The sequence below is a fragment of the Pelodiscus sinensis genome, chromosome 11, assembly GCF_052426305.1.
Source record: "Pelodiscus sinensis isolate ZL-2025 chromosome 11, ASM5242630v1, whole genome shotgun sequence".
Taxonomy (NCBI): Eukaryota; Metazoa; Chordata; order Testudines; family Trionychidae; genus Pelodiscus; species Pelodiscus sinensis.
Genome location: NC_143062.1, coordinates 11,769,728 through 11,841,816, shown reverse-complemented (window position 1 = coordinate 11,841,816; position 72,089 = coordinate 11,769,728). Strand labels below are relative to the sequence as shown.

Sequence of the window (72,089 nt, the reverse complement as noted above, 5' to 3'; positions counted from 1 at the left end):
CGGCAGGAGCACTAAGTGGACCTATCAACTTTATTATTTTTTGTTTCCTTTGCTGTTTCAGTACCTTGCTAAACTAGGCAGCTGATTGAATCAGAGATGATCTCACCCCTTCAAGGTAGCTAGGTATAGGAGAAGGGCTCAGAAGGGGAGTGATAGGTTGAGAATCAGTGGGAAGGAGAAGAGACTTCCTGCAGATGTCTCTTGCAAAGTCTTCCAGATCTACAAAGTGTCCAAAGCCCATTTCCACTCAAATGGTCAGCCGATAGAGTTAAAATCTGCCGTTCTTCATACTCGGGAAACCCTTTGTTTATATATATTCTGTATTTAAGCCAGCTCCTATTAAAAGTAAATGCAATGTCTCGATTTGGTTCTTTTTTCCTTTGTTTAACATTTCACCCCAGTATGCAGGCTGGTCTGGGAAGAGAGGACCGCTCCAGCCCTCTCTCACTGCATCAGGTTGGGGCCAGGTGAGAAGCATCTCTCCATGACTGTTGCAGCTCCTGTGGGCACAGCCAGAAGAAGAGGGGGCAGGTCGAGGTTCATGGCCCCCTGCTCTTCTCAGGCAGAGTGAGAAATGCAGCAAACTGGGCACTTTCCTCTTGCTCCCTGACAAAGGGGAACAGCCAACAATGTTCCTGTATGAACTGGGGAGAGGTGGGGTAGAGTAGCTTCAACCTTCCCTCCCTAAAGGACGTTTGAGGGGTGGGAAGCTCAGGGCTGGGGCAGTCCCTAATGGGGAGGGGGTGGTGACCCCAGCCAGCCTCTTTCACTTGCCTGGTGATTCTGTCTCTTTTCTGTTTGGTTTAATGTGAAGCAATCTCATTCCAGGCACATCCCATTTTCCTGGCACAACCAAATCCTTACCTGCGCTTTAAGTTATGATAAGGGGAAGCTGCATACAGAATTTGGTGGTCCTAGCTCTTACTGTTTAGGAGAAGTTCTTGAAGAAACAGATGGACACACAGACAGACAAACTCCCTCAACTCTATGAGAGAGCCAATTCCAGATGCCAACATGAATCAGCTAAAAAGAAAAACCCTTAGAAATGCTTTCCCCTCCTTGAAGCTGCGTCATTCAATAGACTTTCACAGCCGGGTAAAATGTTCAATTAATTATGTCGATCTCTTTCAGATTCTCGGAACATCTCAGGGCACTTTGCCAAAAGGAAAAAAAGAATAGAGAGACAAAAACACAGTCTGCGTTCATGAGAAAAAGGAAACTGAAATTTGAAACTGATCCAGGGAGTGGCACAACCACTTTCCCAGGAGATAGCAAAGGGGTTGCAGAGCTGAGCAGGTAATAGAATTTGCTGTGAAAACGGTGATCTTCTGCCATGAAACAAAGTTTTAACTAATCACTAGGACCAAAATGGATATTTTTTTTCTCGGAGAACTTTTTTGGAACATTTCCTACTTACTAGAATTTTTCATAATAGTTCGCCTTTCTAAGTCGTCAAAACTTTGTGCACATGAATACATCACCTTCTGCATAGCCTTGTGAGGCAAGATGGGCCAAACCCAGCCCAAGTTTCAAGGGGTATATTTCTATTTAAATCCATAGCAATACAGTAAAACAGGTCAGGGACTAAACAATATATCCAAGGCTCCTCGAGTCTGTCAGCGTTTGTCCAGAAGAACTGTGAATTTGTTGCCACCTGCAGTGTAAAATCTACCTTGCAGTAGCTTGCTGAGCACTAAGGGTCCATATGGATGGTGCTGTTGAGCATTAACATTACATAGTGTGCTTTAGTCTAGTCCTGTTTCAAAACAGGGTAGATCAAAAGGCACTGGGGAGCTGTTACTGTACAGCAGCAGGATCCACACAGACACAAAATAGCAACAAGGGTTAGGGTTAAGGTTAGGGTACATCCAAGCTCTGTATATCCAGAGCCTGGATGTACAGATGAAGGCTCTTGCTACCACACTAAAAAGATCAAAGATCAGCATAGATGTTCTCACTTAGGCTCTGTGGCCTGGTCTATGTTACACTGGAATCTCGAAGTGACTTTCCTGCATTCTCAATTCCCAGTTGGTTTCTTAACTTTGAATGAAGTAGTCATCGAATTGAACTAATTGAATAAACTGTAATGAAGAAAATATTCTCTCTGTTCCTGCAAAAGAGATTACTGCTGTCAAAGATGGTTTAGCAATTCAGCAAACTCTGGTTCCAGATATTTAACTAGTGACTTGAACCAGTGACTTCCATCAGTTCAGTGGTTTGAATTTCTTTTAAAACTTTAGCAGCCAACATGTAATGCTTAAATCTATTTTATTACATTGAAATGATTTTAGTACAGGCAGTCCCCGGGTTACGTACAAGATAGGGACTGTAGGTTTGTTCTTAAGTTGAATCTGTATGTAAGTCAGAACTGGCGTCAGCCGCTGCTGAAACTGATCAGTTTCAACCGCAGCTGAATCTGGACGCCAGTTCTGACTTACATACAGATTCAACTTAAGAAACCCAGGCATCCCCAAGTCAGCTGCTGCTGAAACTGATCAGCAGCTGATTCCAGGAAGCCTGGGGCAGAGCAACTCTGCCTTGGGCTTCCTGTAGTCAGCCGCTGGTCAGTTTCAGCAGCAGCTGACTTGGGGATGCCTGGGGCAGAGCAGCTGGGGTGCTGCTGGGTTGCTCCAGTAGTGCGGCTCCTTGGCGCTACTGGAGCAACCCAGCAGCACTCCAGCTGCTCTGCCCCAGGCGTCCTGATACAGCCGCTGCTGAAACTGACCAGCAGCGGCTGAATCAGGACGCCTGGGGCAGAGCAGCTGGGGTGCTGCCGGGTTGGTCCGGACTGCGGGACCAACCCGGCAGCCCCCAGCTGCTCTACCCCAGGGGTAGGCAAGAAAAGCCTGGTCTGCTGGGGGGGGGAGGGGCACTAGCCGCACCCCCCCCCAGCAGACCAGGGAGACGGGGGTGGCGGGACCGCCCAAGTCCTCCACGGCTTTGCTCCGTCTCCCTGGTCTGCTGACCTGGGAGACGTGGAGCAAAGCTGCAGAGCTCGCGGGCAACGGGACAGTCCAGGTGCGCCGTGGCTGTCCCACTGCTGGCATGCTCCGAGGCTTTGCTCCCCATCTCCCTGGTCTGCTGGTCAGACCAGGGAGACAGGGAGCAAAGCCGCAGAGCACGCCCACAGCGGGACAGCCCAGGCGCGCTTGGGCTGTCCCGCTGCGGGCGTGCTCCGCAGCTTTGCTCCTGTCCCCCTGGTCTGCTGGGGGGGTCCAGCGGCTTTGCTGGACCCCCCCCCCCCAGCAGACCAGGGGGACAGGAACAAAGCCGCCCAGGCGGGGGGAGTCCCGCTGCCTGGGCGGCTTTGCTCCGGGGTAAACAAGCAAAGCCGCCCAGGCAGCGGGACTCCCGCCGCATGGGCGGCTTTGCTTGGGTGTCCCTGGTCTACTGGGGGGGGGGGTCCAGCGGCTTTGCTGCCCCCCCCCCCCCCAGTAGACCAGGGGGACAGGAGCAAAGCCGCCCAGGCAGCGGGACTCCCGCCGCCTGGGTGGCTTTGCTCGGGTGTCCCTGGTCTACTGGGGGGGGGGGGGTCCAGCGGCTTTGCTGGACCCCCCCAGCAGACCAGGGAGACCGGGAGAAGCTTTTCTCGCCCCGTTCGTAAGTGCGGATCCGACATAAGTCGGATCCGCGTAAGTCGGGGACTGCCTGTAGATTATATGAAGATGAGGCCTTAACATAGGCTGTCAGTTTGAATGTTGATTTTAAATAGGTTTATTTTTTTAAAGTATTTTAATTTACATGAAATCAAATTGTTATGATTAAATATCATTGATTTCCAGTCAAAGCTCATATTCTTCTTTTGCTTCAGTTTGTGTTGGATCAGAATTCTGAGCTTCTGACATAGTCATAATTTCTGTAACCAAATGTAACCAATTTCTGTAAAGTGACAAATGGCAAATTATGAGCTTTGTTCAGGATCACAAAAAAGCAGAAATCAGTGCACTGAAGAAGAAAGCTCTAATGTATAGAGCCCTGCAAATCCATGGATATCCGCTTTATATCTGTGAGTCTCTACATCTGTGGATGTGGATGCGGCTATCTGCAGCTCATTTGTGCAGCCCTGGATGTGGATACAAATTTTGTATCTACACGGGGCTCTTCTTACGTAGAGCACAATTATCAGCATCATATTCAGGAGAACAGAAAATTTCCAGGAAGATAAATAATTTTTATCTATAGGTGTTCCTCCCCCCGCCCCCAGAAGTTTCTGTCACTTACATGACAGTATCAATTGATCTTGGTAATCGCTACCTCATGTGACTTCTTTACAACTGTTTATAAAACAATTTTCCTGTAGACAAGATGGCAGCCCATTGCGATCAGTAGATTTGCAGTATAAATAGCAAATGGTGGCATTTTGCAGCCAGAGGAAAATGTAGCTCAAAAGCTGAGGGCTTTAGTTGTGAGGCAGTTGTGACCTTTACTTAGAAGTGTGGGTATTGAAATGTTTACCAAGGTTTAACTTATCTGGTAGCACCTAATTATTCATAAGTATCCCTCTATACGTTTAAATTTCACACCTTAAATCTTAAATCAGGGCTTTGAGGTAGCAGTTTGCTCAGCACATCCTGCTTTAAGCTGAAAATGTATGATTATTTGTGCTCAGACAACATCACACCCCATTAGCACAATAAGGATTGCATTTGTGTTAAATGTAGCTGCTTTGTTTAGTGAGGTAAAACACTGAAGTCAGGATACTATTTATTAAACAGTGACTCATATATAATGAAAGACTGTGCTCCTAAAAGAAATTGGGTTTCTCGAATTTGCTATAATGTCAGCATGCCTTCTTTTCCATATGTGGTATCAAGAATTGCAATTGGGATGAAAGGCCAAATTCATCTGTCATTAACTATTGAGAGCCACATGTTTATATTAGGGATAAACTCAGCCCAGTGAATGTATGGCTGCAAGGGCCTGTGGGAAATTGAATTCAATCAAAGTTTTGTTTTGTTTTGTTTACTTCAGTATTCTGTTTCTTTGCTCAATTAGTCATTACAAAGATTGATCCTAGTCTTGCTCTTTATCTCAGTAGATGGTAACCTTGTTTGAGTAGGAAGTACTCAATAATTTCTGTTTATAATTCTTGTAATTATTTTGCACTGCATCTATTTATCCTTAAAATTTATAAGCGTGTCACAGATTTTCTTGATCCTCCAGCTCCAAGTATGCCTGTCTTTTGAGAAGATTCAGAATTTAGAGCCAGACTCAACTTCTTGCTTGGGCTTTTTGTTTGTGTGTGTAGTAAATTTGTAGAAACACCTCATACATATTTCTAAATATTTATGTAACACCAATCACTTAGGGGAGGTAAAAGGAAATCTCAGTCATTCTTTGTACCCAGTGTTCATGATTAAGTTCTATAAATGAGTCTTATAGTTCATATGAGACTATTATATCATGCAAGCCAGGCAGTCAAAGTCAAAAGCTCTAACGGTGATGTAGGAGTGCTATTACTCTGCATGTTACACTCTGACCTCTTATCAGTTGATCCAATCTGTAACCTGCTAGTTTTGATGGATGACAGCATTGTGAAAGGCCGGTGGGGGCTGACTTTGGAATAAGCATACAGATCCCGAAGATGCCATGACTCAGAGCCTGGGCTTGAGGTACCATTATCGAATTTGTGTACGTTTATATGGCTATCACGCTGATATCAGGTACACAGACCTATGCGTACTGATGGCAGGGAGCACAAAGAAATGCTCCAGAAAGTGTATATAACAAATAATCTATCCAATCTAAAGAACGTTAGCTCTGTGCTTCTCTTATCTGCTAAGACCAGCACAAAAACAATTACGTGTGAAGGGGGCTAAGTTAGTGAAAGGCTTCCAGGATTTCTGTTCCCTGGAAAAGGCAGGGAGAGAAGCTTCAGAATGGTGGCGAGAGAGAGAAAAAAGGAGAAATACAGTGAGAAGAATGTAGTGCAAGGTCTCAAGTGCTCAATAACGAAGACATAATGGAAAGGGCAGGTTCCACCGAGCACAATTAATTATGCCGTCTTCTTGACACCAGTGAATTCCCTTGCCCATCATGTCAAGCCGTGCCCCGTTTTTAAGGTGATTCAATAAGATCTCTCGACAATGGAGATTTAATATCTGGATTGTATCGCATAATATTTTTGACAGCACTATGGAATCATTTCAGAGAGGCCAAGCCTCGAGGGGCCATTCTTTTGTCAATAAACTCTCAGAAAGGTTGCCATCCAGCTGCTGCTGAGCTGGGGGGTATTTCACACAGTGAGGAAGTAGCTTTTTCAGTTTTTCATGTGTACACGTGATGTGCTCTTTGTCCTCAAAATCAATTATTTGCCACATTAGGAAATAGTTCACTGTTGATGAGGACTGGAACAAGCAGCTTGAGTTAGCTTTCTGTTTCTTCCTGATTGCCTGCCTTTCCTTACACCTGATCAGAATGTGGGGTTTTAAAAGTTTACTGTTAATGATTTTTAAATTGAAAATACTAATATAGTAGCATCCACAAATGATATTTTGCAATATACATTTATCAGAAGAGGAAGAGATTGAAGCTATTTTGTTTGTGATGGATGATTAAGAGAACATAATGCAAAGACCTTTTATCTCCAGATGAAACGTAAGAAAAATCATATTGGGTCAGACCAGTATGATAACCAGTACGATAGGCCCATCTAACTCCAAATCCTTTCTCTGACAGTGGCTAGTGCCATGCGATACAGGCAGAGTGGATATTACATCGTGTGATGGGGCGAGCCGTGTCCACCCCACGGAAGCGGACCCACCCCGCACTGATCCGGCGGTCGCCCTTTCGCTCATGGGGGCGGCCCAGGGCACATGATCAGCATGCGGTCCTTGCACCGCCACTGCCGCTCAGCTGAGCGGCGGAGGCGGAGCGGGCACAGGGCGTCAGCCGGCGCGCAGGTGGGGAACGGGGGTTACGGAGTGCGTGACGTGTGCCGCGGCTGACATCATGCGCTCCGGACACTGGTGTGGGACATTTAAACCCGGAGCAGGGTCGTGGGAGGGAGAGAGAGGCAGCGGAGCCAAGAAGAGGGGAGAGAGGCAGCGGAGCCTGAGGAGGAGGAGGAGAGGGGAGGAGAGTAAGGCGAAAGCCGACCAGGGTGGCCGCGGGGATCGGGAGAGAGCACGGTGGGGAGAGACGGAGCCGGGGTCAGCGTTCACAAGAAGACCGGGATGGGGCGTAGGAAGGTACAGGTGGGGTAGGAAGTAGCCCAGAGCGGGGCGTGGAGCCGGTGAACTGGTGAGTTTCGGGCGTTGGCCCCACCGGTTGGACAGGTCCCCGCGAACCTGTCCTTAGGGCCCTGGGCTGGGGTCTGGGAGAGAGGGCGGGCCCGGACCCCCCAACCCCACAAGCCAGTGTTTCATGTGCATCATGTGTCTTGTGGTGGGACTGAAATAGCGGAAATTGATGAAAGACTTACGACAGTCCAGAAAGTACTGTAAAGGGGGAACTCCAAACCCCCACACATAGCCATAACCAAGTGATCCATTCCCTTTTACCCTGTCCCAGCCTCTGACAATCAGTGAATTAGGGACATCTGTAGCATGGGGGTTACTTCTTGGCTAATGGCCATTGATTGTTTTCTTGTCTATGAACTTATTTAATTCTTTTTTGAACCCAGTTATAGTTGTAGCCTTCATAACATCCTATGGCAGCAAGTTTGACACCCATGAGAGGTATACAAACCCCACACTGGGGTGGAAGGCCCTAAAGGCCAGTATTGGGCCCAGACGGGCTGCCCCTCTACTTGACTTGCAAGACCTAATGCTTCTTTCTGTCCTCCTTAGTAGGATTTGACATCCAGTTTTTATAGGATTCCTATTTTCCTTTAACCACTTCTTATATCGCTGCTGTTTTGCCCTGGTAGCCTTCTTTAGTTCTTACTTTTTTTTTAAATTTGGGGGTATATGTAATTTTAGCCTCTGATACAGTGTTTTTAAATAGTGTTTTGGCTTCTGAATAGTGTTTTTAAATAGTCTCCCTGCAGTTTGTAGGCATTTCATCCTTGTGTCTGGTCCTTTTAATCTTCCTTTAACTGGCTGTCTCATTTTTTTAAATTAAATGTGACTGTGGTGGATTTCTTTGGCATTTTCCCCCCTCCAAGAATGTTACATTCAATTACATTATGTTTGCTACTACACAAAGGTTCAGCTCTTTTCACCTCCGGGACAACATCCTGGATTTCACTTAGGACTAAATCAAGAATTGTCTCTCCCCAGAGGTTTCCAGGACAAGCTGCTCCAAGAAGCAATCATTTAATGTGTGTAGAAATTTTCTCTCTGCATCCCTTCCTGTGATTACATATCCATGAGGCCAATTTAAATACTCTCCCACACTTTATTATTGCATTTTATGCCTATGTAGCTTCTGTAATTTCTCTGAGCATTTCATAGTCTCTGTCCCCAGCATCGTCCGATGTGTGGGAGTATATCCCTACTGCTATACTCTTATTATTCAAGCATGACATTTCTATCCACAGAGATTCTATAGTACAATTACTTTCCATTAGGACTTTGACTTTATTTGATTGTGTGGTTTCTCTAATACAAGACATTTATTTTGGCTGGAGTTATATGGGCACATATACCACCACTTGCTGCTAGTTCTTTTTTATACCTTGCGGGAGGTGTGTTATTGCCCTCTGTTTTTTGAGCCCTTGATCTCTTAATTGATTTTGAGAGGACCCTGGTAGTTGCTTTGATTCTGTTGTTGGTATTTTTCTCCACCCAGTGATTGATTGCTGCAAGTGAAGATGCCATTGCTTGTGAATGTGTAATTTTCATTCAAGCACAAATATGAGGAAAGAAGTTATAGGAGCATAGAAGTTATATGATTTAAAAGCTTTTCTGAACTTTATTTGTCTGAATATCAGGAAAACATGATGGTGTGTTAAACCATCTGAATGGAAGTAGCTAAATAGTTTGCGATTTAAAATAGAACAGTACAAAGTTGGGTGAAGAATGGGCATGAATACTTAATACTGTATCTGGGGCTAGCAGCTATGTTCCTCGTGCAAGCATATTTGCTAGCAAAAGATATGTGAAAAGTTAGGATAAAATCCCTAATTCTCCTCCCAAAAGTCAAGGTGAATTATTTTTTTCAATTTTTTTCACATGATTGGTCCATGATTCTCCAACAGATCTGGGTAGATGCTCTCCACAGGGTCTTTGTGACTTAGCTGGTAAACTCCTCAAATGATTTGAAGTAGTTTAAGATCATAAATCAATTTAATAACTTAAGCCTCATGGTCCATAGAGTGTTGTAAAATCTTAAATGGCTTTTGGAGGCGGGGGAGGTGGGGGGATTAAGGATGTCTTGAAATAGGGAGGCAGTTAACTGAGGGAAAGCTTTCTTGGAAATTGTGTGATGTTTTCTCCAGTGGAAGAAAAGTTTTGTCCAAACAGGGAGGAGAAATAATGGTTATCAGTCACATCATGAATAGGAAATAGGGCTGTCAAGTGATTAATAATTAATTGTGATTAATCACACTGTTAAAAACAATAATAGAATACCATTTATTTAAATATTTTGGATGTTTTCTACCTTTTCAAATACTTGTACTTCAATTGCAACATAGAATATAGAGGGCACAGTGCTCAATTTATCATTATTTTTGTTACTAATATTTGCACTATAAAAAACAAAACACATTTCCAATTCCCCCATAACAAGTATTGTAGTGCAATCTCTTTATCAGGAAAGTTGAACTCGCAAATTTGGAAAAAATAACTATTTTCTAAAATAAAACAATGTAAAGCTTAAAGCCTACAAGTCCATTCAGTCCTACTTGTCCACTCAGACAAACAAGTTTTTTACATTTGCAGAAAATTAGGCCCTGAACCTGGCGCACAGCTGAGCCCAAACCTGGGAGCGGAGGGGGGGGGGACTTGTACCACGTCTTCCTCCGCCTCCACCAGTAGAGATGGAGGAGAGTCAGGCTGGGGACGGAGAGGAGGGGAGGAGGCTCCAGCTGGCAGCCACGGGTGGAAGAGGAACAGGCAAAGCAAGGGATAACAGGGGTAGTGGAGAGGGACTAAATTGGCTCCCCCCTAGTGTGGTGCCCGGGGACAACTTCCCCTCCCCCACGCTCCTCCCTCACTACACCACTGGAGTTTCAATTCATTTGCAAATTTAACATGTTCAAATTAGGACTAGAATAAAGATTTAGAATGGTTCTCTCACTACAAAGGCAATTTTCCCTCTCTGGTATTCACACTTTGCCATCAGCTGCTGGGAGTGAGCATAATCCACCCTGACTGAATTGGCCTTGTTAACACTGATCCTGCATTTGATAAGTAACTCCCTTCTTTTGATATACCATTGTACACATCCCAGTCTCTGCGATTTCCACTCCATGCATCTGACAAAGTGGTTTTTACCCACTAAAGCTTATGCCCAAGTAAATCTGTTAGAGTGCATCTACACTGCACCCCTAGCTTGAAATAATCTATGCAATTGGAGCTATGCAAATTCCGTAGCTAATTTTTTAATTAATTCCAAAATACCTTATTTCATAATTTGGTGCTGTCTACAGGAACTTGGAGCAGAACTTGATACCAAGCACAGCACTTTGTCCATTTTCTTAGTTACTGTTAAGCCTTGGCTTCAGGATGGTACATCTCAGAAAGAAACTGAACCACGTTATGAAATCTTTTTCTTTCTTTCTGTCTGTCTGTCTGTCTGTCTGTCTGTCTGTCTGGCCTCTCCTGCACAAGTTTGTACACACTCTCCTGTGGCTAGTATTGCCCCAAATATGAAAATATAATTTGAAATGCAGCACCTTGAGCATATTTTATGGCCTATGGGTCCATTTAGGTAAAGATTTTAGCTACTCTGGAAGTAGAAGTTTTGCATCTGCTTTACCCTGGAGCAATTTCACTGAAATCAGTGGAATTACACAGCCAATAGTACTGGTTGTCAGAAGCCTGCAAAGGCAGACTGGACAGGTGGGAGTCAGGATGTGCACATGAAGACGTGGCAGTATTGTCGCTGGGGGCAATGCTGGTTAGCAAAGTTTTCTGGTTTACAGAGTGCTGGATAAAGATCAGAATCAGCACTAGTAATTAGGTCTAATTCTGTGTCCTAAATTATTGCTATTAATCACATTAATGACAGAGAAAGAATGCTTATTTTCTCCACCCTTTAGAATTGAGAAACAGCCTCTGGTTTAGGGAGTAGTTAGAAGCTCAATAATTTAAAAAAAAAAAAACCATGGAAGGGGTGAAATAAGTAATTTGCCGATGACAGATTGCAAACACTGGAGTAATATCTCTTACAGACAATTTTTCTTCCAAATGGAAATGGGAACTTGAGAAGAAGACGAAAAAGAGCGAGTAAATATTTATTCTTTAAAAGCTCCCAAGCCAGTAAGTGCTGCAGGTGTCAGCCCTTGCTTTGAAAATCAGGTTATTAACTTCTGCTCCATTTTATTCTGGGGATGGGCATTTCATACCTTTCTCACCTGTGGAGTGGGCTGCTTTAATATATCACTGGTAAAGCAAATAGCTTAGAGAATATATATATATAGATGAGTATTATTGATAGTTGTATCATGGGATAAAAAAATGAAAGGGTATTTTTCCAAAGCAGAAGCTAATTCTCTTTCTCTATACGTTCTACTCTCTTGGCCAGTATCAGAGGGGTAGCCGTGTTAGTCTGAATCTGCAAAAGCGGGGAGGAGTCCTGTGGCACCTTATAGACTAACTGAAGTGTAGCAAAATGCAGGACAATGTAGCACTTTAAAGTGTAGGAGCATAAGCTTTCGTGGGCAAAGACCCACTTCGTCAGATGCATGTAGTGGAAATTTCCAGAGGCAGGTATAAATATGCAGGCCAGGATCAGGCTGGAGATGACGAGGTGGATCCAATAAAGGAGGATGAGGCCCACTTCTAGCAGCTGATCTGGAGGTGTGAATTCCAAGAGAGCAGAAACTGCTTTTGTAGTTAGCGAGCCATTCACAGTCTTTGTTTAATCCAGAGTTGATTGTGTCAAACTTGAAGATGAACTGTAGCTCAGCAGTTTCTCTTTGAAGTCTGGTCCTGAAGTTTTTTTGCTGCAGGATGGCTACCTTTAGATCTGCAATTGTGTTTCCAGGAAGACTGAAGTATTCCCCTAGGGTATGTCTACACTACAATGTTAGTTCGAACTAATGGACGTTAGTTCGAACTAACATTCATAGCCGCTACACTAGCGCTCCACTAGTTCGAATTTGAATCGAACTAGCGGAGCGCTTAGTTCGAACTAGGTAATCCTCATTTTAAGAGGATTAAGCCTAGTTTGAACTAGCTAGTTCGAATTAAGGGGCGTGTAGCCCCTTAATTCGAACTAGTGGGAGGCTAGCCCTCCCCAGGTTTCCCTAGTGGCCACTCTGGCCAACACCAGGGAAACTCTATGCCCCTCTCCCGGCCCCGGACCCCTTAAAGGGGCACGGGCTGGCTACGGTGCCTGTGCCAGGTGCAAGCCTGCCAGCACCCAGCCAGCAGACCCTGCACCTGGCACGGCACAGAGCCACCCACCCGATGTCCCCCAGCCCACCCCCTCTTCCCGGGACCAGGCTGGCGGCTCCCGGGAGCTTGCCCTGGACCGCAAGAGGCGGGCACCTTCCTGGGCTAGTGCGGACATCGTGGACCTTGTCCACAATCTCCGCACTAGGCACAGGAAAGTGGCCGTCTAGGGCAGGAGAGCTGCCAGCCTGGCCACCCGGGAGCAGGTGTGCATGAAAATCAAGGGGGTCCACTGAGACCCCCGACCCTGAGCCCTGACCTTACAATGGCCGTCCTGGGTCAGACCAAAGGTCCATCTAGCCCAGTAGCCTGTCTGCCGACAGCGGCCAACCCTAGGGACCCTGGAGGGGATGGACCGAAGACAGTGACCAAGCCATTTGTCTCGTGCCATCCCTCTCCAGCCTTCCACAAACTTTGGGCAGGGACACCACTTCTATCCCCTGGCTAATAGCACTCCATGGACCCAACCTCCATGACTTGATCTCACTTCCCTTTAAACTGTGTTCTAGTTGTAGCCTTCACAGCCTCCTGCAGCAAGGAGTTCCACAGGTTAACTATTTGCTTTGTCAACAACAACAACAACTTTCTCTTACTAGTTTCAAGCCTGCTACCCATTCCTTTCCTTTGGTGTCCTCTAGTCCTTCTTTATGGGAACTCATGAAGAACTTTTCTGAATGCACCCTCTCCACCCAATCCCTGCTTTTAGAGACCTCTATCCTGTCCCCCCTCCGTCTCCTCTTTTCTAAGCTGAGAAGTCCCAGTCTCTGTAGCCTCTCTTCATCTGGGACCTATTCCCAACCCCTGATCATGTTAGTTGCCCTCCCCTCTCCCAGCCTTTCTCTTCCCCTCTCCCACCTCCTTTTCCCAGTCTCCCCCAGTTTTGTTCAATAAAGACAGAGTCAATGTTGGAAGAAACGTTATCTTTATTTTGTACATCAAGAAGAAGGGGGGCTAGGGAAGGGTAAGTGGAAGGAGGTGAGGGAGGAATGGGGTACGAGCCCCCGATGGGGAGGACTGGGCTGGCTCTGCGGGCTTCTGGGGGTGGAAGCTCTCCTGTAGCCCCCCGATTGCCCCCTCTCCCCAGATGGCAGCCTGCGGCAAGTGCAGCCGGGCTGATGGCCGAGTGGTGTGATGTGCCCACTGTGGGTACTCGGGGCAATCCAAGCCAGGACTGCTTTGCAAGCGGGGCACCCCTGAGAACTGTCTGTCTGGGGTGGGGGTCGGGACCCTTTAAGCGCAGCCCTCGGCTAGCCTGAGACAGCAGCTCCACGCTCTAAGTCCTCCTCTGATGCCCTGCCGGCACTGCTTCCGGCCAGCCTTAAGCCCAGTTCAGAGTCCACTCAATGTGGACTTGCTAGTTCGAATTAGCAAAACGCTAATTCGAACTAGTTTTTAGTTCTAGACGCGTTAGTTCGAATTAGCTTAGTTCGAATTAACTAATTCGAACTAAGTTAGTTCGAATTAGCGCTGTAGTGTAGACGTACCCCTACAGGTTTTTGTATGTTGCCATTCCTAATATCAGATTTGTATCCATTGATTCTTTTACGTAGGGACTGTCCAGTTTGGCCGATGTATATAGCAGTGGGGCATTGTTGGCACATGATGGCATATATTACATTGGTAGATGTGCAGGAGAACGTATCAGTGACAGTATGGCTGATCTGGTTAGGTCCTGTGATGGTGTTGCTGGTGTATATATGTGGGCAGAGTTGGCACCGAGGTTTGTTGCAAGGATTGGTTCCTGAGTTCGAGTTATTATGGTGCGGTGTGTAGTTGCTGGTGAGAATATTCATATGCATATGAAACTTCAGGACCAGACTTCAAAGAGAAACGGCTGAGCTACAGTTCATCTTCAAGTTTGACACAATCAACTCTGGATTAAACAAAGACTGTGAATGGCTTGCTAACTACAAAGTGGTTCTTTGCCCACGAAAGCTTATGCTCCTACACTTCAGTTAGTTTATAAGGTGCCACAGGACTCCTCGCCTCTCTTGGCCAGGTTACTTATGGGTATTTGCAACTTCTAAAAAAAGAGGCATTGATAACTGCTGTAGTCATGATACAAGACAAGATTATTATTGTTTTCCTAGACAGCGTGATAGTTGTTCATACAGCTTTATGAGGACATAGATCCTTGCCCGGAAGCTACATAGCTCAGATCCTAAAAGGTATTTGGGCTCCTAACACCTATTGAGTTGAAAGTTTCAATTAGACTTGCAAAGAAGGACGGTACACAGAATAGGTATGCTTTATATTGAAATATGACTTAAAACAGTGAAAGATGAGATAAGACTATTAAATATACATTTCCTTCAGCCTTTTCCCACTCCTTTGGTTATATTAACTCAATATATTTGAGGATCCGATCTGGAAGTGAGACTTTGATGAAGGTCAGTGTTCTCCAAAGGGAGAGATTTTTGCAAAGACACACGAAAAGCATTATTAAGTTAACTGGTACGCAGGGACATTGTCCTGGTATGACAGCGCCTATGTTCCTCTGAATTCTTTCAGTGATATTGGTTGCCCTTCACTAAAGCTATGTTAGCTGAGCAAAGAGGGTCTATGGTTGCTTCACTTGGGCAGGATTAATCATTGAGTTAACAGCAGTAATGTAAATATATATTTTGGATACTGTTTCAAATCTTAATTTATTTTAAAATTCAGTCTTCAGAAGAATTATCTTAGATGTGTCACTGCACAGCTCCTCTTATTCCTTGTATAGGATTACAAATAATTGATTAAATGTTGCTCTTTATGAGACCTGTGCAAACCCACTGAGACTGAGGGCTGGGTCTACACTGGCGGAGAAAATCGACGTAAGAGATGAAATTCAAGCTACGACAAGTGCATAGCTGGAGTCAACGTATCTTACACCACTTTTCTGGGGCAGCCCCATAGCAGGAGATCAACAGGAGAAACGTTTCCATCGATTTCCCTTGCTCACGATTGTGAGGAGTATCATGATTGACAAGGTTGCTGTCAGTGTTCAATTTAGCGGGTCTTTAGTAGAGTCACTAAATCGAATGCCAGAAGATCAACCACCACAGCTTAAAACTCTGTAGCAGTGAAGACAAGACAGATGAGAGTTAAGTAGATTTTGGAAGTTTCCACGTTATCATATTAAATTTAGTTGGCCAAATTATTTATAGTTAGCCAGATTTTGCTCTGTTGAAGTAACAGAATGACAATCATGCCCAGATTCTGAGCACTGAGTTGTGCTGAGATTCTTCATGAATCAGTGTATTCTTTTTACTCTTTTTACCAAGTTTTTCAGCACATTATTGTTTTAATTAACAACAATATGTGTTTATATGGTTGCCATTATAAAAGCCTGTATCATAATATCATCATGTTCTCTTCCCAACCCATGCAAAGAATCTTAGAGATCTGAAGTAACTCTGGGAAAAGTTAAATATTGACCTTTAGAGCGTTCTACTGTAAATAGTCAATTGTCTTTCGAGTTTTTCCTATCAACAGGATAAAATAGCTTTTACCACACTGACCCATTTGGCATCTTTCCCAAATTTGCATTGTTAACACTGAAACTAATTTTTAAGAAACCCTGGAATGTTTTATTTTGCATTAGATTAAGTGTAAGTCAGGTGTATTCCCATTGTGGATATGTTCTTTGTATAGCTGATGGCTCGGTATCTAGAATATAATTGAATATGTGGTCTTGTGCCAAAAAAAACATTAAAATACACAAGGGAAGAAAAATCAATAATTGATACTATTTAAGTGTGGGAGATTATTAACCTTTGTTTGTAGCAGTGCAGTCCCTAAAACCACTCTCTTCTGCCCTGCAATGCCTGATCTCTTAACACTCGCACAAGAAATCGATGTGCACAGTTGCAGTGTTTTATGTCCAGTGCTCAGGATGTCTGTCTAATTGACTGGTAATAGGCTGCCCTATAAGTAAGGTATTTAAACCCAGTGGGATTATTTTCTTGTATCAGTTTTTGTCTTACTGTGTTGCAGAATGTATTTCCCTTAGTATTACACAACTGGTCCGGGGACCTCTGGGATTCTGCTTGAGTAAAAACTGCAACACTGAATATATTTGAAGCAGGCAATTTGCTTGACTAGGACCAAAAGTCTGGTCTAGCTGTGCAGTTTTTATGTATTGTCTTAATTGGTTTTTTGAATTAAAAGCTGAATTTTAAAGTAGTTTACAGATACTCAATTTACAACCGTTCATATCTGACATATGGCTCTTTCATTATGCTTGAGTGAGATGCTGCTAATGTTCTAATATTGATCAGTAAGGACACCCAGGAAGATGACTGATTAAAAAAGAAAGATGTACACAGAGATGTGTGCACATACCTAGTTTAGTTCCCTGTAGACTAAGTAGTGAAAGCTACATTATGTTACAGTAAATAAAAACTTTGGTGTTGAAGCTTTAAGTCTTCAGAAAACTGTGATAATGGAAACAACTGTTTACACTGTTTTACTCCTCCTTGGTAGCCTCTAGGGCTATGTCTAGACTGCAGGCTTCTTTCGAAAGAGGCTCTTTCAAAAGCATCTTTCGAAAGAGCCTCTTTCAAAAGATCGCGTCTAGACTGCAGGCGGATCTTTCGAAAGAGAAATCCGCTTTTTCGAAAGAGAGCACCCAGCGAGTCTGGATGCTCTCTTTCGAAGACGGCCTCTTTACATTGAAGAACGCCTTCTTTCGAAAGAGGAACTTTCGAAAGAAGGCGTTCTTCCTCGTAAATTGAGGTTTACCGCCATCGAAAGAAAAGCCGCGTTCTTTCGAAATAATTTCGAAAGAACGCGGCTTGAGTCTGGATGCAGGGGAAGTTTTTTCGGGAAAAGGCTACTTTTCCCGAAAAAACCCCTGAGTCTGGACACGGCCTAGGAGAGTGGTTTTCAGGCTTTTTGAGACAAGCCCCTTTGAGTTACAATTTTTGGTTGCGCCCTCCAACCCAGACAAAAATAGACAAATGCCAAGCTGGGTGGTGGCCTACAAAGGTTATTCAGTGGGGTACAGACCCACCATGCAGGCCTGGCCTGGGCCCTGCCACTCTTCCCCTCCCCCCTTGAATGTATCTCTGAACCATTCGAGAGAGGGGAGAACATCCCACACTTTGAAAACCTCTGTTCTAAGAGGATGAGCTCCTGACATTTCTGAAGATAGCCAGCAACTTCAAAGGAAAAGAGAATATGTAGCTGAAGAATTTCTTTGCAATGTTTACGTTAAGAAGCCTTCTTTGAAAATCAGGTACATAATGTGAGGTTATTGCTTTAATTTTATGAGGTATGTAATGTATCTCAAACTCCCGTAGCAGTGAATTGGACCTGCGGGTGCACAACCCCTGAACAAAAATCAGACATCCCATGTAACTATGATTGACATCCATTGAAAGTGAATGATCAGAAAAATTCATTTCTATTCACGGTGTGAAACTCAGCCAAACTGCAAATGGATGCAACTCAATTGGCTCGAGTTGCATTTGTTTACATTAGAATTCAATTTGGCTGTCTTCCTGTACAGTAATATTAATGTTACACAGTTTTGCATTCACGCTGTGACCTCATTAGAGGTGATGTAACAGTGTAATTCCCTTGATATTGTTACACCTGTTCAAGTTGCCTAGTTGAGACAAGCCCGGAATGATGGGAAGTGTGGAGATTAAAAAACTTGGGAGTTTTTAGATTCCAGCCCAATTAAATTCACTATTCCATGCTGCCTCTATAGTAACAAAAAGTTGCAAAGCAACAGCAAAATAAACTAATCAAATACTAAGGAATACAGATTATTAGCCAGACTTTCCCTGTGAATCAGTAGTTCATCACCAGATAGGATAGATATCGTGGAGTTATTAGCAAGAATACTCTGACTTTGTGCATGAACTGAAATTGAATGATGACAAATTCAGTTCGATATGTAATAACTATTTCAAAAAATAGTTAGATATTTCATATAATGCACAGTTAGCCTGTGGAAAGGGTTGCTACAAGATATGAGTGGGATTAAAAAGGATGAGACATTTAATCAGAGTTATAATAGTACATAATAAGAAAACCAGTTTTGAGAGACAGCAAAACCTTTATAAGACAATCATTAAGTTAGATAGAAATTTTGAGGAAAGTTTTTCACAACTGTTGTTATGGGGGTCATTGGACCTTCCTCTGGAGCAGTTGGTACTGGCCACTATTGGAGAGGGGATACTGTACTAGACAGACCATTGGTTTGATCAGGCATGGCATTCCTATGTACGTTTAACTCCTTTCTAAAACTTTGATTTGCCTGGAACCATTCTCTCCAAATGGCTCGACTCACCACTTTCACTTTGTTGCTCATCATCAGCTCCATCCTGCAGTTTTAGTCTAATGATATCTCACAAACCTTTGCCAGCCTGAGCCTTTGTGTTGCCTGCTTGCTATGAAAGTCTCTTCTATGATTTCTCTCTCTGCTGTCAGCTCTGCACAGTTGGCACCGCAGACCAAACTGCCCAATGACTACAAGATCTGTGAAAATACGAAGCCACCAGGCCAAGTTTATTGTTGACGAAAGACATTACTAGAACCTGGCAGACTCTACAAAAATACCAAGACATATATGCCCATGACAATGAATACAGGTCAGTGAATGGCAGGACTTTCCATTCCTCCCACAGCTGGACTAAAACACCTTCTCATAGAGACCTTTATATACCCTGAAACAAATAAGTTGCCTACTGCCTTCTGACATAGTTAGTTACTGCCCCTGACATGGCCAGTAATTACCCATCTTCTTGTACATGTTGGTTCAATCAACACATCATTATTCATTTCACTGCTTTTGTGACCGTATCTTTTAGGAGAGGTCAGTGTCTTCCTGTTATCCCTGGGGAATGTTTTTGTACCATCCTTGATATCAGAATGTTCTGGCACCACTCCTCTGGAATAGGGTTCTGTGAGTACCTCAGGCTCAGCACTTATTTGGAAAAGATTCAGAGAAGGGCAACTAAATTGATTAAGGGTTTGGAACGGGCCCCATATGAGGAGAGATTAAAGAGAGTAGGACTTTTCAGCTTGGAAAAGAGGAGACAAAGGAGGGATATGATAGAGGTTTATAAAATCATGAGTGGCATAGAGAAAGTGAATAAGGAAAAGTGATTTATTTGTTCCCATAATGTAAGCACTAGAGGCCACCAAATGAAATTAATGGTCAGCAGGTTTAAAACAAATAAAAGGAAGTTCTTCTTCACACAGAGCGCATAGTCAACCTGTGGAACTCCTTGCCTGAGGAGGTTGTGAAGGTTAGGACTATAAAAGGGTTTAAAAGAGAACTAGATAAATTCATGGAGGTTAAGTATGTTAATGGCTATTAGCCAGGATGGGTAAGGAATGGTGTCCCTACCCTCTGTTTGTCAGAGGGTGGAGATGGATGGCAGGAGAGAAATCTCTTGATCATTATCTGTTCGGTTCACTCCCACTGGGGCACCTGGCATTGACCACTGTCAGAAGACAGGATACTGGGCTGGATGGACCTTTGGTCTGACCCAGTCTGGCCATTCTTATGTTCACATAGTTTTATGTGTTTCTTGCCAGATTCGGTCAACTTGCAAGAGCAGGCAGAGTCTGACGCTTTCTTACAGCCTGACTGTTCCTGCCTTTGCTTTTATATTAGCCAACCTTGCCTGCAACTTTAGCTCAGGCCTCATATCAGGCCTCCAACAAAAGGACCAACAACTCAGGTTCTCCTACTGCAGTCTCAACTGACCATTTATAAACTTGGAGGACTGTTTGCTCTCATATTTCTCTTTCAGTATCGTTATCTATTTTTCCCATGGGCACTTGCAAGACAGCAAGGGGTCATTAAACATTGTGTGTATGTTGGAGCTGGGCCTAAACTGCCAAATGTTAATCTGGTCTTGAAGTCATCCCCTTTCTGCACACTTCCCAAATCTATTAATGATTGATTTTGGAGAAGTGGTGATTGTTCCTGTCTAGGGCTTATGTGTTGGGGATAAAATGTATATGGAAAGTCAGATATTAAGCCATTAGCATGCTGAGCGTGTCTTTACAGCAATGATTTATAGTCCAGCATAACCATGCAGAATCACTTCATTATATTTGAATAATGAAAAGAGTGGCATCAAAATGGCATGTCTCAAGGGAGCTTTCTCAGGCAATACTTTAAACAAATGAATTTTTAGATAAATTTATTATGAAGTGTGATGGAAACCATTTTTCTTGACAGTCACATTTTGCACAATCAATGGGTTTTCTTGTGCTGTCTTTTCTTAAGCTCTTGCATAACTATAAAGATCCAAGCCATGCAAACTTATGGTTGATATGTTATAGACACAAGTTATGAAAGGCAAAGTTAAAAATGGTCAGTTATAACTTTACCCCATTATTCCTACTTAGTATTCATGGACCTCATTTAGGCCTAAGTCCTGCAACTCTTTCCTAATTATGAATATACAGACTTACAATTAATTTTGAATATATGGACATGGGTATTTGCACTTGAAACACAAATGTGATTTTCTCATCTGATTAGGAAATAGAAGAATGCCAAGTGCCTTATGTATAATCAAATCAGAGAATCATCGGGTTGGAACAGAACTCAAGAGGTAATTGATTCCAACCCTCTGCCCAAAGCAGGGCCAAATGAGTAGATCCAGCTTGAAATGACAACAGGCTGTTTGAGCAATTTAAAAAAATGTCATTCTTCTTCAAAAAGTATTTTTTAGAGAAATACGATAGAACCTCTTGCAGGTTCCTTCTCACCCTCCCACCTTCTTTTGGCAACTGAACTCTGACTTTCACTAAGCCTGGACTCTGATCACCTTGGACCAGTGAGCCCTGGAAACTGTCAATTGCAATTGTTCCACCAAATTCTAGTCTCTTCCTACATTCTGTCCCCCTCCTTCAGAGACTCTTCTCATAAGATACTGCTAAGACAAGAAGAGGTCTCCCTACTAGATCCTGAGGTAGTGGAGGAGATGTCATTTAGATTCAGGGGCAGACATTCTCATTGCGACTATTGTCTTATCTGAAAGAAGTACAAGGAGTGACATCCCATTCTGGAGCTTTGAGTTCATCATTTCAAGTTCATCATGGTGACACTGGCTTTCATAATTCCCTTGATAGAGCCTCAAAACCGGTTTCTAGCTTTTGACCTTCAAAATGCCTGCCTTCACATCCATTTGCTTCGATTATAGGAAATACCTCAGGCTAGGTCTACACGATAGCTTTTTCTGACTGCTTTTCTGGAAGAGGCTTTTCCACCATTTGGCCAGTCTAGATGGGATATCCTTAAAACTGTTCACAGTGGGCCTCATCGTTAGAGAAAAAGCTGCACGTACTCTAACTCAAAGCACAGAGTTCACAGGAGCTGTGTTAGAGCTGTCCAGTCTCCAGAGAGATTCCATATTATAGAGAACCCCATTGACTAGCTTTTAAGCTCACCCAAAGACATTAGTGATAGAAATGTAGCCGTGTTAGTCTGGGGTAGTTGAAGCAAAATGCAGGACAATGTAGCACTTTAAAGACTAACAAGATGGTTTATTAGATGATGAGCTTTCGTGGGCCAGACCCACTTCCTCAGATCAAATAGTGGAAGAAAGTAGTCACAACCATATATACCAAAGGATACAATTAAAAAAATGAACAAATATGAAAAGGACAAATCACATTGCAGAACAGAAGGGGGATGCGGGGGGGGGGGGGGGGGAGGAAGGAAGGTAAGTGTCTGTGAATTGATGATATTAAAGGTAGGGAGAGTGGGATGTTTGTGAGTTAATGGTATTACAGGTGATAATTGGGGAAACTGTCTTGGTAATGGGTGAGATAGTTCAAATTCTTGTTAAGTCCTTGTTGGCAAGTGTCGAATTTTAACATGAATGACAGTTCAGAGGATTCCCTTTCAAGTGCAGATGTAAAAGGTCTTTGTAGCAGAATGCAGGTGGCTAAGTCATTTAGAGAGTGTCCTTTCTGGTTAAACCAGAACACTCTCTAAATGACTTAGCCACCTGCATTCTGCTACAAAGACCTTTTACATCTGCACTTGAAAGGGAATCCTCTGAACTGTCATTCATGTTAAAATTCGACACTTGCCAACAAGGACTTAACAAGAATTTGAACTATCTCACCCATTACCAAGACAGTTTCCCCAATTATCACCTGTAATACCATTAACTCACAAACATCCCACTCTCCCTACCTTTAATATCATCAATTCACAGACACTTACCTTCCTTCCTCCCTCTCCCCCCTCCCCCGCATCCCCCTTCTGTTCTGCAATGTGATTTGTCCTTTTCATATTTGTTCATTTTTTTAATTGTATCCTTTGGTATATATGGTTGTGACTACTTTCTTCCACTATTTGATCTGAGGAAGTGGGTCTGGCCCACGAAAGCTCATCATCTAATAAACCATCTTGTTAGTCTTTAAAGTGCTACATTGTCCTGCATTTTGCTCCAAAGACATTAGTTAGACTTCTGGGACACCTGGCTTTATGAACCAACGTGATGCAATTTGCCAGACTTTACCTATGCTGTCTGTAAGGATGGCTGAAATTAGTCTACCTACACATCATACGCCACACACCCATGTTGGTCATAGTCTCGTAAGAAGTCTGTTCCTCACTAAATTATCAAAAAGACCCTCTTCATGTGTACAGTGTAGTACCCTTCTCTGTACTTCTCTCTACCAAGACTTTGGTGACAGACACTTCCACTCAATGATTGGGTATCTAGCTAGAGTGCCTTTGAGTGCCTAACTCAGGGTATAAAATCCCCTCATGATGCTCATCTTACAACTCAAAACAATCCACTTGATGTGCAGAATAGTTCTGCCTTTACTTCAGGGAATTTCAGTCCATATGCTTCTGACAATACGCTGCAACTGTGAATTATGGCAGACAAAAAGCAGCAAGATCTTTTCCACTCTTGCAAGGAGTCAGTTTGTCTCTGTTTTTGATGTGTTCCTCATTGGATTACACCACTCTCCTTATGTCTTCCTTTTACTACAGGAGCCTCTGACTTTTACTGGGAGGATCCTTTGTGCTGCAGTTTAGCCCTAAAGACTACAACTCCCATGAGCTCTTGGGGAAAAGTAGGGAAGGGTGGCTCTTCCAGACAGAGAGAGAGAGAGTTGGTGGGCTGCATTTTGGAGAGAGCAGCTAGATTGCTTGTGTGAAGCTTTTCTCTAGTTCAGTAGCCGCTGCTGGAAGCTAGAGCCTGCTGAGAGCCTGCAGGGGCTTGGAGCTAGCAGGCCGCTTCAGGGGCTATTGGTGTGATTGTCCCTGGCATGGAGAGACTTTGGCTGTGCCTGTGGTTGAGAAGGGCCTGTATAACCCTGCATAGAAGGTACAGTGAGTACTTGTGGCTGCACAGAAAATAGACTGACTCTGGGTCCAAAGCGAGGCAGAGTGACCAGCCCAGTGAACCAGAGCTGCTGGCATTTGGTGGGGCCTGCTCCAGTGGCAAAGGGATTTTGCAGCTGGCTGCTCAGCTTGGACTGACACACACAACCTGCACAGGGCTGTCTCCACTCCAGCTGCAGACCTTCAAGCATGCCCATGCAAGGAAGTGAATCCAGAGGAGTGCACACTTTGGGGTGGGATAAATGGTGGCAGTGTAAATGCCAGTTAGATAAGTTTCCTTTCTTTTGGTGTACTTTGCTAATTGACTTTATTCTCTTTTAATCTGTTAAACCCTGTATTTTAAGTGGTTAAGTAAAGGTATCTTAATTCTAATTTAATCAGTTATAAATAATATTCATCTAATTATTGTTTTTGGAGTTAATCCAGATTATTACTGGAATAAATTTATTCCTGGAGGCTCCCAAGGCACACCATTAAGTGTGTACAGGGCCAGGCAGGTGGAGACACCGCCATTGTATATTCTTTTAGGAACAAGGGACTGCAGCAAGGAGGTGGATAGGGAATCCACAACTATACAACATCACCATTGCGGTTCTCCGGATCTGAGGTCTCTTCCAGCTCTATGGTTCTATGATTCCTTTTATGTTAGAAACATCAGGCACACAGGCGAGTGTGGCCTGCTCCCGAGTCACCCAGGGAGGAAAGAGGGGGTTCCACAGGTTTTTAGAACTTGGTAGCAGATCGTCTCAGCAGACAGTTCTCAAGCATGAGTGTTCCATCAAGGACACCAGTGTTGCAGAGCATCTCTTGCAATTGGAGAGTCCTAAATAGGCCTGTTCTCTGCCGTCAGAATGAGAAATATATGGTGTTGGGCTCCGGAAGGCAGTGAAGTCTGGCATTCTTTCCGATGCCTTGCTCATCCTTTGCACTCTGGGACGGATACATATGAACAAAGGTTGAAATGCCTGTTTGTATGCAGATTCCACCCTGCTCTACACCGTCTTTACATCAACCTCTGGACGGAAGCAGCTGCTTACAGGTGAATCTAAGCAATGCAAAGATGATGCTGGTAAGGAAGAGGGTAGCACTTTAAAGAATTTGCCTTCTCTAATCGACCTCACTATAAAACACACCACCTTCAGATAAGTCTCTACAGAACTGGGTATCTTTCAACTCAATGCAGTTGAATACCCAAAGAGCCAAGCAGGCAAAAAATGCTCACTTCCATGTTGTCAGACAGATCTGAGCATAAGGATCTGCGACTTGTAACCACAAGTTTTAATTATTGAAACTCATATCCAGAATCACACATGCTGTAAGAGCTCAGCTAATATTTATGTTGACCAAATGTGCGTTGTTTCCCATTCTGAGTCCATCTCACAGTCTCTTCCCTGACATTTAAAGTACTCCACGGAATGGATCCTAGTTGCTCTTCTGCAATCATGGCCCCATGACAGCTGCTTCCCACCAAAACAAGAAAACTGTACACTGCTAAGTGCAGTCTTATATATCACAGCAGCAGGATCTGTATTATGAAAGGGATAAGAATTGCACCCAACTACAGCAATTGTAATTATTTCTTCAACTTAGCTTCCCCCCAGTTCTGCCCATAGCACACAAGCAACTTCTGAACTAGCAGAGCTATTTCTCTTAGAGGGTCGGAAAGAAAAGAGATTCTTATTTGTAATGGAATTTAATTATGTAAATGGAATTTATTTAGTGGATGAGAGCCATGTAGATACCAAGAGTGAGTTTTACTGGTACACTCACACACACGATTTTTTTCAAAGTTGGGGCAAATCATTTGTTCAACAAATTTCACCTTTTTCCATTCAGAAATCGTTTATGAACAGATTGCAGGCCTCAATTTTTGGAGTAATTCCCAAAATTGTTTAGTTTCTTGAAGGTAATTCATGAGCAGTATATTGTCAATACTTCATACAAGAACTACTGGATGTTATTGAGTATTCCAGTCACAGTTTTATTCTGTATGCAGGCTGGATCAGTTTCTGGTGTGGATGCTTAGTTAGGCATTCAAAACTTGCTTTCTGAAAACGTTCCAATAGTCCTTTCAAATGCACTCTTTCTATGAACCTTCCTATCAGCAAAGCCACTGCTGAAAGCAAATGAAAGAACAGTCAATGCAAATTCAGTGACTTTATTCAAGCAAATATTCATTAATAGTTTTTCGGGTATTTGTTCAGCTTTAGTTCTTTTTCTTCAGAAAAAGCAAGGTTCTCCACTCCACTGCTTTAAACTGGAGTTGGGTGCCTAAGGAATTTGACCAAATTGTGGGCACTCTTTCCTGGACACTCCCTAAGGGTATGTCTACACCACAGCACTAATTCGAACTAACTTAATTCAAATTAGTTAATTCGAACTAAGCTAATTCGAACTAGTGCATCTAGACCTAAAAACTAGTTCGAATTAGCATTTTGCTAATTCGAACTAGCATGTCCACATTGAGTAGACCCTGAACCGAGGTTAAGGATGGCCGGAAGCAGTGCCGGCAGGGCATCAGATTAGGACTTAGAGCGTGGAGCTGCTGTCTCAGGCTAGCCGAGGGCTGTGCTTAAAGGGACCCGCCCCCCACCACGGACAGACAGTTCTCAGGGGTTCCCCGCTTGCAAAGCAGTCCTGGCTTGGAGTGCCCTGAGTGCCCTCACTCGGCACATCACACCACTCGGCCATCAGCCCGGCTGCACTTGCCGCAGGCTGCCATCCGGGGGGAGGGCAGTTGGGGGGCTGCAGGAGAGCTTCCACCCCGAGGAGCCCGCAGAGCCAGCCCAGTCCTCCCCATCGGGGGCTCGTACCCCATTCCTCCCTCACATCCTTCCACTTACCCCTCCCTAGCCCCCCTTCCTGATATACAAAATAAAGGACACGTGTGTTCAAAAATAGAAACTCTCTTTATTGAACAAAACTGGGGGAGACTGGGAAAAGGAGGTGGGAGAGGGGAAGAGAGAGGCTGGGAGAGGGGAGGGCAACTAAAATGATCAGGGGTTTGGAAAAGGTCCCATATGAAGAGAGGCTAAAGAGACTGGGAATTTTCAGCTTAGAAAAGAGGAGACTGAGGTGGGATATGATAGAGGTCTATACAAGCATGAGTGGTGTGGAGAGGGTGCATAAAGAAAAGTTCTTCATTAGTTCCCATAATAGAAGGGCTAGAGGACACCAAATGAAATGAATGGGTAGCAGGCTTCAAACTAACAACAGAAAATTCTTCACAAAGCAAATAGTCAACCTGTGGAACTCCTTGCTGCAGGAGGCTGCGAAGGCTAGAACTAGAACAGAGTTTAAAGAGAAGTGAGATAAAGTCATGGAGGTTGGGTCCATGGAGTGCTATTAGCCAGGGGATAGAAATGGTGTCCCTGGCCTCTGTTTGTGGAAGGCTGGAGATGGATGGCATGAGACAAATGGCTTGGTCATTGTCTTTGGTCCATCCCCTCCAGGATACCTAGCGTTGGCCGCTGTCGGCAGACAGGCTATTGGGCTAGATGGACCTTTGGTCTGACCCAGTACGGCCATTCTAAGCGCAGGGCTCAGGGTCGGGGGTCTCACTGGACCACCCTGATTTTCATGCAAACCTGCTCCTGGATGGCCAGGCTGGCACCTATCCTGCCCTAGATGGCCACTTTCCTGTGCCTTGTGCGGAGGTCATGGATGAGGTCCACGATCTCTGCACTAGACCAGGTGGGCGCCCGCCTCTTGCGGACCTTGGCAGGTTCTCAGGAGCCGCCAGCCTGGTCCCGGGAAGAGGCGGAGGGCTGGGTGGCAGCGGGTGGCTGGCTCATGCCATGCCAGGTGCAGGGTCTGCTGGCTGGGTGCTGGCAGGCTTGCACCTGGCATGGGCACCATAGCCAGACCGTGCCCCTTTAAGGGCTCCAGGGCCAGGAGGAGGGCAGAAGAGTTTCCCTGATTTGGCCCAGAGTGGCCACCAGGGCAAGCTGGGGAGGGTTAGCCTCCCACTAGTTCGAATTAAGGGGCTACACAGCCCTTAATTCGAACTACTTAATTCGAACTAGGCTTAATCCTCGTAGAATGAGGTTTACCTAGTTCGAATTAAGTGCTCCGCTAGTTCAAATTAAGTTCGAACTAGCGGTTTGCATGTGTAGCGCCTATCAAAGTTAATTCGAACTAACATCTGTTAGTTCGAATTAACTTTGTAGTGTAGACATACCCTAAGACTGCTTTGAGGGGAATCTAAGTGCCCCAGTCTAGATTCCAAAGGTGATTCCTTGAGTATGAAGAGAATCGAGCCATTGCCCCAATCCTAGAGCCCTAAGCACAATGCCATGGGGCAGATATCGTATGTAGCACCCCCCGCTGAGTGTTGGAACCTGCTGGCCAGCCACGGAGAGCAGTCTGGGCACAGCTCTGGCCCTCAAGCATACCCCTCTCCCAGAATGCCACCCAATAGGCATGAAGCTTCTAGTTTACAGTTTAGCTCCCTTGGGGCACACAGCAGTCGTGAGGAAGTCGGCACTCATGCTGGGTGCAGCCTATTAACTTTATGCTCTTTATAGTTAATCGTGTAAAGAACTGGAGAGTGTAAGTCACCCAACAATAGAACACCCCGAACGCAATGTCCCTCACTTGCTCCCCCTTCCCTTGGGTGTGTTCTGTCAGGCAGGCAGGCCAAATCTTTCAGCTCATGGCCTACCCTGCCCTTGCAGACTAAACTGCAGCAGCCTCCTTCATCTTGCTCTTGTGCAAGGTGGCTCTCTCAGTTCCCGCCTGCTTCTCCCGATAACATGCTCACAGCCCAGAGCACTTAGAGTTCCCCTTTCTGGGGTTCAGTTTACTAAGTCTTGAGAAAACACAATCTACTCTGGCCCTTTGGGGAAAACCCGCTCCTCCGGGGTTTTCCATTTCATCCCTGATCGGGCTTCAGATACTGGGTTCTTCCTCCTTTCACCTGAGCCAGGGAACAACATCAGTCTCACTGCAGCCCTTGGTTTCCCCGGAAAGTCTACCACCCACAAACTCTCCTGCTGTCCATTCTCACAATATCAATTTCCAAGTCCTCTTTCCTGAGGTCTTCCAGAGTCCTCCCCCCGGGGCTGTGAAATAGTTAAGACCGGCTTCCTCAGCCCACCAGATGCCAGCTTGGCTAGATGCAGAGAGGGCTCTTTTTTCCCCCCAGAGTCACCTAGCAGCTGCTGTTTGTTTTATTTTATTTGGGAGTTTGCTTTTCCGTTGCCACCTGGCTTCCATTTATCATCTTGTCTGTTACTCCCTTAAACACCTGTTCCTTAAAGGAGCCATGTTATGGAACAGGATTGGTGGGTCCTGAGCCCTCTCACTCTTTAAAGCAGCCAAAACACTCTGTTTCAGGGGGATCTTTCTCTTCAAAGGTGAGTTATCTCCAAATACGAGCATAAAGTCTAAACCTAGAACAAGACTCTTAACACAGCTTAATTTACTTGAGAAAGTATGTTATGTCACACGCAAAAGTGGGACAGATTTATACCTGGTACCACTAAAGGGCATGTATTGTCACCAGAAATTGTTCTGTTGTTTTAGGATCTAAATTACCTGATTGACTAATTTAAATATACATCCCCGCCTAGCAAAGTATTCTGCGCTGTTATTTAGCTCTAATTTACTCCTAAATGTCATCTAAGAGCCCAGTAAGCAGTGGAAGCGTTGGTAATGCCGTTAGACAATATTGACCACCCATTGTCCGGCAAATGGTCTGGTTCAGCACTGGTCAGTTCCTGAGGGTGCCAGGCTAGCGAGGTTCAACCTATATAGTATCTTTTAAAGGTCTTAACTATGCTACTCTGTAGGCTGCTTAAATGCTAGAGAATATATATCCTTTCCTGTCACATTCTATAAATTGTATCATTTTTATGCAACCCTGTTTCTTTCATCTTAATTTCTACAGAACTGCTCAGTAAGCGGAATTGCTGGGCAGGAGAGTTTTGGCTTTGTCAAACTTTGTTTCCCACTCTCGTGCTCCTTCCTTTAATCGCCTGCACAGTTTTTCAGACTGTTCTGTGGAGCAAAGAGACTCATTACTCATTTTGTTTTCTTGTGGATAGAAATGAGCTGGATTTTCTCTATAGTATTCACAGCTTGGTTTTCCGATTTGTTAGACACTTAAGGTTCCCATGAATTTGGATTATTAGTTACAAACATTTATAGTGGTTTAGAGTCTGCGCTGGTCACTGTTTCATTAAATATTCCAGAGTTAGAGATGCACAGGGGCAACACTGAGTTTAATCTACCCATGACTTTTTCCACCATACATTGTTCTTTCCTTTGCAGTGTTGCTCAGATTCATTTAGATGCTGGTAATATATATTACCCACGAAAATATATTAAGAAGATTAAGATTGCAAAATCAAGTACTGATAGCCAATATAAGGAGTTCTCAGGTATCTTTGCAGATGTGGTTTATGCATACAGTACATATTCCAGCTAGAATATATTGGATGTGGGAACTTGACAGCAGAAAGGCAACAAGAGATACTGGGCTCTCCTGAATTTATTAACTTCTTAAGTTTACATTTTGGAGCTGTAAAGCATGGATGTGATCTACTTGTGGTCTTTCAATGCAAACTTTGCACAGCAGGGTGGTAAGAGACTAACAGCATTCTCAAGCTACAAGAATATATCTGAGTAGCATTATATATGATGCTTCTTTCTGTGGTAGTAAAATATGTGTTGAAAACAATTCTAGGTTGGGAGAAAAGCATAATTTGTTCTGATAAAGGGCATAAACCTAAATTTGCTGGAAAATTTCTGCCTGGAGGGTTTTGTATTTTTTCAGTCAAGGTTGCAGGTTTATAGGACCTTTTTGGCTGTATTTGATATATTGCTAAAACACCCCCTTTTTGTACTCCTGGGCGAGGACTCAGTAGTGTTTATTAGTACAGCTGTTAGCCTTTTTCTAAAATACACAGGTTATATAAATCCCCTAAAAATAAAACTGGCCTTTTGTCAGCATCTGAGCTGGAACATATAAAAAAGGGTAATAAAGAACCTATTTGGATGAGAAAGCAGTCTGAGTCACCAGGGCAGAGAAAACAGAGCTGAGGGCTGTTGTGGGGAAAGTAGTTTTAAGCTTTAATTTTATTCATTTGCAGAGCATTTGATTATGTGTATAGTAGGGAGGCAAGCAAATAGTTGAGTTGAGGACTTGACTACTCACTTTCCCCCACCTTGTTGCCTCTGTATCAGAGGCAGCAAGGGTGTGGGGACAGAGCCAGTGCTGGAGGAGCCGGCTTAAAAGTCATTTCCCCCAGGACTTTCTCCATGGTGCTGCCTGCCTTCCCCGCCTTGCTGCCTCTATCAGAGGTAACAGCAGTTGTGGGGGAGGTTATCATGAAGCAGCCTCTGTCCGCGGTGGGCCTCTGTCTGCGGATGGAAGCTGCTCTGGCAGCAGACCCTGTCTGCAGCCGGCCCAGGTGTTAGAGTGGTGTGTGTTATAATGTTGATTTGTTTATAATGTAATGTAATTGTTGTAAATAGGATGTAGGTAAGGTGCACACTTAAAGGAGCGGTTGATGCCATCAGTAACTGAAAACAAAATGGAGTTTAGGAAAACAAAATGGAGTTTCTGGAAATTCAGTTAAACTTTTCCCACCTTGAGTGTCTGCACTCAGTACCAAAATTGCACCAGGCACGCAGATCCTTTGCACCCAGCCCGGAATTGTGCGCACCGTCCTACACAAGTTTACAGTTTACCTGCCAGAGGTTCTAAAAAGGAAAAAAAGCACCTGCACCCAGGTGTGGGTGCTCAGTGTTCTGGTCTGTGTCTGTGAGGACAGCACAGCGCCACAGAGGGAAAAGGCAGAGGGATCATTCACAACTGCGGTGGGGTCTCACACCATGCTGTGGTGAAGGCTCAGCACTGGTGATCGGGGAGACACCGAACAGAGGTGTTTGATCTCTACCTGCCTTGGACCATCACATTGTCACCATCCCTGAAACACTCCGTTGTGGCGAAGGCCCAACGAGAATCATCCCAGAACTGCGAGGATCACTTGAGGTTCCTCCCTAAGGGCTAACCTGAGCCCAAAGGTAGAAGGTCGCAAGCAGCAGTACCACCATTGGCAACACAGAGACTGTATAGTTTTGTCGACAAAAGTCTTGTATTCTTGTATTCTCATTTTATTAATATAAGAGTCATTTAATGTAACTACAGGTTGAACCTCTCTAGACTAGCACCCTCAGGACTTGACCGGTGCCGAACCAGAGAATTTTCTGGACCACAGAAGGTCAATATTGTCTAGTAGAATTACCAAGATTTCCACTATTTACTGGGCTCTTAGAAGACATTTAGGGCTAAATTAGAGCTTAATAACACAGAACACTGAGAGCCAGGACTGGTGGCTGTAAACAAACTTTATGGGAGGGTGGGAAAGTTGGCCACACCCATGATAAGTGGACACGTGGCTAACTAAAATTATGCTGGATCACGGATGTTGCCGGACCAGAGAGTGCCAGACTAGAGAGGTTCATCAGGGATGGTGTGGACGGAGCTTGGTCCTGCCTTGAGGGCGGGGGGCTGGACTCGATGACCTCTCGAGGTCCCTTCCAGTCCTATGATTCTGTGATTCTATGATCCTGTATTTATGAAAGGCCATCTGAACTGTGCAATATGCATCCATAAGTGGAACTAACACAGAGGACTGGTGGCTGTGAAATCCAAGGTCAGCAGTGAGTCTGGGGGCTAAGCCCTGTTTGACACAGCAATGACTCTGCCCAGAGGGCCTCTTGTCATAATCTGTCTTGCAGGGATTTTCTTTGGCAAATGCCAGACATGAATGTTTTGGCAACTGACTAGTGGCAGAGATGGTGGAACTGAACTTGGAGAAACTAGACCAGATAGTGGTAGATTAGAGGGGTCTCAGTAATAAATATTTTGTTGGACTGGCTGAGGATCTCCCTTCTGATCTATTTTTCTATCTATGTGCAGATTTTTTCCATCTATGTATGAAATACATTTTATGTGCATTGAGACAAGTACAAATTGAGCACCACCAGAAGAAACCAAAAACCTAACTGTGGGTGCTCTGCTAATCAGCTGGGTGGCATTTGAATCTCCCCGTGGCAGCTGCTGAAGCTCGCAGGTTACAGGGAACACTGCTCCTCTGGTGACTGCTTGATCACCCACTGGGAGTAATGGAATTGGAGAATGATGATAGCATTGCAGGTAAGTGTTTTGATCACTCAGTAAGATAGACTATTATTAATGGGGAGTTAAGGGGCAGCCCTACCCCCAATAAATGGTATGGATTTTTCTCACTTTCTATTATGTAAATATATGACTGTGTTCTTTTCCAAATAAAACTCATTTGCAGTAACTTCACAAGTGCTTCTAGGCAAGTAACACCTGCAAAGATGACCATAAGCACCAAAATTGTGAGCTCCTAAAATTTATCTGCTTCCAGGTTTTGGATGGAAGCTCAAAATAAATGTCTAGACCAAAGTCCTGAACAACATTGAAAGGGGCCCTGTTTCTGCTATGACACTTGACAGAAGAGTCTTATGAATAAGTTTGGAAACTGTAGTAATTTAAAGCAAATAAAATATTTCTAGCATTGAAACTAGCCTATATACAATTTTAACCCTAGCCAATCAACCATCTGTGATGGTTTATAGTCTAGTCTTTGACTTGGCTATTGAGTTAGTAGAATATGTAATATATATATATATATAAGATGCAAAATATATAGATATATAGGATCCTGTCCATAATAGCATTCCTGGGCATTTTGAAATGTTTTTTAAACTAGAGCTAGGTGGAGAGTGGAGAGCATATTTTTCATTTTTAGAGAAATTTGTGCCCTTTAGGAGTGCTTAATCCCTGCCAACGGGTAATGTAATACAGTAAAAGGTAGGGCAACAAGAAATATATTATATACACTGTGTAGTATCTTGTCACATTGGCTAGATGCCAGTCCTAATAGATGTGAAGAATTCACTGTGTCAAGGATAAGGAATGTCATGTGTAGATTTTGACGAGGCACCTTGAAAGAGTGGGAAGACCTGCTTGCAAGTGTAATCGATGTAATTATATCCAGAGGTTAGTTGTGGGTTGATCACTTGCTGGCCACTCTTACATTGAAGAGAAAAAGACACTGTTAAAGATCTCATGTTTGAGAGTAAAAGTGGATTGCTTACAGGGGGTGGGCAGGGAAGAAATTCTTTCTTGTACCATAGATCACAGGGTACCCAGAACCATGAGGCATTTCCTAACTCTGCAGACTCTGACTGCAGCAAGAAGGAGACTTGGATCAGGATATTTTTGTAAATGCCTTGCCTGTTGGCATTGAGAGGTTCATGGTTCACAAGCCACCACTCGTTTTCCATTGAAATATGCTCCCGATTAAAATATCTGCGAGAGAACTTTGACCTTTGAGAATGAGGATTCCATATGCTCTGAAAACAACTCACATCAGAGTAGTTAAATTACTTTATATTGCTGAGTTACTTGTTGTAGAGCTTACAGTCCTAAAAGCAAGGAAAAGACTAGTGAAGGGTTACTGCCCACCTGAAGTAGGCTTGGTGGCCTTTCTGTCACAAGTGGGCCAAACCCGAAGGGTGCTGAAAATCTGTGCACTAGGTGGTAATACCCAGAGCATAGAGCTAAACCCAGCCCCTCGGGAGAGATGCCATTACTAAAGAGTGAATGGTGGAGGGGCCATTACTAAAGAGTGAATTCTACCTGTGGGTCCTCACCTCCACATGTCTCAGGATCGCAGTGCCAGGGCAAAGGTTGCTGCTGTAGGTGGTCAGTAGAAGTGCATCTACTGAATCAGGATGGGGCAGGTAAGAAGTTAGGAGAAGTCTTAACTCTTTGGGGACATTTCATATGCTAGTTTGATCTTGTTTGGGAGGCCTGGCGAACAAAGAACTGAAAACTCTATAGAGTGACCACCCTCACCCCAGGCAGAGACGTCATTTTCATCTTCTACAAGAACAGATGTAAAACTGTGACCTAGAGGAACACGCCCTGCGGGTGTGTCTAGACTACCTAGTTTTGTCGACAAAAGTGGACTTTTGTCGACAAAACAATACCAGCGTCTACACTACCGCGGAGTTCTGTCGACATAACATCGACAGAACTCCGCGGTTTTGTCGACGCTGGTATACCTCATTTTACGAGGCAAAACACCTTCTGTCGACAGAGTTCTGTCGACAGAAGGTGTTATTGCCTGTAACGTTGCGTCCAGACTACGGAGTTCTGTCGACAAAGTGGCTTGCTTTGTCGACAGAACTCCATGTGTCTGGACGCAAATTGTCGACGGAAGTTTTGTCGACAGTATCTGTCGACAAAACTTCCGTCGACAAAACGCGGTAGTCTAGACGTATCCTGCAAGAGGGCCAGAAGTCCTCTGAAATGTGCTTGGGTTTCCATGTGGAAGACGAGTTCCACCTGGTAAGATATGCATGTAAGTTGTTTTCAAGATAATTTTTGCTCTGTTCTTTGAAGGACCCTTTTCCTTCTCCTGGTTTCTGAAGGGGGGGCAGGTCCTCAGGGCTCTATTCTTGGTTATCTTCTCCTTCTAAACCTTATCTCTGAGTATTCTCATCTGCTAACAAAAATTTAACTGCCATCTCTCTGTGGATGACACGCTGATTTATTCCCCTATTCCAGACCCATCTTCAACTGTCCAAACTAAAACATCAGCCTGTCTCTTACCTTCCCTTATGGTTGTCTAGAAGTCAGCTGAAGCTCAACAGAGCTAAAAAAGAGCTATTAATCTCCCCTCACTCTGCTACTCAGTCACTATGGTTAATATCACCATCCTGCCCATCACTCCAGGTCCATAACCTGGATGTCATGTTATTGACTTGGACCTTTCTAGGTCCTCATGTCCAGGCTCTCTGCATTCTCTTTCAAAGATATGGTCTCTCTTGTTTACCCACACAACTAAAAATCTCATCCTGACATCCTTCATTTTGCATCCACGTAACTGCAGCATCCTTTTCTCCGACCTTCACAAATTCAGTATTGCCCTGCTGATATCCATTCAAAATGATGCCACAAAGAACATCTTCATAGCCCATCATTTTGACCATGTCATTATCTCTCTGCATTCCATCTCTGCATCAGACATAAGCGACTTCTCTGTCTCTCAGGTTTTCTCTGCTGGGCTGGTCAGACCTGACGATTCCCTGCTCGAGGAATGCCCACTTAGCTTGTGATGCCAGCAAGAATTAGTGCTCAGAGAGCAAGAAGGACCAGGAGGAAACACTGACCAATTGGGATCCAGCATGGCAGTTCAAAAGGTTTGCCTGCTTCTGGGACTCAGAGGAGGAATATCCTCAGTGCTAGCCCAAAACCACAAGTGAGGTCAGGGCTTTGTCTTCAAGTGCAACAACTAACCACTTGCCTTTTCAGGTTGTTTGGTTTGTTTAAAGATGAAACAATCACATTCTGGGTTTATTTAACTGCTTAGAGACTAATGGCGAGCGTATGCCCTTAGCCATCCTATCCTGAGCAGACAGCCATAACTTGTAATATGGCTGTAGTGCCCCACAGGGGCCCTGTGACAGGGCCCTTCATGACATAGTCCCACCCTACCTATCCTATTACATATCAAAAAGTTGATTCCTACCTCCAGTTGTCCCATGACGCCTGCCCCCACTGCCCACTTAGTACAGCGTCAAACAAGCACCATCATGCTTTCTTCCTAGCTGCTCCTCATCCGTGGAAGGCAGTCCTCGTAAACATCTGCAGTTACTTAAAACCCTCCTTCAAAATTTTCGGTAGCCTGAGGCCTACAAAAAAACTTGATGATTACTAGGCTCCTGGAGTACTGAGATCACTACCTGTCATGTTGACCCATCCTGTTTCCTCCTATTCCCCCATCTGTCCTTATCCATCTCTTGTGTCTGGTTTTCATACTTAGACTGTAACCTCTTTGGGGCAGGAGCTGCCTTTGTTCTGTGTTTGTACAGCGTCATGGAGTCTGATCTATGGCAGACACTTATAGATGCACAACAATGCAAGTAGTAATAATGAGCCCAAATACACTTACGTTCAAAAGTCATTTGAGCAAACATGCCATCTTTCAAAGAAACCGAAGGGTAGAACAACTAGATTATATGCCAGGCAACTATCCTTTAAGCCCAAGTCACAGTTGGCATGTTGACTTGTACAATGGTAAAAATAATTTCCTGGCATTTTGTGGGCCAATTATCAAATTTATGTAGATAATTTCACAAGAGTATTAACACTACAAATAATTGTTATAAATCTGCAGTATATGTTTATCAGACTGAAGATTGTTTATTACAAGCACAGTCAGAATTGAGACATGACACCAGATCTAATGAAAATTAAGTGTTTCAGACCTAGATTTACCCATCCATAATTTGTATGTTGGAGAATGGTTGGATATTCATAATCTATCATATATTTATACTTCACTAACATACACTTTCACTTTTAAATATATTTGTTTTAAATATATATAGTGTGGTTTATATACCTTAATTACATTTTAGAAAGGTTTGGCTTAACAGTTAAAGGTTTTCATTTTATTTTTAAGCAGTCGAGGCCTAAATTTTTGTAAGTGATTAGTGATTTGGGTCCTTCAGTTTTTGGTTTCTCAACTCAGCACATTAAGGGGTCTAATTTTATCAGGTCTATGATCAGTATTTATATAGATAAAGGTCCTTTATGGTCTCTCAACCAAAAAGTTGTCCATGTTAGAAAACATAGACCCCCCCCAGACTTTTGGGAATATTAGTTGCTATTTGTAACTCAATAGTTAAATATGTAAGGGTATGTCTACACTAGCCCCCTAGTTCGCTCTTGGGAGGCTAATGAGGGTGCAAATGAAGCACGGGATTTAAATATCCCACGGTTCATTAGCATGTTCCCACCCGGTTGCAATTTTAGAAATTGACTAGCCCGAAGTAACTGCCTGCGACTACACGCGGCAGTGAAACGGGATTCTGAATTAAAGCCCTAAATTGAATTAGCTATTAAACCTCATTCCAGGAGGAATAACAGCTAATTTGATTTTGGGCTTTAATTTGGAATCCCGTTTCACTGCCGCATGTAGATGCGGGCAGTTACTTCGGGCTAGTCAATTTCTAAAATGGCGACTGGCCGGGAACATGCTAATGAAGTGTGGGATATTTAAATCCCACGCTTCATTTTCAATTTCGGTCACCCTCATTAGCCTCCCTAGATTGAACTAGGGGGCTAGTGTAGACATACCCTTAGTGATTATTTGTAAGGATTTCATTTCAGAAGCTTGTTATATGAATTTTATGAAGACATTGGTTACTGGATAATACATTCTCTGGCTATATTTTCTCCCTCCTTTTGCAATCTATAAAAATCCAAGTTTATAAAGCTTAACCCCCTTCTAAATGTGCTACTCAGCAGTAATTTTAATATGCTGGCATCTTCTATGTTAAGGAGCTTTCACGGTTGCTGTGAGTAGCTATAGTAGTCAATGCTGAGCTTATAATGGTAACAGCTGTATAAGGACTTTGATTTACCATGTGATGAATAGCAAATCTGAAATGTTTCTGGTTAGTATTCTGTTCAGCAGCAATCTGAAATTCCAAGGCTACTTTGTGGAAAATTATTTCATGTTGTCAAATCATTTCAGTCATAATAGCAAGACATAAAATAAGGTGGGGGTAATATATAGATTAGATAGAGCAAGTTGGTGCTGAATATTTCCATAGTCTTGACCACATTTTAATATAAGGATCCACCTTCCTCCCATGGGTGATCTTATAACTGCCTTGTGGCATCCACAGTAATTGATTTATATGGTCAATATTACACTATGCATCTTAATGAAGTTTAAGATCATCAGGAAGAAAGGAGGCACCAGCATCTTGAGTTGGGCACAGAATAGAATAGAGCTTCAGATAGAAACCCCTAACAGCTGGGACTCCAACTACTGCAAAGCAAGAATATGTGGGAAAACAAAGGGGAAACCTCTTCCTAAAAACAGGATATAACTGACCTAATGTCCACTACAGGAAGTTAATGATTACACTAGATCCCTTGTAACTGTTCACTTTATCAACTACTTAAAAATCTTTACCCTCTGACAGCAAAGATTTAATACCTGACCCACGGGTAGAATCTGGTGAATGAGCCCCTCCACCATTCACTCTTTAGTAATGGCATCTCTCCCGAGGGGCTGGGTTTAACAATAAAGTCTCATTACCAAAGTGTCACTTTCACACACTATATTACTGTTCCCTTAAGGTGCATCCACACAGCACCCTAAACTTGAAATAAGATATGCAATTTGCATTACGCAAATAGCATATCTTATTTCAAATCTATTTTGAAATAGCTTATTTTGAAATTTGGCACGTCTACACAGCACCAAATTTCGAAATAACGCTATATTTCGAGACATCTTGTGTAGATGCGTGGTAGCTATTTTGGGATGCCTCCAGTATCCCAAAATAGCTGTGTGGTGTAGATGGACCCTTACTGTTACATAAATAAAATAAATGTACAAAGTACATTGTGGTGCATTATCTTTGCTTTGATCATGCACTTGCAGAATCACAACATTCATCATCAGCAATAGTAATCCCTGTCATTAAGACAAGTGATGATTTTAGTGGAACAAATTAAAATTAAAATTAAATATCAAATGTGAAATACTTTGTGAAATACTTTATGAATTTGGTGACAATTTTGATTACCTTAAATCTCTTTCAGACTATTTCAAAGCTTGTAAGATGGATAGAGAGCAGAAATAGTGTGTATAACTTTTCTTTGGTAGGACAAAGTTTACAAATAAACTTTGCTCAAATTAGAACAGCTTTCTGCAGCTCTCCTTTGGGTTCTCCAGAGAAGAAGTATAACTAGGAATAAGAGATAAAATTAAGGAATTGAAAAATTTCAGGGAATATCAGGAAAAAATTAACAATGAAGTTAGTTAAACAATGGACTAGTCTCCAAAGCAATGTAAAAGCCCCATCCCTATGCAGCTTAAAACACGACTGGACAAATAGCTAGAAAATATGCTGTGAGGAGGATGGTCAAGGTGGCCTCAAAGCACTTTATGAATTTTCAGTTAAGGTTACTCACCAATTTAAAGGAGATAAAATATATGGATCTTCTTGGGACATGAATTCTGTGCATGCACAGAGATGCACAATCCTCCCAGGAGTCATGTACGCATGCTAATATTATAATAATAAGTGAAAAAGACCATGTCTAGTTGAACAGCATGGAAAGTTGAAAGAATCCAATTATCTTAAAATAAATGTTGGCCAAGATATTGGTGTGAACTCTAACCTAATAGGACCTTCTTCTCCATCTCACACATGTTTCTAATGTTACAATGCAATACATCAGGTCAAATTCATATGTAAGTGTGACTGGGTTCAAATGAGTGAACCAAATCCTGATCTTTCTTACATCAATATGAATCTACAGTAATCCAATTAACATCAGAGGAGAAGAATTGGGCCTAACGACTTCAAAAGTTACAGCAGGGATTTATTTGGTTTGTTTTATAGAAAAAAGATGAGAGAAGTTTGACACTGATTCAGAATACATCCTAGTCAAATATATGCCTTTCTGTGAATTTGTTGTGTTTTACATTCTAGTAAATGATTAAACTAAATTATGTGCTTACATTTAAACTGGAAATTCAATTCTACATTCTGAGCCTCTACAATTATTTATCTGTAAGACTGACACAAAGTATTACTCATGCCCTTCAGTTTTAGACTGAGTGTTTTTCTGTTAAAGCACTCTACATGACTAATCTGTTTTTCTGCTTATTCAAAAGCAAGAGATTATCAGAAAGCTAACCTGCTAGTGAATTCAAAACATATTGTTTTGTTTCCATCACTATGTTGAAAGTTGGCCTTTTTTAAAAAAGGCCATCGTGTGCTGTGTGTGATAGTGTATCAGTAAAATGCAGTGATGAACAGGTGGACACAGTACAGAATTTGTTCTATAGCACTGTGCAAAAAGAGGTTGAAGACATCTGTATATTCTGTTTTCAGTTGCGGACCTGCCTTGGTTAATGTAAGACAAAATGGGGTTAGGCAGCCTAGCATGTTTGCTATTAATAAAGTTATAATTGTGTGTCTAGTATAATAATTAATTCCATATCGGATGGGGGGGGGGGTGTTCAAAATGTTCTGTGCAATGTCCTATGCAAGAAATTCCTGACTTGCAGCAAAACACCTTCATGTAAATATCTGGTTTGTCTTGCTTAGATTTGAAGCTATATTATAGTACTGATCAGGCATCTTCAAATTGTGGCTAGTGAGCTGGATGTAATTTTTTTACAGTTAAAGTGCAGCTTGCAGAGCCTCTCCTGCATTGCCCCTCCCCCCCCCACTTCTCTGTCTACCAGACTGAGTGTGGCGGAGCTCCAGATTCTGCCCCAGAGGAGTGGTGAGAGTAGGAACTTCTTCCTTGTGGCGGGGTCCCTCTCCCTGAAGAGAGGTGGAAAGTAGAGTTTCTTTTAGCCCCATGCAGGGGGTCACAGCAGAAGACCCACACCCCCGCAGGTCTGCCCCTTAGAGCAAATTGAGCTCTCAAAACATCTGAAGATTTTTGTATGTGGCTCAGAGAGTCAGTAAGTTTGACCCCCCTGGTATAGTTATGTGCTGTGCTCTAACCACTCCCTGCTTAAATTACTTTTTCATTCTATTACAGTCAGGGGCCTGAAATCATCCATATGTTGTACCATATTAACTGGTTAATGCACTACAAAGGCAATTTCCCTGCCTTTGATATTCACATTTACACATCAAAATCTATGAATGGGACACATCCAGCCTGACTCAATTAGTGTCATTCACACTGGCCCTATAATTAACAGGTAACTGCTTTCATTGTTATATATGCTCTGGACTCTATAATTTCCACTCCAGCTCTTCTGATGAAGTGGGTTTTATCTATTAATGCGCATGATCTAATATATTTGTTAGTCTCTAAGCCCTGGTATACACTAGGGAGTTATTTCAAAGTGACTCCCCTTATTTTGGTATAAAAAGCGGAGCGTCCACACGACCAAGTCCATTATTTTGAAATAACTCCTGCTTTCCACAAGGAATAATGCTTGTTTCAAAATATCAGATAGGTAGCCCTGTAAGTCTGAATCTGCAAAAACAAAGAGAAGTCCTGTGGCACCTTATAGACTAAGGGTACGTCTACACTACAGCGCTAGTTCGAACTAACTTAGTTCGAATTAGTTAATTCGAACTAAGCTAGTTCGAACTAACGCATCTAGAACTAAAAACTAGTTCGAACTAGCGTTTTGCTAGTTCGAACTAGTAAGTCCACATTGAGTGGACTCTGAACAGGGCTTAAGGATGGCCGGAAGCAGTGCCGGCAGGGCATAAAAGGAGGACTTAGAGCATGGAGATGCTGTCTCAGGCTAGCCGAGGGCTGCGCTTAAAGGGTCCCGACCCCCACCCCGGACACACAGTTCTAAGGGGTGCCCCACTTGCAAAGAAGTTCTGGCTTGGAGTGCCCTGAGTGCCCACACTGGGCACATCACACCACTCGGCCATCAGCCCGGCTGCACTTGCCGCAGGCTGCCATCTGGGGAGAGGGAGTAATTGGGGGGCTGCAGGAGAGCTTCCACCCCCAGAAGCCCGCAGAGCCAGCCCAGTCCTCCCCATCGGGGGCTCGTACCCCATTCCTCCCTCACCTCCTTCCACTTACCCTTCCCTAGCCCCCCTTCTTATTGATGTACAAAATAAAGATAACGTTTCTTCCAACATTGACTCTGTCTTTATTGAAAAGAACTGGGGGAGACTGGGAAAAGGAGGTGGGAGAGGGGAAGAGAGAGGCTGGGAGAGGGGAGGGCAACTAACATGATCAGGGGTTGGGAACAGGTCCCAGATGAAGAAAGGCTACAGAGACTGGGACTGTTCAGCTTAGAAAAGAGGAGACGGAGAGGGGACAGGATAGAGGTCTCTAAAAGCAGGGGTTGGGTGGAGAGGGTGCATTCAGAAAAGTTCTTCCTGAGTTCCCATAAAGAAGGACTAGAGGACACCAAAGGAAAGGAATGGGTAGCAGGCTTGAAACTAGTAAGAGAAAGTTGTTGTTGTTGTTGACAAAGCAAATAGTTAACCTGTGGAACTCCTTGCTGCAGGAGGCTGTGAAGGCTAGAACTAGAACAGAGTTTAAAGGGAAGTGAGATAAAGTCATGGAGGTTGGGTCCATGGAGTCCTATTAGCCAGAGGGTAGGAGTGGTGTCCCTGCCCAAAGTTTGTGGAAGGCTGGAGAGGGATGGCACGAGACAAATGGCTTGGTCACTGTCTTCGGTCCATCCCCTCCAGGGTCCCTAGGGTTGGCCGCTGTCGGCAGACAGGCTACTGGGCTAGATGGACCTTTGGTCTGACCCAGGACGGCCATTGTAAGCTCAGGGCTCAGTGTCGGGGGTCTCAGTGGACCCCCTTGATTTTCATGCACACCTGGTCCTGGGTGGCCAGGCTGGCAGCTCTCCTGCCCTAGACGGCCACTTTCCTGTGCCTAGTGCGGAGATCGTGGACGAGGTCCACGATGTCCGCACTAGCCCAGGAAGGTGCCCGCCTCTTGCGGTCCAGGGCAAGCTCCCGGGAGCCGCCAGCCTGGTCCCGGCAAGAGGGGGTGGGCTGGGGGGCATCGGGTGGGTGGCTCTGTGCCGTGCCAGGTGCAGGGTCTGCTAGCTGGGTGCTGGCAGGCTTGCACCTGGCACGGGCACCGTAGCCAGCCCGTGCCCCTTTAAGGGGTCCGGGGCCGGGAGGGGGGCATAGAGTTTCCCTGGTGCTGGCCAGAGTGGCCACCAGGGAAACCTGGGGAGGGCTAGCCTCCCACTAGTTCGAACTAAAGGGCTACACAGCCCTTAGTTCGAACTAGCTAGTTCGAACTAGGCGTTAGTCCTCGTAAAATGAGGTTTACCTAGTTCGAACTAAGCGCTCCGCTAGTTCGATTCAAATTCGAACTAGCGGAGCGCTAGTGTAGCACCTATTAAAGTTAGTTCGAACTAACGTCCGTTAGTTCGAACTAACTTTGTAGTGTAGACATACCCTAACAGATTTATTAGAGCATAAGCTTTCGTGGGCAAAGACCCATTTCATCAGATGCATGTAGTAGAAATTCCAGAGGCAGGTATAAAAATACAGGCGCATGAAAAGAAGTGAGTACCAATCAAGAGGAAAGCCAGCGATAACGAGGTCAATTCAGTCAGAGATGAGGTGTCCCACTTATAGCAGCTGAAGGGCAGGTGTGAATCAGTGGCACCGCTACGAGCACCCACACGGCCCCACAATATGCCAACATTTTTATGGCTGACCTGGAACAATGCTTCCTCAATTCTCGGCCACTATCCTCCCTCCTCTACTTATGCTACATTGATGACATCTTCATCATCTAGACCCATGGGAAGGAGTCTCTGGGGGGGTATGTCTCCACGAGGCGTACAGCTAGTTTGGATTAGAAGCCTAATCCGAACTAGCTAGTCCGTGCCGCATCTAGCCGCGCGGCACGGGGTTCGAACTAACCAGCATTTAAAAATGGCACCGGCCGGCTTCATGCAAATGAAGCCCGGGAAATTCAAATCCCGGGCTTCATTTGCAACTGCGGATGACTACATTACCCCCGCTAGTTCGAACTAGCGGGGTAGTGTAGACATACCCGGGGTATGTCTACACTACAGCACTAATTCGAACTAACTTAATTCGAATTAGTTAATTCGAACTAAGCTAATTCGAACTAGTGCATCTAGACCTAAAAACTAGTTCGAATTAGCGTTTTGCTAATTCAAACTAGCATGTCCACACTGAGTGGACCCTGAACCGAAGTTAAGGCAGTGCCGGCAGGGCATCAGGTTAGGACTTAGAGCGTGGAGCTGCTATCTCAGGCTAGCCGAGGGCTGTGCTTAAAGGGACCTGACCCCCACCCCAGACAGACAGTTCTCAGGGGTTCTCCGTTTGCTTGTCTACCTTGATGAGGGACAGTAAAGCAGTCCTGACTTGGAGTGCCCTGAGTGCCCTCACTCGGCACATCACAGCACTCAGCCATCAGCCCGGCTGCACTTGTCGCAGGCTGCCATCTGGGGGGGTGAATCGGGGGGCTGCAGGAGAGCTTCCACCCCGAGGAGCCCGCAGAGCCACCCCAGTCCTTCCCATCGGGGGCTCGTACCCCATTCCTCCCTTACCTCCTTCCACTTACCCCTCCCTAGCCCCCCTTCCTGATGTAAAAAATAAAGGACACGTGTTCAAAAATAGAAACTCTCTTTATTTAACAAAACTGGGGGCGGGGATTAACCTCTGGGGAGACTGGGAAAAGGAGGTGGGAGAGGGGAGGGGGAAACCTGGGAGGAGGGAGCTGGAAGGGGGAAGCCAGGGGAAGAAGTAGAGGAAGTATAAAACTATGGTACGCCATATCTTCAGTACTGTGTACGGATGTGGTCTCCTCACCTCAAAAGAGATGTTTTGGCCTTGGAAAGGGTTCAGAAAAGGGCAACAAAAATGATGAGGGGTTTGGAACAGGTCCCATACGAAGAGAGGCTAAAAAGACTGGGACTTTTCAGCTTAGAAAAGAGGAGACTGAGGGGGCATATGATAGAGGTCTATAAAATCATGAGTGGTGTGGAGAGGGTGCATAAAGAAAAGTTCTTCATTAGTTCCCATAATAGAAGGACTAGAGGACACCAAATGAATTGAATGGGTAGCAGGCTTCAAACTAATAACAGAAAGTTCTTCTTCACAAAGCAAATAGTCAACCTGTGGAACTCCTTGCCACAGGAGGCTGTGAAGGCTAGAACTATAACGGAGTTTAAAGAGAAGTTAGATAAATTTATGGAGGTTGGGTCCATGGAGTGCTATTAGCCAGGGGATAGAAATGGTGTCCCTGACCTCTTGTTTGTGGAAGGCTGGAGATGGATGGCATGAGACAAATGGCTTGGTCATTGTCTTTGGTCCATCCCCTCCAGGGTACCTAGTGTTGGCTGCTGTCAGCAGGCAGGCTACTGGGCTAGATGGACCTTTGGTCTGACCCAGTACGGCCGTTCTTATGTTCTTATGGTCTAAGCTCAGGGCTCAGGGTCGGAGGTCTCACTGGACCAACTTGATTTTCATGCAAACCTGCTCCTGTGTTTGCATGTGGCCTTTGGTGGCCAGGCTGGCAGCTTATCCTGCCCTAGACGGCCACTTTCCTGTGCCTAGTGCGGAAGTCGTGGATGAGGTCCACGATCTCCGCACTAGACCAGGCAGGCGCCCGCCTCTTGCGGCCCCGGGCAGGCTCCTGGAAGCTTCCAGCCTGGTCCCGGGAAGAGGCGGAGGGCTGGGTGGCAGTGGGTGGCTGGCTCGTGCCGTGCCAGGTGCAGGGTCTGCTGGTTGGGTGCTGGCAGGCTTTCACCTGGCACGGGCACCGTAGCCAGACCGTGCCCCTTTAAGGGCTCCGGGGCCGGGAGGGGGGCAGATGAGTTTCCCTCGTTGTGCCCAGAGTGGCCACCAGGGCAAGCTGGGAAGGGCTAGCCTCCCACTAGTTTGAATTAAGTGGCTACACAGCCCTTAATTCGAACTACTTAATTCGAACTAGGCATTAGTCCTCGTAGAATGAGGTTTACCTAGTTCGAATTAAGTGCTCTGCTAGTTCGAATTAAGTTCAAACTAGCAGTTTGCATGTGTAGCACCTATTAAAGTTAATTCGAACTAATGGCTGTTAGTTTGAATTAACTTTGTAGTGTAGACATACCCTGGAAAAATTCAACCATGATTTCAACAGTTTCCACCCCACCATCAGCCTCAGCGTGGACCAGTCTACACAAGAAATCGACTTCCTGGACATTACAGTGTGAATAAATGATGGTCACATAAACACTACCCTATACCGAAAACTTACTCAAAGCTATGCCTACCTACATGCCTCCAGCTTCCATTCTGGACACACCACACGATCCATTGTCTACTGCCAAGCACTAAGGTACAACCTCATGTGCTCCAACTCCTCAGACAGAGAAAAACATCTGCAAGAGCTTCACCAAGCATTATTAAGACTACAGTACCCACCTGAGGAAGTGAGGAAACAGATTGACAGAGCCAGACGTGTACCCTGAAGCCTCCTGCTACAGGATAGGCCCAACAAAGAAAACAACAGAACATCACTGGCCATCACCTAGGGTATGTCTAGACTACATGGCTCCGTCGACGGAGCCATGTAGATTTGTTTTTTTGGCAAAGGCAAATGAAGCCGCGATCATTTAAATCACGGCTTCATTTACATTTACATGGCTGCCGCGCTGAGCCGATAAACAGCTGATCAGCTGTTTGTCCGCTCAGCGCGCTAGTCTGGACACTCCCCTGCCGACATCAAAGCTCTTTGTCGGCAGCCCCAGTAAACCTCATCCCACGAGGAATAACGGGGCTGCCGACAAAGGGCTTTGATGTCGGCTAGGGAGCGTCCAGACTAGCGCGCTGAGTGGACAAACAGCTGATCAGCAGTTTGTCGGCTCAGCGTGGCAGCCATGTACATTTAAATGAAGCCGCGATCATTTAAATCGCGGCTTCATTTGCCTTTGCCTACAACCCTAATCTACATGGCTCCATCGATGGGAGCTCAGCTAAAACCTCTCCAACACATCATCAGTGATCTACAACCCATCCTGGACAATGATTCCCCACTCTCACAGACCTTGGAAGTCCTCACCTACAGAGAGCCCGCCAACCTGAATCATCTTCTCACCAGCAACTATACACCACATCACAGTAACTCTAACTCAGGAACCAATCCATGCAACAAACCTCGGTGCCAACTCTGCCCACATATCTACACCAGCGACACCATCACAGGACCTAACCACATTACCCACACCATCACGGGCTCATTCACCTGCACATCTTCCAATATAATATATGCCATCATGTGCCAACAATGCCCCTCTGCATTATACATTGGCCAAACTGGACAGCCCCTATGTAAAAAAATAAACAGACACAAATCAGATGTCAGGAATGGTAACATACAAAAAACCTGTAGGAGAACACACCAGTCTCCCTGAACACACAGTAGCAGATTTAAAAATAGCCATCCTGCAAAAAAAATCTTCCAAAACAGACTTCAAAGAGAAACTGCAGAGCTACAAATCATTTGCAAATTTGACACTATCAGTTTAGGATTGAACAAAGACTGTGAATGGCTAGCCAACTACAAAAGCAGTTTCTCCTCTCTTGGGCTACGTCTACACTGGCCCCTTTTCCGGAAGAAGCATGTTAATTTCAGCTATCGTAATAGGGAAACCCGCGGGGGATTGAAATATCCCCCGCGGCATTTAAATAAAAATGTCCCCCGCTTTTTTCCGGCTTTTAGAAAAGCCGGAAAAGAGCCTCTACACTGGCCCCGATCCTCCGGAAAACTCGCCCTTTTCCGGAGGATCTTATTCCTACTTTTCAGACACCCAAAATTGCAAATGAAGTGGGGATTTAAATATCCTGTGCTTCATTTGCATAATTATGTTATGGCACTATTTCAAAATAGCACTATTTCGAAAGAAAAAAATGGGGTTATTTTGAGATAAACCCTTTCCTCGAAATAACCCTTAAAACTCATTTTTTTTTAAAGAAAGAAATCACTTGAAACACAAAGAGCTGAAGCAGTTGCAAGCTTCCCATTTATTCCATAATACAGATCTAACTAGAACCAGCCAGCACTGGAAGGGCTGATCCCAAATGATCTAACTCAGTTACTATAACAACACAAGATCTATATCTACGACAGCCCAATATACAACAGCTGGATTAAAATGGTTAATTATGTACATTATTTATAGAACTTCATGAATTCACATGGCATTGTGCAAAGTCTAAATATATAGAGCACAGGGAGCTCATGGAAGGATATCTAGAGTGTCCATCTTTGAGGTGTTGGAGGACTTGTAAGAGAAACTCCTTAAAGAAAACAGTGCATTACATAATACATTGTGAAGTGGGGCAGTGTCTGTTTCCTACTTCACAGGAAATTAGAAATAGTCACTGGCATGTTTAAGTGGCAAAATAAGGCAAAATAGGGGGAGGTGTTTGCTTCCAGAGCCTGAGACACTGTTGTGACTGAAAATGCAATGTGAGGCATAGCTGCAGACACTGTGGCTTTTGTTTGAGTCAGACCACTTCAGCTCTGGAAATCAACATCTGTGTATCGAGCCAGACTCTTTATTTTAGCGGTTTCTTGATTGTGAGGTATTTTGCCACTGAAATAATTGCCAAAGCACATGCTGAACAAAGACTTGGAAGTAAACCATCAAGCAATTTGATGCTTAGTCAAAACAAACAGATGAACAAAAAAACCCCACCAAAAATGTTTATTAATGACAAGGCCATTAATAAGCTGGGGAAAGTAATCTGGTACTGAAAGAGGCGGTAGAGCCCCTTTTCTCATTACTTATCTTTTGGAGCTTGTCCAGAAGTACTGATTGAACCTCTCTGGTCCAGCACCTTCAGGACCTGACCGGTGCTGAACAAGGGCATTTGCTGGACCACGGGAGGTCAACCACAGCCCAGGGGCTCTGATGCTGGCCCCAGGGTCCCAGCCACTGAGACACATTCCCACCACCAACCATCGGTCTCAACTTCTGGTCCCTAGCTGGACCACTGCAGCTGCTCCCTGCTGTGGTGTCAGCTGGAGGCAGTGAGGGGTGCAGACAGGGATGGACACGTGGCTAACTAAAATCAGGCTGGGCAGGGATTCTGTTGGACCAGAGAGTGCCACCTAGAGAGGTTCAGGCCCACTCTTATCAAATCTAGTAAGAGGATCAAACTCCTGGACCTGACCTATATTAAAGAGGTTTTTATGAAAATAATCCACCATTGTTACCACTGGAGAAGGTCCATGGGTATTAGAGATGGGAATCCTAGTAAATGTGGTCTTGAAAATTGCTTAGCTGTGTCCTGAGCAGGCTTAGCCAATGTGTTACCAGCCGTGGTGGCTGTGGACACCCACCTTTGCTACTGCTGGGGAAGTGTTTGCAAAAGAACCCGACTGTCAACAGCCTCTGATTCTGTCATCCGTGTAAACGTGCATGGAGATGTTTATAGTCAAAAGAGCAGGGCAGAGAAGATGGTTTTATCTGTCCCAGCCAGAGCTTCCTGATACACAATACTGGGATTAAAACCCTGCCTCTTACCCAGTGACATTGATGGGAGGAAATGCTTGGCCATTTCAGCCAGTTTTCTTCTTTACATTGTTACCCTCTGTAAACAGGACTGCTGAACTGAAAAAAAAATCAACATAAGAACATAAGAACGGCCATACTGGGTCAGATCAAAGATACATCTAGCCCAGTATCCTGTCTGCTGACAGTGGCCAAAACCAGATGCCCCAGAGGGAGGGATCACAACAAGTAATCCTCACATGATCCCTCCCTCTAGAGAAACAGAGGCTAGGAACACCATTCCTACCCATCCTGGCTAATAGCCATTGATGGACATAACCTCCATGAATCTATCTAGCTCTTTTTTGAACCCTTTTAAAGTTCTGGTCTTCACCACATCCTCTAGCAAGGTGTTCCACAGTTGATTGTGCCCTGTGTGAGGAAAGACTTCTTTTTGTTTGTTTTAAACCTGCTACCTCTTAATTTCATTTGGTGACCCTTATTTCTTATGTTATGGAAACAAGTAAATAACTTTTCCTCATTCATTTTTCCACACTAGTCATGATTTTATAGACCTCTATCAACTCTGCATGCTGGATAAATAATGCCTTTCTAATATTTGCAGGAGGTTTGAGTTGGGATTGGTTTGCTCCTGGGTGGAGGTTACAGCAAGGGAGTAGTGCAAGTTATTGGATTTTCCTGTACAATGTTCCACATTGTGACTGACTTACTAGCCAGCTCCCATTGCAGCTGGATAACCAGTTAGTGGCCAGCTGCACACATACCTAAGCAGCTCTGTGTTATTCATTGGGTCTCCCAGCTCAGCAGCAAAGGCTTATGTGGCAGCTTACGAGAAAAAGTTCCCATTAGCCCACTCTCCAGAAGCCAAGGGAAAGATCTCCTCTTGAGATCCCGTGTCCTTCTAGTGCCTACCAGCCTCCTACCTTACTCTTCTTTCCTCACCTTTAACTCTTCCCTGCTGATGGGTTGATTGTTCTCATTAGCTTGTCAGCCTCCTAACTGCTTGAGCCATTCTGCATCCATCTCCCAATTAAGTCCACTCCTGGACTTAATAGTTGGTACCTTAGCAACCATCATGTTGGGTCAGCTGTAGTTCCTTGCACTGTGTGACAGGGTGTCAAGTTGACATAGAAGCAGCTCCATGGTTGCAGCAAGATTGGTTGCAAAATAATTACATTATGATACCTAAACTTGTTATGTTGCTGGTCATTCTAGTGTTGCTGCCACTTGCCTCAGCACCATGGAGGCTGCTGTGTGTTGACCCGAATGTTGGTGTGTCCTCTCGTTAGCTGTGTAGATGCAGCCAAACCCACTGCAGGATGTTGGCATGTTATCAAAATCATAGAAGATTAGGATAGGAAGAGACCTCAGGAGACCTCAAAGCAGGACCATCCCCAACTATATCACCCTAGCCAGGGCTTTGTCAAGCCTGGCCTTAAAAACCTCTAAAGATGGAATCTCCCTAGATAACCCATTCCAGTGCTTCATCACCTTCTTAGTGAAATAAGTTTTTTTTCCCCTAATATCCATCCTAGACCTCCCCCCCTTCAACTTGAGACCGTTGATCCTTGTTCTGTCATCTGTCACCACTGTAGTTCTCCAAATTCTCCTCCTTCCCTTTTAAAAAGATGGGCACTATATTTGACTTCTTTCAATCATCCAGGACCTTCCCTTACCGCCATGAGTTTTCAAAGAATAATGGTCAATGGCTCTGCAATCACATCAGCCAACTGTCTCAGTACCCTTGGCTGCATTAGGTCCAGCCCTATGGTCATGTGCATGCCCAGCTTTTCTAAATAGTCCTTAACCTGTTCTCTCACCATTTCACAACCTACATGGTTTAGGTTGCATTTGGCAGAGTCACATTGAAAAGGCCAAAGATGGTGATTTCCTTAGAGTACTGTTACGCTCCTGGATTCCCAATTCACCACCAACAAAACATCAGCCCACAACATGGAGACCTTGGACGTGCATTTTCAGTCTTCAGATCGTGTAGGATCAATGGCAAGTAGAAGTGAACCAGTCAGACACAGTCAGAAGGAGTGGTGCTTCAACCTTCCAGGATGGAAATCTGACCCTCAAACAAATAATGGATGTATAAACTTTTGGTTGCGTAAGCTATTACCAATTTGTTCAGATGCCAATCTGCCCGACTCAAAAGTTTGCCAGTGATACTTGCTTATATGTTCCAAAAAGACCGAAACGCAGTGTCACCTGTTCTGCCTCACTCATGTATAGGACATCAAGCAGTCCGTAGTGACAATAATCCAGTGTGGACATCACATATCCCAGTTACTGAGCTTTTATCTAGTTACACCTGTGACTCTCAAATGCTACACGACGAATAGAGAAAAGAATGACTTACAAGCACTCGTTGGCACATTTAAATCTTCATTCCATCAGTGCTGCGAGTCTACATGAGTGCTCAGGAAAAGGGGAAACAATAGCTCTAGCTCAGCTGGTCTGTCTAGTGAAGAGAGAAGGCAATAAAATCTTAGACAGTATAAAAAGAAGGAAATGAACAAAGAAGTGTTTCAGGAAGAGAACGGTGACCTTGTGAAACTCACTACCAAGGGCAGGGAGCAACAGAAAACAGTGGCTTGGCATTGTCCAAAAGAGAGAGCCTGCAAGGGCAAATTAGTTTAAGATGATTAATTGCAAGATCAGTATTTTTGAGCCACTGCTATAGAAATCTATTGAATAGTATTTCAATGACAAGTCCCTCTACAAGGGCTGCAGATCACAACAAGCTGTCTGAAGGGCACTGCCTATCGTTGCTATGGCATATACATTTCTGACTATAAACTTCAAACCAATTGCTTTTGTAGCTTTATAACATATATGAATGTCTTTGATGTAGTTCATCTCCCCATAAAGCATCAGACAGTGCATTCATATAAGCACCAAAACAATTCACAATTAATGTTACGAATACCAAAGGAATACATAATGATTTTCCACTTATTGCAGAGTGCTGCAGCAATTAACTTGTATGGTATGTCTGTGTTATACAATTAGATCTAGGAAGCTAATGACTATTTAGATGGTAAATGGGGAAAATACCATTAAAATTGCTTTTTAGTTCTACTGGGCAGTAAAACCAGGTTTATTCCATCAGCAACGATGTTGGGGAATAACAAAGCAGTGGGAGGGGTAGCCTTCTCACATGGTGCCAGACATCAGATGTTAGCATATGCACACAATGGTGCAACTGAACTGATTTTGTACTATTGCCTGCTGTTACGGTCACTCCTGTTTTTGTGAAAGAAATATTGATCTGCGGCAGAAAAAAGAATATTAGACAAGAAAAAATGAACATTCCAAAGTGGTCGGAAAAGTCATTTTCTCTATCTTGTAGGAAAGTTTCACGGTTGATCTGGTAACCTCTCAGACTTTGTCTAATGTCATCAGCTGGAAATAGTCAACTTCGCACTTCTTTCACCATCTGGACTAGGAAAGCAGGTCATGTTTGAAAGCCGGGTAACATGTTTTTAAACATTGTTTGACATCGAGAGGTGACACAGTTTAACGCCTCTAAAAAGTGTTAGCTGGTTGTTGTTGGCCCTAAGGTTGAGGGGAGAGCCCTCATTCCCGAAGAAGTCTCAGGCACGTTCTTTGGAACAGGGCTAAAAATGATTTAGTCCAGGCTGTAATCATGGGTTAAACATTTACCACATTATTTGAGAAACTGATGGGGGCAGGGAGGGTACCCACTACTGACAACCAATGTTAGCAATGGGTTATTTCTATATTATTGGGTGGGTGCTCTGGAGGAGACACAGAATTGGGCTTTGATGCAATAAACTTGCAGCTTTCTATGCTTTGTAGACAATATTGATAGGTGGTTCCCAAAAGTCCTCCTACAGTGCCCTCGATAGTAGTCTCTTGCCCTCTTCTGGGGGTTTTACCAGCAGTCCTGTGTCTCTGCTGTCTCCTCCAAGCCTAACCCCTCTGTCTCAGGGGCAAGCCACAGTCTGTATGGGCCACTCCCTCCTCCTAGGAGGGTATCAGCAGTTCTCCATTTCACCTGCCACTGTGGCCAACTGTGGCCCCAAAGTCTAGCCCCTTACCTCAGAGGCAAGCCACAGTCTGTGTCAGCTGCAACTTGGTGGCAAAATGTGGTGCAAGGGGAAAGGAGAAGACTCAGGCCCTCCCACTACTCTGGGTCCCCACCCAGGGACCCTCCGACAACAGCCTTGTTCTTCCCTCCTCTACTCCCCTTCACTGCCTTCTATTCCCTGGAGCAATTCAACTGTGACCCTTTGCATCCTCTGGGCCCTTGTAGCAAGACCTACAGCCGGGCAGGTATCAGCCTGGAGCCTCTCTCTAGCCCCCCTGAGCCTGCCCAGCAGTGCTCTCCCAAAGTGCTTCTCTGGAACCAGGTCCTGCATCTTTCCCAGTCAGGGTCTAACTGCCTGCTCTCTGCTCCTTTTATACACAGCTGCCCCAGCAAGCTGCACCCTGACTGGCTTCTTAAAAACTCCTCTTCAATTGGCCAGGGCTCTGGGCAGACTCCCTCCTGCCTTCTTTAACCCTTCTGGCCAGTGTGGGGTAGTCACCCTATCACACAGCCCAGTGGACCTGGCAACCTTACAGCCATTAATGTTGCCTGACAACATTAGTAGCCCTGAGATAAGAGGGGAAGTAGGATAACAGGAGGAATCACAAGGAGGGTGCAACAAGGACAGGCAGAGGAGAAAAGGAGGAGGAGTTGCACTGCATGTAAGAGAGCAGTAGGACTGCTCAGAGCTCCAGTATGAAATTGGAGAAAAGCTGTTGAGATTCTTGGGGTTAAGATTAGAGGTGGGCGCAACAAGAGGGGTGTCATGGTGGGCGTCTGCTATAGACCACCAGTCTAACAGAAGCCTCCAGATCACAAGCCCTGGTTCTCATAGGGGATGTCAATCACCATGACATCTCCTGGAAGAGCAATACAGCAGAGCACAGACAAACCAGGATATTTTTGGAATTTGTTGGAGACCACTTCCTGGTGTAAGTGCAGAAGGAATCAACCAGGGATAATATTGCTCTTCACCTGCTGCTCAACTGGTAGGGGATGTAGAAGAAGGTGGCAACCTGGGCAGCAGTGGCCCAGTGGGATGGCGAAGTTCAGGGTCCTGGCAAAAAGAAGAAAGGAGACCAGCAGAATACAGACTTCATTTCCCTTGGAAAACTGATGAGCAGAATCCCCTGAGAGGCTAAAATGTGGGGAAAAGGAGTCCAAGAGAGTTGGCTGTATTTTAAAGAAGCCTTATTGAGGGTACAGGAACAAACCGTTCTGATGTGCAGACAGAATAGCAAACATGGCAGGCGACCAGCTTGGCTTAACAGAGAAATTGTTGGTGAATTTAAACACAAAAAGGAAACTTACAAGAAGTGGAAACTTGGACAGATAAGGAGGAGTGTAAATACATTGCTTGAGCACGCTGGGGTGTAATCAGAAAGGTTAAAACACATAGGAGTTGCAGCTAGAAAGTGATGTGGTAGATAACAAGAAGGGTTTCTCCCAGTTTGTTAGGAGCAAGCAGGTTAAGGAAATTGTGAGACCCTCACCGAATGGGGACGGCATCATTACAGATGATGTGGGAAAAGCTGAAGTACTCAATGCTTTTTTTTCCTCTGTCTTCACGGACAAGGTCAGCTCCCAGACTATCAACTGGGCAGCACAATGTGGAAAGGATGTGAGCAGCCCTCAATAGAGAAAGAAGAGGGCTAAGTACTATTTAGAAAAGCTGGACATACACAAATCCATGGAGCCAGATCTAATGCATCCAAGAGTGCTGAGGGAGTTGGCTGGTCTGATTGCAGAGCCACTGGCCATTATCTTTGGAAACTTATGGTGATTGATGGAGATCCGAATGATTGAAGGAAGGCAAATATAGTGTCCATCTTTTTAAAGGGAAGAAGAAGAATCTGGTGAACTACAGACTGGTCAGCCTCACCTCAGTCCCTGGAAAAATCATGGAGCTGGTCCTCAAGGAATCCTTTCTGAAATACTTGAAGGAGAACAAGGTGATCAGGAATAGTCAACAAGGGGTCACCAATGGCAAGTCCTGCCTGACCAATCTACTTGCCTTGTATGACAACTGTCTATGTAGAGAGGGGGGACACAGTGGGAGGAGGGCTAGCTCAGTGGGTTTGAGTATTGGCCTGCTAAACTCAGGGTTATAAGTTCAATCCTTGAGGAGGCCATTTAGGGATCTGGGGCAAAATCTGTCGGGGATGGTACTTGGTCCTCCTGTGAAGGCAGGGGACTGGACTTGATGACCTTTCAAGGTCCCTTCTGGTTCTAGGAGATAGGCATCTCCATTTATTTATTTTACCTTAGCTCTAGCAGAACTTTTGATACCGTCTCCCACAGTATTCTTGCCAACAGGTTAAGGAAGTATGGCTTATATGAATGGAATGTAAGGTGCATAAATAGCTGGCTGGATCGTCAGGCTCAGTGTGTAGTGATCAATGGCTCAGTGTCTGGTTGGCAACTGATATCAAGCAGAGTGCCCCAAGGGTCAGTTCTGGGGCTGGTTTTGGTCAACATCTTCACTGATGATCTGGATGATGGGTTGGTTTGCACCTCAGAAAGTTCACAGATGACATTGAGGTAGGGGAAGAGGTAGATACTCTGGAAGGTAGGTTTAGGGTCCAGAGTGACCTAGACAAATTGGAGGATTGGTCCAAAAAAAATCCGATGAGGTTCAACAAGGTCAAGTGTAGAGTCCTGCACTTGGGATGGAAGAATCCCAAGCACTGCTACAGGCTGGGGACTGACTGGCTAAGTGGCAACTCTATAGAAAAGGACCTGGGGAGTAGAGTGGACAGCATTCTGACCATGAGTCAGTGTGCCCTTGTTGTCAAGAATGCTAATGGCATAGTGGAGCATTGCCAGCAGATAGAAGTGATTATTCTGGTGAGTCCACATCTGGAGTATTGTGTCTAGTTTTGGGCCCTCCACTCCAGAAAAACTGTGGACAAATTGGAGAGAGTCCAACAGAGGGCAACACAAATGTTTATGAGGATGGGGCATATGACTTATAAAGAGAGGCGGAGAGAACTGGGACTACTTAGTCTTCAGAAGAGAAGAGTGAGGGGGGATTTGATAGCAGACATCCACTATCTAAAGGAGGATTCCACAGAGAATGGAGCCAGGCTGTTCTCAGTGGTGGCAGATGACAGAACAAGGAGCAATGGTCTCAAAATGCAGTGGGGAAGGTCTAGGTTGGATATTAGGAAAAACTACTTCAATAGGAGAGTGATGAAGCACTGGGATAGGTTACCTAAGGAGGTGGTTGGAATCTCCATCCTTAGAGCTTTTTATAGTCAGGCTTGACAAATCGCTGGCTGGGATGGTTTAGTTGACATTGGTCCTGCTTCGAGCAGGGGGTTGGACTAAATGGCCCCCTGAGGTCTCTTGCAATCCTAATTGATTATGATTCTCAGTCTGAAGGATCTCTTGAATGTTTTGCAGGCTTAATGGCATGCACCTATGAATTCCAATCAGCCTAAATGTTTGATACATTTCATCCCACACATTTGGATTCGAGAACTTCATACAGGTAGCAAAATACTATTACCGCAATAATGTGTAATAGGCACCGGAGTAAGATTTGGCTGTAAGTCTGGAAACACTGAAGACCCAAGAATATTTATTAACAATTATTTTGTTAATGCGACTGAAAGCCACACTGACCTCACAATTATCCGAGTTATCAATCAAGAAGCCAGTTCCACAACTGAATGCAGAAGAGCAGTCCCATTGAATTCAGCTGGACTATATACCCAAATATAGGTTTGGGTCTCCAATGAGCTGCTTCTTCTATCAAGCATATTCCTAGTTGTATTTCCACCATTTTTGCTTAATACACGTTTTTAAAAACTTCCCATCTACAGCAGCCTTGAAACCTGGTAACTTGTGTAGGTGAATCTTTACAAGTTTCAAGGTTCCAATACATACCCAAATGTTGGGAGTGTTGTTTAAAGCAGTGGTTTTCAACCCAGAGTTCAAGGCCTCCTGGGGCAAGGAGGTTCCAGAAGGACTGCCAAGCATGGCCAGACTTGCTCGGGCCAGTGCAAAAAGCCAAAGTTCTACTTCATAGGACTGCAACCCGGATCTCCAGGGCTCAAGCCAAGGCCTGAGTAACTTAGCTTTGTGGTGCCCCATGGTGTCAGGTTCTGAGGATCTGCTCTACTTGCAACCCTCTAATGCTGATGCTGGCTTTTATATGCAGCAAAACAGCTGTAGCACAGCTGGAATGTAGCGTATGGTGTGGGGAGGAGCTCAGAAAAGAGAAGGTTGAGAACCCCTGATTGAAAGCACGGCATCTGTGTAAATTACTTCAGTTGGCAACACAGACCATGTCAGATTTCTAGCTGTCATTTTGTTTTACTTCTCACTTCTGGTTAGGGCCAGCTTACTCTGGGCATGGGCATAGGAAGTATTTGTACAGAGGGGTGCCATAGCACCCCAAACCTTTTCACCAGTGTGGCCCCAGCCAAGGTCCCAGCCACCAGCCTGCACCCTGGCACTCCTGCTGTCACCCAGGCTCTTGGCCACCTACCCCACACCTGGTGGCTCTGGTGCTGGCCCCAGCGTCCTGGCCTCCATGCTCAGGGGCTCTGCTGCTGGCCCCACTGCAACCACCAGAAATCCCAGCCTCCGGCCTTGCTGCTGTCATCTGGGGTCCCAGCCACCAGCCGTAGGGGCTCTGCTGTTCCCTTGGATTCCAGCTACTGGCCCAGGGCTCCATAGCCACCCCCAGCTGTAACGCCAGCCTGCGGGGAGTGAGGGGCGCACACAGAGGTAAGGGGGGTGCATCTCAGCATCCCCGCCCTAAAAACTGTTATAGCACCACTGAAACAAAAAACTCCGTATCCTTCTATTTTGAATCATCCAGTAAGTTGCCCTGTTCCGGTGATTCCCTCTGATGCATCTGGCACCAGAAGACAAGTTACTAGGCTAAATGAAGAATAAGTCTCAGGCAGTGTGACCATTCTTATGTTCTAATTTGGAACTACCGTTTCCAGGCTACGTCTACACAGCTGCGTTATTTAGGAATAACTCACGTTATTCTGAAATAACAGTGCACATCCACACAGCAAGCCATTATTTCGAAATAACGGTGAGCTGGAGGACTTCTTTCTCTGGCTTCTGTAACCGTCATTTCATGAGGAGTAAGGGAAGTCGAAGGAAGAATGTTGACTTCCTGCTGTGTAGACAGCACCAAAAGCCGAATTAAACTATTTCGACTTCAGCTACGCAATTGACATAGCTGAAATTGCATTGCTTAATTCGACTTTAGCCCTGCTATGTAGACATATCATGAATCCAATGTAAAGTATCCAGGGAAAAAGGAAAAAATATCTTCAAACTTCAAAAAAGGTTCCTAGAAGGTTTGAAGTGAAAATTTACGGGATAATGTTTTAGTCCATTTGAACAGGTTGTCTTTCACTTGGATGAACAGATTCACTTACAAGAGTGGATCTGTTAAAGAAATCTGTTAAAATATGGTATCAGCGCCCGTTATAATAAGAGAACATATTGCTGGAGATTGGCCAGTTTTGGGTTCCAAATGTTTGTGTCTCTTCTCAATGTTCACAAATTCTCTGGTGATTGCTCAAGTATCTAAAAAAAAAAATCTGACAAATAATTGCAGGTTGAAGGGCATACTTAATGGAGGTCCATAAAAATGATTCACAGGCAGCTGTAAACTGTACTATTACACTAAAGGATAAAAAGCTTCCTTAATGAGCCATACAAGAAAGTTATTGATGTATTTATGAAAACATTCTTAAGTACATGCAAGCAGGGAATTAAAAGATGAATATTTAAAGATTGGTTTAACAGTCTTACATCACAGAAATCTGATTCCAATCTAGACCAATAAATAGAATGTGTATTTATATAAATTGTAACAAACAGAAACCAGCATTTGCTTAATAACTAGGGAATGGTCTCAAAAGTGTGTTTAGTTCCACTGGTGTTATGGAGCAGGTCACAGGAGAAAGTGGGCAGAAAAAAAATAAAAAAGTTAAGATATTGACCTTTTGTCCCTCCCATAGAATTTATTACAGAGCAATGCTATAGAAGTGTTCTTGAAGGAGTGAAATCTGCAATTGTCCTACAGGTTTTTCATTTTCTTTTCATTCTGTGTTTGTTGTACCTAATTAGTGTATTCAGATGTGATCAGTTAGTGTACATGTTGTAATTCATAGCCCTGTTCTTCACGAAGAATTGGTCCATTGTTATTAATCTGATTAATACACAGATCTATGCATGCTCTTGTTACTGTTAGGCATGTGCACTTGGACCCCTGATATATAATTGCCTTGTTGTGTTATATACTCAGTTTAGACTAATTCTTATATTCTGAGAGAGAAACTTATAGGTATTAAACTGACATTTTGTTGGACATTAATGTCTGTTTCAATCAAGAGTAAAAATAATTTATTTAGTAATGATTACTTTTAAAAAGGGGGAAAATGAGATAGTTTTATGATTACAGGTACTATGCCATGGGATAATTTCTTAAATACAGTAAGAAGGTCTGGACAATACCATTACAATGAACTGTATATTTCTTGATACTAGCTGCTCTTTTGTTTAGATTTAATTACTTTTGTTATTTTAATTAAGTGCCAGAAACTGAGGATAGATGGGATTGTGGTATTGTTCTTCTAAAAATAAGTAGATGGATTGAGTAAATAAGGTATGTGGATGACAATTCATCCAATCAGTGTAAGGCATGAAGATAGCATTGGTAATGGGAAGGTGAGTGGCAGTGGTGAAGAAGGTCCTGAGGTAGCATGATCAAGTACTACAAGAAAATAGCAGAAGGACTGGACCAAAACAGTTGCAGTAGGCAATGGATAAAGTAGATTTAAACAGGAATACGGGGGCTCTTACTGCACAAGGTAAGGAGGAGGAGGAAGAATTCACTGTGCTTCCCAATCTCCTCCCACATCTACTTTAGCCTTACTGGAGTAGGGGAATTTCCTCTTTATGTTGATGTTATATTATCTGTTTTACTAAAAAAAAAAAATTAATGCGCTTTTGCCCAATTATTTTTACTGTACATTTAGTCTTCATTTATATATTTCAAACCCACTTTCCACCTCTGTTCAGATGTTGATCTGGAGAATCACATTTTAGCTATGATCATTAGTATTTCACAGATAAACTTTGACTGATAAGTTAAACCACCCCCAAATTAGACGTTGTGTCTGCCGCAGTTCCTAAGGTAACTGCACTTTTCATCCAATATTGGACTCTAAACCTGTAGGGGTGTGTGGCCTTTCCTTGCTGTCAGTCTCTGAGGGAGGCCATGCCTCGTGGCTGTCACACCCCTGGAATAACAGTCTTCGACAAGGGGGAAGTTAGCAGAGTCAGGGCTCAGTCCCTCCAGTGGGATTGAGCAGTGAGTGTTAAAGGGCCTAAGCCCAACCCTCAGGCAGGGTAGGCCACGTGTAGTCTGAGAACCCAGGCTTTCAGGCAGGGGAGTAGTGAGCACTGTATAGGGGGGCCCTGACCCTCAGGCACAGCAGTGGATAATCCTGGGACCCCAACCTTCAGGCAGGGCAGGGTGCCAGCAGTCTAGGGCTCCAGCCCTCAGGCAAAGGGATGAGCACCAGTGTTCCCTGTAAGTTGAGGTCTTGGGCAGCCACCAAGGAGAGATTCAAATGCCACCCAGCTGATTAGTAGAGTACCCATAGCCGGTGTTTTTATTGGTGGTGCACATGACAAAATTTACTCTGCACATGGATGGAAAAAATTAGAGGAAACACTGGTGAGCACCCAACATAGCCCAGGGGGCTTCGTCAGGCAGTAGGCTCCCAAAGGCCCTTTGGCTAATGGTGGGATATCTGCTACCCCAGGGGTGGTGTGGCAGGGGATGGGAGACACAGGCCCACCTGACTCCACTGCATCCCAGCCCAGCGTCCTAACATTCCAGTGTGGTCTGCCACGGGGCCAGCGGGAATACAGCCGTTACACGCTGAACTGGACTTGGGCAATGGTAGACACATCTGCCTCCCTCAATGGATTCTCCTCAGCTGAGCTACAGAACTTGCCTTCTATACTTCCTGTTCCTGCCCTGCCCCTCTGCTTCCAGCACGGAGTGTATGGCTTCCCTGCTTCCGCCCGCCAGGGTCTCTCTTGCTGTCCATCTCCAAGGGAGGCCACGCCTCTCTGCTACAGACTCCTTGAGGGTACCTCTCCTACATCTCTGGCCTCTATCCGTTATTTTCCTTGGGGTAGAATCCTTCCACTCACTCCCTCTAGCACTGGGTCTCCTCAGGCTCCCCAGTTCTCTGTGACTGGCTCAGCAATCTCTCAACAATGAGAGCGTTGGCCAGTGACTAGGCAGCTTGCATAAAACACTGTACAGTTTATTCAGAACAGAAGCATTATGATAAAACAGTGAACAGATTACAGGCAGTCCCCGGGTTACGTACAAGATAGGGACTGTAGGTTTGTTCTTAAGTTGAATTTGTATGTAAGTCAGAACTGGTGTTGGGGACTGCCTGTATATGCAAACCTCTAATGAGCAGTTCCCTATGTTTCACAGGGAGCCCCGATAGGGCACACTTATTTCAGGTCTTTCTATAGGATCTTTTTCTCTCTTGGTCACGGTTTCATGTAAGTTTCTTGTCGAGTGAGGATGATCCTTCTCCTAGGTAAGATCTGTATCCTTATCCAGTTTTAAGATTTTTGTTTGCCAGGCCTGGTGAAGCAGATGAAACCGTTATATGCGCTCTGCCCAGAGTGGACTTGCTACCTGCATTAGGGATTTGCATTAATTGTTCCCCAGTCACATTAGTTCCTATGCAAAAACAACTTTTAGCTCACCCACTGAATCAGACACACAAATCACCAGCCAGTCTATAAAGATAAACATAATACTTGAAAGTCGATACACTGTTTTTGAATAGTCCATGTGTTCATGGAGTTTGTCACCTCTAAATATAATACTGTCTGATTAGTCTGTGTTTCCAAAGATCACATCTGTTACAGTAGCATCTAATGCCACAGACAAAGAAGTGAATGGTGCAATAAAAAGTTAAAATGTTGGAAAGTGGCAGGTGAAGAGAGAGATCTATGGTATTTGGTCTCCTAACTTGCATCTAAATCAATGTGTTTAGGAGCCTAAATACCTTTTGATGTCCTGAGTCATGGAGGAAATGTTGAAAGCTTGCAATAATGAGTGCATTGATGAAATAACCAAACTCTCAGCAATGCATAGCAGTAGGAAAAGCTTCCAGAGAAATGGCATTATAATCAAAATACCAAATAGGGTGACCTACGGAATTGCAACAGCTTGTGTTTCTTCTTCGAGTGGTCCCTGTGGGTGCTCCACTCTAGGTGTCGGGCTCGTCCCGGCGCCGCTGAACGGAGGCTTTTTGTAGATGTAGTCGGCCGGACCACGCATGCGTGGCAGGTTCTGCGCGCTGTTTCTCCAGTCACACGGTCCGGCCCCTCCACCAGTTCCTCTCAACGGTCCTAGGTTGCTGACGGTGCTCCGTGTCTCTCCTCAGAGGCAGCTCCTTTCAATAGAAAAGTTAAAAATTTTCATTAGTTTTCCTCAGGTTATTGTTAGTTGTTACTTAAAAAAAAAAAGAAGTTAAAGTTTGACGTAGTTAGTCAGTGTTACTGTTAGTACTAGTTCATTCTACTATTTTAACCCAGTAAAATCAAAATGCCTGGTTCACTGGGGTTTAAGAAATGGGTATTGGAAATAATAAGATCAGGTTTCACCATCCCCTTTACTTTTATACCCCCTACCCATCCACCAACCCCATCCCTTTTCAGGGACCCCTCTCACGACACTCTTTTGCGACAGGAGGCTCTGCGCCTACTGGCCATTGGAGCCATAGAGAAAGTCCTGAAAGAGTTCAGAGGGAAAGGTTTTTATTCCCGTTACTTCCTGACGCAAAAGAAGACAGGAGGATGGAGACCGATTCTCGATCTGCATCATCTCAACTGTTATCTGCAGAGAAGACGTTTCAAGATGGTGACTTTAGCCACAATAATTCCATCTCTAAATAACAACGACTGGTTTGCGGCCCTCGACTTGCAGGACGCATATTTTCACATTACGATCCATCCGGCGCACAGACGCTTCTTGCGCTTCGTGATAAACAACGACCATTTCCAATACAGGGTCCTCCCCTTTGGCCTGGCATCAGCTCCCAGAGTTTTCTTAAAGACTCTAGCAGTCGTCGCGGCATATCTCTGTCGCCAGCACATTCTCATAGTCCCCTATTTGGACGATTGTCTCATAAAGGAACCAACGCATCAGGAGACCATGCGGATGATCTCATTGACCAGAAACACGTTCGATTTTCTTGGCCTTATAATAAACGAACAGAAGTCAACCATTGCTCCAACACAAAATATAAAGTTCATGGGGTAGTCCTAGATTCTATCACGGCAAGGGCATACTTACCTCTAGACAGGTTTCATTCGATACAAGAGCTAGTAAAGATCCTTGGCATTGCTCCAACTGTGTCCGTCCATACGTGCCTTTGTCTTCTGGGCCACATGGCATCCACCACCTTCGTGGTCCCTCATGCAAGACTTCACTTCAGGGATCTTCAACATTGGTTAGGGAGGGTATACTTTACCGCAAAAGCACAACATTCACAAGACGGTTACTGTGCCGCCTCATGTCCGCGATTCCCTGCATTGGTGGAAACACACAGGAAACCTCCTTTCCGGAGTCCCATTCCGTCGTCCTCAACCCTCTGTGCTTATAACAACAGATGCCTCTCTCATAGGCTGGGGGGCACATATGGACAACGATTGCGTTCAGGGCAAATGGTCCTCTACAGAGAAGACTTATCACATCAATCTCTTGGAGTTACGTGCCATTTTCCTAGCATGCAAGCACTTTCTCCCACGCATACGGCACACCACGGACAGGATATTCACAGACAATGTGGCAGCGATGTACTATGTAAACCGACAGGGAGGCGCCAGATCTCGTTCCCTCTGCGCAGAAGCAATACGGTTGTGGAACTGGTGCATAAAGAATGACATAACCATCACAGTGTCGTACTTACCTGGCATCAGCAATGTCATTGCAGACTCATTGAGCAGACAATTCCCTGTAGATCACGAGTGGGAGATAAGATCAGACGTTCTACATTACATCTTTCGCAAGTGGGGTATGCCGAGGGTAGACCTCTTTGCCACAGCGCACAATGCCAAGTGTCCCCAGTTCTGTTCCAGAGCGGAGATAGGAAGCGGATCTCTGGGCGACGCTCTTCTGACTACTTGGCACAGATCGCTCCTTTACGCATTTCCCCCGACAGTCCTAGTCATGAGGACTCTCGAGAAAACAATGTTAGAGAAGGTGACAGTCATCCTGATAGCACCAGCATGGCCAAGGCAGCCGTGGTACCCACTGTTGCACAGGATGTCAATATGCCCACCATGAACACTCCCTCTTCACCCAGACCTGTTATCACAGGAGGAAGGAGCTCTCCTGCATCCCAGACTCGATTCACTTCACCTCACAGCATGGCTGATAACTGGCTCAAACACGATGAGCACCTTTGCTCACAACGAATCAAGACAATTTTGATGAGCAGTAGGAAAGCTTCTACTCGGAAAACTTACCTGGCGAAGTGGCGCAGGTTTGCTCAATGGTGCCGAACTCAAAACCTGCAACCCCTTGTTTCTCCTTTGCAGAAGGTCCTGGATTACGTCCTCTAGCTTCACGATTCAGGTCTCTCCACGTCTACCGTGAAAGTTCATTTAGCGGCAATCAGTGCCTTTCATGAACCACTGCAAGGTTCTTCGATTTTTTCCCATCAAACCACAAAAAGATTTTTGAAAGGTCTGAACCTACATCCGCCTCATAGACCCCGTCCACCAGTCTGGAGCCTGGATTTGGTCCTTCACACAGTCGTTCACCCCCCCCCCCCCTTTGAGCCCTTGGCATCGATATCGCTGCAAATGTTAACAATGAAAGTTGTGTTCCTATTAGCGATTACCTCGGCACGCAGAGTCAGCGAGCTAGGAGCGTTAATGGCAAGTCCTCCTTACACATCCTTTTCTAAGGACACAGTGACATTACGCCTACATCCGGTGTTCATCCGCAAGGTCAATACCTCTTTTCATATCAATGAGCCTATAGTTTTAACCACCTTTTATCCCAAGCCACATGCTTCTCCCTCAGAGACCTTGTTTCACATGCTCGACGTGCGACGAGCACTCGCTTTCTACATAGAAAGAACCCGCTCATGGAGACGCACGGACAGGCTACTCGTGTCCATAGCATAGCGTTCCAAAGGCAATCCTCTTTCGAGTCAACGTATAGCTAGACTTATTACTGATTGCATAATGACGTGTCATTCACTCAAAGGAAGGCCACTCACTTCTCAACCTATTGCTCATTCCACTAGAGCGGTTGCCACCTCCACCGCCTTTGCCCGAGGCCTCCCTCTCAGCGACATTTGCCGGGCAGCCACCTAGTCCTCTAGTACTTCTTTTGTACAACATTATGCTATAGTGCGGCGCTGGGCCCCAGACGCGGCAGTAGCATCCGCAGTTCTAGCCTCTGCAGACAATCATTGACCCAGTGCGCATCTTGACTACTGCTTTGTAGTCACCTAGAGTGGAGCACCCACGGGGACCACTCGAAGAAGAAGGGGAAGTTACTCACCTTGTGTAGTAACGATCGTTCTTCGAGATGTGTCCCCGTGGGAGCTCCATGCCCCTCCCTCCTCCCTGCTCCGGGTCTGTATCCTTGTCTCGTTACAGATTCCGGACGGTGAGAGGAACTGGCGGAAGGGCCGGACCGCGTGACTGGAGAAATGGCGCGTGGAACCTGCCGCACATGCATGGTCTGGCCAACTACAGCTACGAAAAGCCTCCGATCAGCGGCGCCGGGATGAGCCCGACACCTAGCGTGGAGAACCCACGGGGACACATCTCGAAGAACGATTGTTACTACGCACGGTGAGTAACTTCCCCTTCTTTCAATATTAAGTGATGTGCTCCACAGTATCATCTTGCGCAGAAGCGGCGAGGAGTCCTGTGGCACTTTATAGACTAACTGAAGTGTTGGAGCATAAGCTTTCGTGGGCAAAGACCCACTTCGTCACATGCATCTATAAGGTGCCACAGGACTCCTCGCCGCTTTTGCAGATTCAGACTAACATGGCTACCCCTTTGATATCTTGAGCAGAATAAAGGAAGTTGTAGCTGAGGCAAAATTTAGGGAAGTGTTGACCACATTTTCACACTTAGGGTACGTCTAGACTACCGCGTTTTGTCGACGGAAGTTTTGTCGACAGATACTGTCGACAAAACTTCCGTCGATAAAGAGCGTCCAGACACATGGAGTTCTGTCGACAAAGCAAGCCGCTTTGTCGACAGAACTCCGTAGTCTGGACGCAGTGTTACAGGCAATAACACCTTCTGTCGACAGAGTTCTGTCGACAGAAAGTGTTATGCCTCGTAAAATGAGGTATACCAGCGTCGACAAAACTGCGGAGTTCTGTCGACGTTATGTCGACAGAACTCCGCGGTAGTGTAGACGCTGGTATTGTTTTGTCGACAAAAGTCCACTTTTGTCGACAAAACTAGGTAGTCTAGACACACCCTTAGAGGAATGATCAAAGAAGGCATTGAATGATAAACATGACTCATCAGAAACTTCATAGATGCCATGGAAGCAGGTACAGCCTTTGTTGTGATTCACTCTGGAACTTTCTCTAGTGTTATATGTGAACAAAAATCATCATCGTGGCTTTATATCCAGGTGCAGCAAGCACAGGTAAAGTAACTACAAGGTTAAATGAATGGTTCAGCATAGACCCTGTGGACAGCCATGCATTGTCTCACCTCTGCTGCTTGGCACTGTCATTGACTTAATGATGAGGAAAAAATGTAGAGTGATGAAACACAGGCATTTCATGGCTCAGCAGTATTCTGGAAGAGTTACGTTTTGTTGGCAGCAAAGGTCTTGTGAAAGCTAATGTGCAAGCAAAGAGCGAAGAACTCTCTGGTACACAAAAGAGATGGGTTTAAAAAACAGTTATGAAAAAAAACCAAATCTAATGAGAACCCCAGTAACTCCAACTCAAGCATTATTTTGGAAGACAAAGAAGTACAATTTACAAACCTTGCAGATGTTCAAGCCTTTGGGGATGTCCAGAAAGAAATGATGACACAAACTGACAAGGTAGCAGCTGTATTCACAAATTTAAACAAGATGTGGCCATAGAAAATCTACAGTTTCGAAACCAAACTATGAATCTTCAACTTCAATGTGAAAGTGGGAAAAACAAAGACATATCTAAATTCCCTTGAAAGCAAATTCCTTTAAAAATAAGTGCATGTATTTTTCAGGAAATTCCAAGATTAATCAGATTTCAGAACCCCCCTATCTTCAAAGTTATCCAGAAAAGACAGAAATATTTCAGGGTGTGACTATACTGCAGGGCTTAACTTTAAAAAAAAAAAAAAAAAAAAAAAAAAGCTATGCAAATGGAGGTACATCTATTTTGTATCTTATTTCAAAATAGCTTATTCTGAAATAGGGAGCCTCTACACAGAGCTTATTTCAAACCAGAGCACTCTTCCTTCAACTTAGAATGGAATAGAATAGAATCATAGAGCTGGAAAAGACCTCAGAAGGTCATCAAGTCCAGCCGCCTGCTCTAGGCAGGACCAATTCCAACTAAATCAACCCGGCCAGGGCTTTGTCAAGCCGAGACTTAAACACCTCTAGGGATGGAGACTCCACTACTTCCCTAGGTAACCCATTCCAGTGCTTCACCACCCTCCTAGTGAAATAGTTTTTCCTAATATCCAACCTGGACCTCTCCCACTACAACTTGAGACCATTGTTCCTTGTTCTGCCATCTGTCACCACTGAGAACAGCCTTTCTCCAGCCTCTTTGGAACCTCCCTTCAGGAAGCTGAAAGCTGCTGTCAAATCCCCCCCTCACTCTTCGCTTCTGCAGACTAAACAGACCCAACTCCTTCAGCCTCTCCTCATAGGTCATATGCTCCAGCCCCCTAATCATTTTGGTTGCCCTCCGCTGGACCCTCTCCAATGCATCCACATCCTTTGGAAGCACAATGAGGGTTACAGAAGTTCCAGCTTGACAGTATTTTGACACTATTTTGAAATAACTACCTGCTGCGTAGACATGGACTAAGTTATTTTGAAATAGTGTTGCAGTGTAGACATACAATATGCATTAAGAATGAAGCCAGAGCATCTGCCATGGAAAGTATGGCATTGGGTAGCTGGAGGAATACACAAAAGGGGTGACTGAAAGAAACCCTCCTCAAAAACTGAGAGAAAACTTTTATGGGACTTAACAACATAAAGGACTTATGGGAGTGAGAGGCAGGGATTGCTTACTTAATTTATGAGCCCTAAGTTACATCTGATACATGGGATGAATTGAGATTCAGAACTGAAATTTGGGCTTCAAAGTAGACACAAAGCCACATCCAATTTAATTCCATATTCTAGAGTCGATACTACTTGCCATAAAAGCCAGCATTTGTTATAAATTTTAAAAAATAACAAATAGTCTGGTAGCACTTTAAAGACTAACAAAATGTGTAGATGGTATCATAAGCTTTCGTGGGCACAGCCCACTTCTTCAGATGTTATGTTATTTCTGTCAGAGTTTCAGGGTTAACTGTATCTTCAACTCACTACCACTGTGGTCTTCTTGGGGACACTACCTTGACATATTAGGCTTCCTATCCATCACCTCTCTTGGTGCAGAGAATCACGTCTTTCTCCCTTCGGACCAGGGGTTTAGGCTTGCAGTCCCTCTGAACCTCAGTGTAATTTCCAGCCTCTGAAAAGGGTCCAACATCTGTGCTTAACTCCTTCTCCAGGCACTAGAAGGCTACGTCTACATTGGCATGATCTTGCGCAAATACTCTTTAACGCAAGAGTTCTTGCGTTAAAGTATTTGCTCAAGAGAGCGTCTACACTGGCATGTGTCTTTGCGCAAGAGATGTGCTTTTGCGCAAGAGCATCCGTGCCAGTGCAGACACTCTCTTGTGCAAGAAAGCGCTGATGGCCACTTTAGCCATTGGGCTTTCTTGCGCAAGAAATTCATGTTGCCTATCTACACTGGCCTCTTGCGCAAGAACAGTTGCTCAAGAGGGCTTATTCCTGAGTGGGAGCGTCATAGTTCTTGCGCAAGAAGCTCTGATTTCACACATTAGAACATCAGTGTTCTTGCATAAGAACTCCCCACCTGTGTAGACAGGCAGCATGTTTTTGCGCAAAAGCGGCCGCTTTGGTGCAAGATCGCGCCAATGTAGACACAGCCTACCTCTACACCAGTTACCAACCAGCTTTCACAAAGCAAGCTGCATTATTGTTAGAGCAAAAGCATTACAGAGAAATCATGTATATGAAAAGAAAAGAACCTGCACACATACTAAAACTTACCACGTCACTCCCAACTCTCCCATAAGCCTCTGGGAGTTGTCAAGCTTTCAGACCTTACGAGTGAATTTGCTCTGTTGGTTACAAGTTAATGTCAGTTTTTAGATCAGGACAATTCAGCTGTTTATTTACATAGCTATGGCCTGTGAACTCCAGTTTGCTGGAACAGGTCCTGTGAGTGGTCCTCTTTTCAGGGAGTCACTTGAACAGATTGGGTTTGTGCATAACTGGATTTGTGGGATTTGTATTACCTGGGATTCCCCAGGAAAGTAATTTAACATGTATTGTCCTCAAAGTCTGTGGCTATCTGATTGAACTCCTTCACTTCCCAGGTCTCCTGTCTGTCACAGTGGTACAATATTTAGTTTCAGTGTGAAAAATTTTGCAGTATTCAGAAGATCTGTAAATAGGAAGTTTCCATATGTAACAACACTTCAGAAAATAAAAATTACTTTTGTGGATTCCAAGATTCCTTCCAATATTACTTTTATTGTGCCATTTCCTTTCTTACCTTTCTTTTTTTCCTATTGGATGGGCTAATTTTGACTCAAAGCCTTAATACATTGTGGTTGTCTTTTGGTATTGGTTTTCCTTTTCTGATAAAGTTTCTTTTTGTCTCTCATCGCTTTAATAAAAATATCAAAGCTAGTTATTAAATTCTGCATAACTGTTTAAATTTGCATTTTGGAAAATTGCTTTTCTGTAGACCCCAGTTTTCCTCCAGTCAGTCTCAAATTCACTAACTTCAGATGAGGTCTTTGTATGTGGGCGAAGGTTACAGGTTCAGGTACAATGTTTCTGAGAACCAAACTCCTTGAAGTCTGTTGCACACACTGAACACTCAATCGGTACCAAATATTCTTCATCCATACAACCTTGAGCTAATTTCCCATGCACTAATTTTAAAAATGATCTTATATTGGTCACTATGTTGATTAAGAGGATATTTGTTTTAGTAGGGAAAATTTTAAAAAAATGTTGAGAAATAACACGTTTATGCATTGGATTATGTTAATAGCAGCAGTACATGTATTGTAGCAGCTTATCTGGGACTGATTTTAGGCTTTTGCTAAAATCAGTGTATGTGTTTCACCCTTGTCCTTCCCCCTGCCCCTACGGTATTTGACCTAATTGCCTGTTTCCTAATCACTATGCCATGCCATTTCTGCTTCTGCTCTTTACTTTAAATTTATTTTTCAGTTTGATAGTTATGGTACAGTAGTTCCATTTTAATGAGTAATTTTAATATTCTTTGTAAGATGAAATAGTTTAAGGAATCCTTTGTGAAAAATTGTAAGTAGAAACTGCTGACTAGTTGCTCAGTTGGAGTGTGAATGAGGTGGCCATAGAGAAGACAAACATTTTGATACGAATGAAAGTGAGAAGTAAACATTCGGTACAGTCTGAGGTCTAAAGGTTTATACAGATTCTCCATCCAGGTCTATTCATGCATCTCACTCTTAGTTTCACCGTACAACTGTCTTTAAAAGAGTCTGATAAACCTGCTCAATTGTACTAATTGCGTAGTAATTTTGGGCAAATGTCTAATCTTCTCTAATTGTGACCTAAATGAGATTCTAAAGCAAATTTCCAAAGGTTAATGTACTGACCTACTCTTTCACTCTTGGTTTTCAGACTAGCTTTGCTGGAGAATCTTTTGCAAAGTATCCAGTGTTTAAACAAATTCAGGGCCAGAGTCGAGGTGTTGTAGTACTTAAGAGTACCTAGAAAGAACTCATTGACATGCACACTT

The 72,089-nt window shown here is 44.4% G+C and overlaps 1 non-coding gene across 1 annotated transcript; it reads right to left on the bottom strand.

Moving 5' to 3' along the window:
* Window positions 1-47,058: 47,058 nt before the first annotated feature.
* Window positions 47,059-47,249, bottom strand: LOC142831025 (small nucleolar RNA SNORD17). The gene has a single exon (XR_012906615.2). It is a non-coding gene; the product is annotated as a small nucleolar RNA SNORD17 (small nucleolar RNA).
* Between the last annotated feature and the right edge of the window lie 24,840 nt (window positions 47,250-72,089).